The 71879-nt window shown below is 42.5% G+C and overlaps 3 protein-coding genes and 1 pseudogene across 4 annotated transcripts; 1 reads left to right on the top strand and 3 right to left on the bottom strand.

Moving 5' to 3' along the window:
* Positions 1-31209: 31209 nt before the first annotated feature.
* On the bottom strand, positions 31210-39822 carry ist1 (IST1 factor associated with ESCRT-III). Of its 2 annotated transcripts, XM_061815525.1 has the most exons (10): positions 39666-39822; positions 39093-39187; positions 38819-38999; positions 38640-38727; positions 38048-38131; positions 37842-37952; positions 37580-37747; positions 36853-36954; positions 36313-36352; positions 31210-33252 (listed from the first exon to the last, which is right to left on the bottom strand). In XM_061815525.1, exons 2-10 carry the CDS (start codon positions 39178-39180, stop codon positions 33092-33094), a joined length of 1023 nt encoding a protein of 340 aa, XP_061671509.1. In that variant the 5' UTR covers positions 39181-39187; positions 39666-39822; the 3' UTR covers positions 31210-33091. The 2 variants fall into 2 exon arrangements, with proteins under 2 accessions (XP_061671509.1, XP_061671510.1); XM_061815526.1 differs by lacking the exon at positions 36853-36954.
* Positions 39823-41028: 1206 nt separating this feature from the next.
* Positions 41029-60252, bottom strand: mphosph10 (M-phase phosphoprotein 10 (U3 small nucleolar ribonucleoprotein)). The gene is made up of 11 exons (XM_061815524.1): positions 60117-60252; positions 59057-59708; positions 58828-58979; positions 58561-58726; positions 55856-55997; positions 52949-53016; positions 52736-52873; positions 52548-52658; positions 46661-46768; positions 46358-46588; positions 41029-41283 (listed from the first exon to the last, which is right to left on the bottom strand). Exons 1-11 carry the CDS (start codon positions 60200-60202, stop codon positions 41137-41139), a joined length of 2001 nt encoding a protein of 666 aa, XP_061671508.1. The 5' UTR covers positions 60203-60252; the 3' UTR covers positions 41029-41136.
* Positions 54815-54933, bottom strand: LOC133498683 (5S ribosomal RNA; annotated as a pseudogene).
* Positions 60198-66444, top strand: mcee (methylmalonyl CoA epimerase). The gene is made up of 3 exons (XM_061815528.1): positions 60198-60334; positions 62486-62826; positions 65212-66444. Exons 1-3 carry the CDS (start codon positions 60307-60309, stop codon positions 65362-65364), a joined length of 522 nt encoding a protein of 173 aa, XP_061671512.1. The 5' UTR covers positions 60198-60306; the 3' UTR covers positions 65365-66444.
* The last annotated feature ends 5435 nt before the right edge of the window (positions 66445-71879 follow it).

Genomic DNA, 71879 nt, shown 5'->3' with positions numbered 1-71879 from the left:
AAGTTATGCTGGCATGGGAGGGCTCCATAACAGGCGGAACGAGTGGACTTGGAGCGACAGGCGGAATGATCATCGTCGGCGTAGCAGCCGTGCTAGCTTGGGATGCTAGCCACGGCTCCAGCCGGGCACAAATCTCATGGAGACATTGATTCGTTACCTGGAGAGCAGCCTCCTGCTCAGCCAGGCGTCTGCTCTGGAACTGTAGCGGTCAGCGGATGACTTCGGAGTCGGCTGGGTCCATGTTGTGGCCAGATCGTTCTGTCACGAATGACCCAAATGCACGACTCCAGAGGTAAGCAGGTAGTGTACAGAAAGCCTTTATTCGGTCCGTGGTCAATGATCAGCGAGTCAGTCAGGAAAAGCAGCAGTATCAGAAGAGGAAGGCTTACTAGGATGGTCAGGGAACAGGCGAGGGTCGGAACATGGTAGGTCAGGTATGGGAGTGCGGGAAAGAGGCATGGGAATCAACGATCTGGCGGAGGACTAATTGTCCCCCGTGTCCTATAAGTACCGGGTGTAATCAGCCGAAAAGGGGTGCAGGTGTGTGCCGACTAATTGGCTGACCACGCCCAGTCTGAGGAGGATGCCAGGGGCATGACAGATATATTGTGCATCCAAGAGAGCAAGTGGAAGGGAGTAAGGCTAGAAGCTTAGGAGCAGGGTTTAAATTATTTTACCATGGAGTAAATAGGAAGAGAAATGGAGTAGGGGTTACTTTAAAGGAACAGCTGGCTAAGAATGTCTTGGAGGGGAAAAGAGTATCAGATTGAGTGATGAGGCTGAAATTTGAAATTGAGGGTATTGTGTGTAATGTGATTACCAGCTATGCCCCACAGGTAGGATGTGACCTCGAGTTGAAAGAGAAATTCTGGATGGAACTAGACGAAGTAGTCCTGAGCATCCCAGAGAGAGACAGAGAGAAAGAGAGAGAGAGAGAGAGAGAGAGAGAGAGTTCAATGGTTGGCAAAGGAAACGGGTGATGAAGAAGTGATGGGTAAGTACGGCATTCAGCAAAAGAACTTTTAGGGTCAGATGGTGGTGGACGTTGCAAAAAGGATGGAATTGGCAGTGGTGAACATTTATTTCCAGAAGAGGAGTGAACAGGTAGGATAGGATTAGAAATGAGCTCATTAGAGGGACAGCCAAAGTTGGAAGATTTGGAAACAAGGTTCGAGAGAGCAAACTTCGATGGTTTGGACATGTTCAGAGGCGAAAGAGTGAATATATTGGTAGAAGGGTGCTGAGGATGGAGCTGCCAGGCAAAAGAGCGAGAGGAAGACCAAAGAGAAGGTTTATGGATGTGTTGAGGGAATACATGAAGACTGTGGGTGCTCATGCGGAAAATGCACGAGATTGGCTTTGATGGAAAAAGATGACACGTTGTGGCGATCCCTAACGGGACAAGCCGAAATGAAAAGAAGAAGTCTTGAAGCTGTCATTGCAAACAAAGACTTTTGTAGAAAGTATTAAATAAATAAGAGTTGACATGTTCTATTTTTCCCATGTCATTTCACGTAATTACACACAACTTAATAAACGTGCGTTTATTGGAAACTCTGAATTGCCCCTATGTGTGATTGTGAGGGCTACTGTTGTCTGTCAGTGATTGCCTGGCAACCATTTCAGGGTGTACCCCACCTCCTATCTGGTGATGGCTGGGATTGGCTCCAACACTCCTGCAACGCTTGTGAGGCTAAGCAGCTCACAAAATGGATGGACAGATATATATTCAGCATTTCCATTTCAGTTTAGGTGTAATATTTAACATTTGGATTTAACAAGGAAGTTGAAAAATATTGTTCTGAATGTGCAGAATATTGACATTTGAGAATTCATACCAAATTGCTGCTAAATGTAACAAATGTTGCTGTTATTTACTGTATGAGCTGCTTTAAAAACGGCACCCCACACAACCATTGACAATAACACTGCAATGAAAACACAATCTCCTTGGTAGAGCTAATGATGTCAACGTTTTACCTCACAGATATTCATGCCTCGCCCAATCGCTCCAACAGTGATTAACTCCACAGTTGCACTCGAAGAAAACACAATGGTACTGACTATAGTCAACGTCTCAGATCCCACAATGTCCATCTGTGTCAGAGTGGAGCCCAGTGGGAACATGTCCTTGGTTCTCACACTGTCTGAAGGGTCACCTCCTAATTCCAGTTATTTTACCAACATAACCATCCTGAGTCAAATAGGTAATATTAAGAAACATTGCAGCTCATAATAATCTTTGTATTGAGTAAAATTCATGGCTCGAACTTTCCTTGAGCAAGTGTCGCCCTGTGCAGTTGCCTTAAAAAAAAATCTTAGAACAATTGCTCATGCACTTTCATGTATGATATTGCTTTTTACTAAAGGGGGCTATCAGTGGATCATAACCCCAGAAATGTTACAGCAGACTCCTGGGCTGTGGTATATTAGGAGTGAACTCTTCAACTCCACGTGGGAGCCAGGCATTACACTGAGCATCACCACATTCATGACCAAGTGCATGTACTGGAGTATAGACCGACATACATGGAGCACAAATGGCTGCCAGGTGAGTTCCAACCAGGCATATCCTTCCAAAACAACATTCCCTAGTCTGTGTACACAAACCCAACAGAGAAGAACATTCAAATCTTCTTTTGAATTATTTTCCTGGAGGCACCTGGGCTCTATTAGTTTTTCTTATTCACTTTCTTGTACAAAAAGCTTAGTTTTTGCTGAAAGGTCAATGCATGGTAATTTAGGTTGTTGGGGTTGGTGAGGGGATCGGAAGTAACATGCTTGCTGAAATTTCAAGTTGTTGTTATCTCCAGGTCGGGAAGCAAAGCACACCAAGGCAAACACATTGCCTCTGCAACCACCTGACTCTTTTTGGGGGTTCCTTCTTTGTGATGCCAAACTATGTGGACCTAACACGCACATCTGAGTTGTTTGGCACCGTGTCTCAAAACTATGCAGTGTTGTCACTCCTTTGTGCTTTCTTTGGCCTTTACCTGCTCACTCTCTTATGGGCGTGCTATGCTGACCGCAGGTCACTTTCCAGAGTGAGTCATCACACACAAAGAAATTGATTTTTGTAAACAATCCAAAGCTACAAATCCAATATAGCCTGTCATTTCTATGTGCTAACCACTTGTACTTTCCAATATAATTGTATACCCATGGCCATGATCAAATGTCAGAGGAGGATAACTCTGCTGGAGGACAACCACCGGTGTGCCCAGTATAACTACTTGATCAGTGTCCAAACTGGACAGCGCAAGAATGCAGGGACAAGTGCCAATGTAACGCTTTTTTCAATTACACACCAAGAGGCATTCTTTGATGTATACTGACTCAGAATATGATGTACAGTTAGCTCCAGATGTCTTTTGACAACGACAAACCTCTTGTGATTTTGATCTAAACCAACCCCATGATGTGAAATTAAACAATCAAGAGAATTGATGCTCCGTTAGGTTTTGGGAAATTGGGAATTTAAAAAAAAAAATCACTTTTTTCCTTCAAAAAGTCTCGAGTTGCTTTTGCATTTAGCAGAATAGAAGCAGAGAATGTCGCTCTACACCTTTTTCTATCAGTTCAATATAAATGTGTATAATTTTCACATTGTTATATTGATGGATGTTTTAGGGACATTTTGTGTTCTACACTCACAAAATCATTTAAAGAATAAATAGCACAAAAAAAAGTGCACATAAAGAAAATTATCCTGTGCACCTGATAGTTTCTCAGACAAAGTAACTCCAGCAACTGTTTTAAATGAGATACTTGAACACTAAAATATATACTTTCCCAAAGTTTACAGAATAGTATTATAGATATATTGTACTGCACAACTTAAAAAAACATTTCAACTGAGGGTGATGAAATGTCTACATTTTGGGAGTTGATGTCAAGCATGCTAAGTTTAGCAGTGTGTGTGTGTGTGGGGGGGGGGGGTTACTGCATCCATCCATCCGTACATTAATTGTTTTCTCTATAGATCACATTGATGCTTATTGGCTCAAAGGGACAAAGTGACATCCACCATCTGACTGATCCTGACAAGCTTGTGTTTGCGAGGGGTGCTGTCGACATGTTTCTGTTGGCCACACCCTTCCCACTGGGTGAAGTGCGAAACATTAGGCTGCAGCGCGACAACTCTGGAGGTCATCCATCATGGTACGCAGACTATTGGGCGCTAGTTGCACAGAGGATACAACTACGGTGGAACACAAAAAATGCCGTGTCTTACTTTTGTGCTAGTGCAAGGATTACTAAGTGTGTTGGCAAATTTGGCAAACAGGTCTTGACAATCCAGTAACGAGCATTGAATGTCTGAAAATTGTATTCCTGAAACATCTTATTCATTCTGTCTTTTAGCTGAATAAAACAAACAATGTTTATACTGTATATAGGCTAATGCATGTCTTGTTGGTTTTTAGGCACAGTATTTAAAAATTTAAACGGGGGCTGGTCTGTGTGGACCAGTGCTGCTGGTATCGGGTTACTTTGTAAAAGGTTATGTGAAGAAGGATCAATACTTTTATTCTGTTTCAATGATGATCGAAATTCCATTCACTACTTTTATTTATCTATTCATGTGTGTGCATGCCTATATTTAGACTCCATCTTAGACTTCCACAGAGGGCGCAATCAAAGGGGATCACGGGTGTCATTAGACTTAAATTTACCAATCAGGCAACACAAGGCAGTCACATGACTGTCACTTTTGCAGGCCAATAAAAATTACTATTGTTTTGTGGGGGGCGGAGTGTGGAACAACCGAGCAAGGGTGATTATTTACCCCCCCCAAAAAAAAAAAAATAAAACTTGAATTGTGATTTTATGTTACGTTATGATTACAAAAATCCACCGCACAGGAAATCGATCCATAGTGTCAAGTTAGGCTTCATGCGTCATTGTGAAGTCCCTGCATTGTTCAAAACAATCTCATATATACATATTCTCTTGACTAGCCTTCTCAATCAATACGGTCCATTTTTTAATATGGAACTATAAATCCTGCAAGTTTAAAGGTTGAAAAATATGATGGTATGGAACTAATTCATTATTTAACTCCAGCTACCTTTTTTAATGTCAAATTGAATGTCATGGAAACAAGAGTAATTCCTTCAGAAACACCAGGACAATACGGCATGCTGTTACCAAGCCGAAATTGACTCGAGAATGCAATTGGTGGTTATTACATAAAAGAACATAATAGTACTCACCAGATACTATGCAAATACAAGCGTTCATCTGTTTACGACTGTCCTGTGATGCAAGGTTACGGATGACATGCAGTGAACTAATTTGTCCCTCGTTGCTATTGCTGGAGAAGCACTCCACTCATAGTAATAGCTGTATCATGAAAAACAGTAACATGAGTCTTTCCTCACCTAGTGAGGATAAGTTGTGTAAAAGATGAATGAATGAATGCTGGTCAGTGTGTCTGATATTGTTTAGGCCAGCACAGGTCTTGCTGCCATTTTAAGATCACCTCTGAACAGTATATCAAACATGAATTTCATTAATTCCTCTTGTGTTCAGGTATGTAAAGAAGGTGACCATACAGGATCTCCAAACACAGCATGTTTGGCACTTCTTTTGTGATTGTTGGATAAGCAGCAACCATGGAGATGGTATGACTAAAAAAATATTCAATGCTGCAAAGAACAATGAGGTTTCTTGCTTCAGGTAAGGCCACATGTCTTGAAAGCATGTGAGCAAGTTAATGGTAACGTAGTACTTACGTACTTTGCCTCTTTATTTTGAGAAATATTTTTAAGAGCAGAACATCGACTGGTTTTAGGGATGATCATATTTGGCTGTCAATTGTGGATCCGCCATCACGGAGCCCTTTCCCACGGGTTCAGAGGGTTTCTTGCTGCATGAGCCTGCTCCTCTGCACTATGGCCATTAATATTGCCTTTTGGAACATTTCAGAGAATGAAGACTCTCCAATTTTTTTCTCCTTGGGTAAATCTTTTTTTGCATCACTGTTGTCATTTGATGATGCTGTTCTATTCATGTATGAGTGACTGGGTTACATAGTTTTGGTCATCCAAGGGTTCATAACTACCAGGTGTACAACGCTTGACATTAACAGCCACCAACCCACCAAATCTGAGTCAATAACGCATCAACTCCGAACACAATATTCACAATAATCTTCTGCTCATGAATGAGCTTTCCCACTCGTCGGAAATTTAGTCCGAGGGCTCTTACCAGCATAGTTTTTCAATCATGTTCACGTCGTTAGCAGTAATAAGTTGATGTGTACATACAGTTGGTATGGAAGATATTGAGACCCCCTGATTTTTTTATTTTTCACTTTTTTTGTTATATTATTTTTACTCAATGTACACAAAGCACCACATACAGGAAAAAAGTTTTTGCAGATTTATTTGAAAAGAAAAACTGAAATATCATATTTCCATGAGTATTCAAACTCTTTGTTCAGAATTTAGTAATGCCCCAATTTTGAGCCAATACAGCTATGAGTATTTCTGAAAATAATGCAACGAGTTTTTCACAGCTGGAGTTGGGGATTCTCTGCCATTCCTTCTTGCAGATCCTTTAGAGTTCAATTTGGATGGTGAAACTTGGTGGACAGCCATTTTCAGGTCTCTCCTGAGATGCTTAATTGTGTTTAAGTTCTCAAGCCACATCCTTGTTATTTTAGCTGTGTGCTTAAGGTCGTTTTCTTGTTGGAAGACCCAGTCACGAGCCATCTTTCATGCTCTGACAGAGGGAAAGAGGTTGTTCCCCAAAATCTCACAATACTGTACATGGCCGCAGTCATCCTCTCCCATGTGCAGAAAAACACCCCAAAGCATGACGCTACCACCTGCGTAACAGTATGCATGGTCTTCTTGGGATGGAACTCATCATTCGTTTTCCTCCAAGCACGATTCGTGGAATTATGACCAAAAAGTTCCATTTCGGTCTCATCTGACTACAAAACCTTCTCCCATGGCTCCTCTGTATCATCCAAATGGTCATTGGCAAACTTAAGACGGGCCTGGATGTGTGCTGGTTTAAGCAGGGGAATCTTCCAAGCCATGCATGATTCCAAACCATGTCGTCTTAGTGTATTAACAACAGTCACCTTGGAAGCGGTGGTCCCAACTCTTTTCAGGTCATTGACCAAGTCCTGTCGTGTAGTCCTGGGCTGATTCCTCACCTTTCTAAGGATCATTGAGACCCCACAAGGTGGTATCTTACATGTGGCTCCACTCCGATTGAGATTGACCATCATGTTTAGCTTCTTCCATTTTCTAATGATTGCTCCAACAGTTGACCTTCTTTCACCAAGCTGCTTGGCAATTTCTCCGTAGCCCTTTCCACCCGTGTGGGGTTGTACAATTTTGTCTCTGGTGTCTTTGGACAGCTGTTTGTTCTTGGCCATGTTACAAGTTTGAGTCTTACTGATTGCTTAACCACCACATGTCAAAGCCCGTCTTAAGTTTGCCAATGACCATTTGGAAGATACAGAGGAGTCATGGGAGGGAGAAGGTTTTGTGGTCAGATGAGACAAAACTTGAACTTTTTGGTCATAATTCCACTAACCGTGTTTGGAGGAAGACGAATGATGAGTTCCATCCAAAGAACACCATCCCTCCCGTTAAGCATCGGGGTGGTAGCATCATGCTTTAGGGCTGATTTTCTGCACAATGGGACAGGATGACTGCACTGTATTAAGGAGAGGATGACCGCGGCCATATATTGTGAGCTTTTGGGGAACAACCTCTTTTCCCCCAGTCACAGCATTGAAAATGGGTCGTGGCTGGGTGTTTCAACATGACAATGACCCGAAGCACACAGCAAGGAAAACCAAGGAGTGGCTCCCTAAGAAGCATATCAAGGTTCTGCCATGGCCTAGCCAGTCTATAGACCTAAACCCAATAGAAAATGTTTGGAGGGGGCTGAAACTCCATGTTTCTCAGCGACAGCCCAGAAACTTGTCTGATCTAGAGAAGATCTGTGTAGAGGAGTGGGCCAAAATCCCTCCTGCAGTGTGTGCAAACCTGGTGAACAACTACAGGAAACATTTGACCTCTGTAATTACAAATAAAGGCTACTGTACCAAATATTAACATTGGTTTTCTCAGGTGTTCAAATACTTATTTGCAGCTGTATCACACAAATAAATCCTTAAAAAATCATACATTGTGATTTCTGGATTTTTCTTTTTAGATTATCTCTCTCACAGTGGACATGCACCTACGATGAAAATTTCAGACCCCTCCATGATTTCTAAGTGGGAGAACTTGCAATATCACGGTCTTCAAATTTTTGGGGGGGAGGGGGATTATGTCTTTCACAGTGAACATGCACATAAAATGAAAATTTCTGACACGTTTATGAGTTCAAAGTGGGACGACTTTCAAAATTGCAGTGTGTTCGAATACTTATTTTCCTTACTGTACGTTGTAGCTCACCTGTGATCCTGAAAAAGATAGTGGTGGATGGGTTATATAAATGTTCAAAATAACTGATGACCATAGGAAAACTGTCCCCCTGAATTACTTGCTCACAGGCACTGCATTCTGTACATGGTCCTTGCCCAGGCTCACTGAACATTACGTGGCAGGACATTGTGGGGGTCGAGAGTGGTCTTCTAATGTTCCCAATAAACATCCTCATCATCACCATATTCCGAAGCATCAAACCTCACATTGATTTAAAGTCCCAAAAAAACAGCTTGGAGCAAACATCGAGGCCTCAGTTGGTTACCATATCAACAATTATTCAGGTGTGTTTTGGAATATATATCAATAGTTGCACTTTGTTTTATTCTCTCTAAGGCCAATATATTGATATCCTGTAACATTGGCATTTGTTTTTGCCCCTTCCCAGGAAACAGAGGAGGTCCTTGCTCTGGTGAGCCAAAGTAGACAAAACAAAATGGCACCGATGTATAGATTGGAGTCTGTTGATGATCTCTGTCTAGGCTTGAACGGAGTGCATGAACTAATCCTCTCTGGTGTCCCCATAACCCACCTTATCATTCCCTTGTCGGGCTTTCCTATCCATTCTCTGCTCATTCACACTCTGGTCCTATAGACATCTTTAATTTACATTGCCACTCCCACCACACTTGAGTTATACAGGCAGTTTCACGATCCTTGTCCTGCATGCTTCCCTTTCTCTCCTGTCATGTCCCATTCTGTTGTGTCCTTCCCTCACAGGGCGTAGCACTACTGCCCCATAGAACACTCGTATGTGGATATATAATGATTTACTTTTCTCATCTTGTTTCTAGTTTGTGCTTTTTATTTTGTTGTCTTTTCTTACTCCCCTCCAGAAGCCTTGTTCTGTTCAGCTGATCGGAAGACTCTCAATAAATACCAATTAACATACTAAGAAGCCATAGCAGCATCTTAAAAGGTCCACTGTGACACAGTAAAACTGTTCCGGCATAAAAGGGATACAGATCTTCCTTTCTGTTTAATCTAACATCCAAATGGGACACATATACAATAATAAAGTTCCAGCAGCTTTAGTGATCATTAGTGGCACCAGAGATCGATGGATGGATATAGAGATAGATAGATAGATAGATAGATAGATAGATAGATAGATAGATAGATAGATAGATAGATAGATAGATAGATAGATAGATAGATAGATAGATAGATAGATAGATAGATAGATAGATAGATAGATAGATAGATAGATATGTTACATTTCACTCATCACATAAATTGTTAATTCCGGACTTATTAATAATTCATCAAAGTAGAGGTATCCATTCCATTTGATACAGTCGTATTATATAACAATGGATACTAAGCAATATTTGTGATGATAATAATGTGCTTCTGCAATCATTCACCCTCTGAAGATATATCATTGTTGCTGTTTGTTTGGGTTTTGGTTTCATTTTTTTTTCTGGGGTGGGATACATGAAATAACAAAAATCCATGTTGTCTTTGACTTCCACAGAACAAGAAAACAAATGCAGGCGTTACACCAGCGGGGAGGCACTCTGATAGGAGGGTGCAGGAATCCTGTCCACCCTCTTTCCTCAGTAGACCATTTGCACCTATTGAATTAAAAAAAAAAATCCACATTTTGGTTTGTGCATCTAATCTAAAGACTGCAGCTATCTATCGCAAATGATGAAGACGATGATGTTTTAACTCTCCTTCAATGTACCTGTAGTTCCCTGCTCTTCCTTTGAAGGTTTTATGTTATGGCCTTACCTTAAATGTTTTGCGTGTGTCGAATTGAGCATGTGTTATTAATCCCACTCAGCCAAAAATCAATAATCTACTGAAATGGAGTGATCATGTTGACTTTTTGTGTGCAAATTGTTACAAAGTCTGCTTTTGCTCTGCAAACCTAGATTGTTTGGTCTCACGCTGTGCACAACACAGAGCAATGTGTTGGAATATAAGGAGGAGGAGGAGAAGGATTGCACTACCTGCAGTAGAGAGAACACAATACCAAATAGAGAGAATTGGAAATAAGACGAGTTGTCATGACCAAGGCTTGGCCACTCCCAAGAGGGGCGTGGCCAGGCTACTGCTCTGGGTGGTGTCACCTCTGACACCTGTCTCCTGTCACAGCTGTTTTGCATTTGGCGCTGTAATTAGACCAAGTATTTAGCTGGAGGTTTTGTCATTGGCCTTTGCCAGTTCGTTGCCTTGTGTTAGTGAGTTGCATTCACTGCCTGCGGGACTCTCCGCTTCTGTGCGTAAGTTAGAGTAACCCCTAGTCACAGCGATGTGCCCTTAGGTTTCAAGTCCTGTTAAGCTTGTTAGTTTGCCCAGAGTCATCGGATCTTGCCGAATGTCTTTTTGGATCCTGCCTACCCTAGCATTTTTGTGTCTCTGCCTTGTTTTGGACTGCTTTTTGGTATCGACCCGTTTCTTGAATAAAACCACATTGAACATTATGCCTCTGCCTGGAACTCCTGCATTTGGGTCCGCCCCCGCACCGTTGGTTCGCGACAGAACAAATTGGCGAGAACAGGACCTAGCAGGGAAGACGCGCCGTCACAGGATACGTCGCCGGAGACGCTGCCTGCCTGAGGATCAAGCATCTCCTATCCGGGTGGGCTCCGTTATGTCGTCCTCCCCTACCTTGTCACCCGCACCACCTGTGTGTTATGATTGCGTTCCAACCACAACCCGTTCACCACCGCATATCCTTATAATTTTCGTATTATGGGGAAGACTTCTATATGACCGGCTGCCTGATTTTGACTCGGATAATGACTTTGAATTCCCTCTCCCTGTGATCAGTCCCAGTCGGTTTGTTTTGTCGCCTTACACTTCCAGCCCCCGTGTGTCTTTGTCCCGTGCCTCCTTTGCTCATTGTCTAAGCCACAGTGGACTTTCGGTTCCAAACCTCAGTAGCCGCTCCAGTGTGCTGGCAACATTCTACAGTTGTATTCTATCCTCCATTAACAGTATGGCAGTAGTCTTTGGCATGGTGGTACAAGGATCCATTGGGAGAATACAGCTGTTAAGAGATACAATCCTACCTCTACTTACGAGGGATTTCCCCTGACCTACTTTCAGTTAAGGTAGGAAGATGAAATTGTACACGGACATTAAACCTCTATAGGTCACATGGTAATTTGGACCTCTGATACATAATTCGTTTCTCATTTTCAGGTGCTGAAGTAAAAGTCCACCTGCACTCCATGTATTATCCTGAATCAGATGCACCTGTGTGAGGTCATTAGGTGCATAAAGACACCTGTCCACCACATACACTCAGTAAGACTCCAACTTGTAACATGGCCAAGAACAAAATGCTGTCCAAAGACACGAGACACTAAATTGTACAACTCCACAAGGCTGGAAAGGGCGACGGAGAAATTGCCAAGCATCTTGGTGAAAAAAGGTCAACTGTTGGAAAAATCATTAGAAAATAGAAGAAGCTAAACATGAAAATCTCAATCGGACTGGAACTTTATTATATATGTGTCCCATTTGGATGTTAGGTTAAACAGAAAGGAAAATCTGTATCCCTTTTATGCCAGAACAGTTTTACTGTGTCACAGTGGACCTTTTAAGATGCTGCTATGGCTTCTTAGTATGTTAATTGGTATTTATTGAGAGTCTACCGATCAGCTGAACAGAACAAGGCTTCTGGAGGGGAGTAAGAAAAGACAACAAAATAAAAAGCACAAACTAGAAACAAGATGAGAAAAGTAAATCATTATATATCCACATACGAGTGTTCTATGGGGCAGTAGTGCTACGCCCTGTGAGGGAAGGACACAACAGAATGGGACATGACAGGAGAGAAAGGGAAGCATGCAGGACAAGGATCGTGAAACTGCCTGTATAACTCAAGTGTGGTGGGAGTGGCAATGTAAATTAAAGATGTCTATAGGACCAGAGTGTGAATGAGCAGAGAATGGATAGGAAAGCCCGACAAGGGAATGATAAGGTGGGTTATGGGGACACCAGAGAGGATTAGTTCATGCACTCCGTTCAAGCCTAGACAGAGATCATCAACAGACTCCAATCTATACATCGGTGCCATTTTGTTTTGTCTACTTTGGCTCACCAGAGCAAGGACCTCCTCTGTTTCCTGGGAAGGGGCAAAAACAAATGCCAATGTTACAGGATATCAATATATTGGCCTTAGAGAGAATAAAACAAAGTGCAACTATTGATATATATTCCAAAACACACCTGAATAATTGTTGATATGGTAACCAACTGAGGCCTCGATGTTTGCTCCAAGCTGTTTTTTTGGGACTTTAAATCAATGTGAGGTTTGATGCTTCGGAATATGGTGATGATGAGGATGTTTATTGGGAACATTAGAAGACCACTCTCGACCCCCACAATGTCCTGCCACGTAATGTTCAGTGAGCCTGGGCAAGGACCATGTACAGAATGCAGTGCCTGTGAGCAAGTAATTCAGGGGGACAGTTTTCCTATGGTCATCAGTTATTTTGAACATTTATATAACCCATCCACCACTATCTTTTTCAGGATCACAGGTGAGCTACAACGTACAGTAAGGAAAATAAGTATTCGAACACACTGCAATTTTGAAAGTCGTCCCACTTTGAACTCATAAACGTGTCAGAAATTTTCATTTTATGTGCATGTTCACTGTGAAAGACATAATCCCCCTCCCCCCCAAAAATTTGAAGACCGTGATATTGCAAGTTCTCCCACTTAGAAATCATGGAGGGGTCTGAAATTTTCATCGTAGGTGCATGTCCACTGTGAGAGAGATAATCTAAAAAGAAAAATCCAGAAATCACAATGTATGATTTTTTAAGGATTTATTTGTGTGATACAGCTGCAAATAAGTATTTGAACACCTGAGAAAACCAATGTTAATATTTGGTACAGTAGCCTTTATTTGTAATTACAGAGGTCAAATGTTTCCTGTAGTTGTTCACCAGGTTTGCACACACTGCAGGAGGGATTTTGGCCCACTCCTCTACACAGATCTTCTCTAGATCAGACAAGTTTCTGGGCTGTCGCTGAGAAACATGGAGTTTCAGCCCCCTCCAAACATTTTCTATTGGGTTTAGGTCTATAGACTGGCTAGGCCATGGCAGAACCTTGATATGCTTCTTAGGGAGCCACTCCTTGGTTTTCCTTGCTGTGTGCTTCGGGTCATTGTCATGTTGAAACACCCAGCCACGACCCATTTTCAATGCTGTGACTGGGGGAAAAGAGGTTGTTCCCCAAAAGCTCACAATATATGGCCGCGGTCATCCTCTCCTTAATACAGTGCAGTCATCCTGTCCCATTGTGCAGAAAATCAGCCCTAAAGCATGATGCTACCACCCCGATGCTTAACGGGAGGGATGGTGTTCTTTGGATGGAACTCATCATTCGTCTTCCTCCAAACACGGTTAGTGGAATTATGACCAAAAAGTTCAAGTTTTGTCTCATCTGACCACAAAACTTTCTCCCTCCCATGACTCCTCTGTATCTTCCAAATGGTCATTGGCAAACTTAAGACGGGCTTTCACATGTGGTGGTTAAGCAATCAGTAAGACTCAAACTTGTAACATGGCCAAGACCAAAGAGCTGTCCAAAGACACCAGAGACAAAATTGGAGAACTCCACACGATTGGAAAGGGCTACGGAGAAATTGCCAAGCATCTTGGTGAAAGAAGGTCAACTGTTGGAGCAATCATTAGAAAATGGAAGAAGCTAAACTTGATGGTCAATCTCAATCGGAGTGGAGCCCCATGTAAGATATCACCTTGTGGGGTCTCAATGATCCTTAGAGAGGTGAGGAATCAGCCCAGGACTACACGACAGGACTTGGTCAATGACCTGAAAAGAGTTGGGACCACCGCTTCCAAGGTGACTGTTGTTAATACACTAAGACGTCATGGTTTGAAATCATGCATGGCACAGAAGGTTCCCCTACTTAAACCAGCACATGTCAAGGTCCGTCTTAATTTTGCCAATGACCATTTGGACGATACAGAGGAGTCATGGGAGAAGGTTTTGTAGTCAGATGAGACCCAAATGGAACAACATAATTCCACTAATCGTGTTTGGAGGAAGACGAATGATGAGTTCCATCCAAAGAACCCCATCCCTACCGTTAAGCATCGGGGTGGTAGCATCATGCTTTAGGGCTGATTTTCTGCACAATGGGACAGGATGACTGCACTGTATTAAGGAGATGATGACCGCGGCCATGTATTGTGAGATTTTGTTGAACAACCTCTTTCCCTCAGTAGGAGCATTGAAGATGGGTCATGGCTGGGTCTTTCAACATGACAATGACCCGAAGCACACAGCTAGGAAAACCAAGGAGTGGCTCCGTAAGAAGCATATCAAGGTTCTGACGTAGCCTACCCAGTCACCAGACCTAAACAGAATAGAAAATCTATGGAGGGAGCTGAAACTATTTCTCAGTGACTTGTCTGATGTAGATCTGTGTGGAGGAGTGAGCCAAAATCTCTCCTGCAGTGTGTGCAAACCTGGAGAAAAACTCCAGGAAACGTTTGACCTTTGTAATTGCAAACAAAGGCTACTGTACCAAATGTTAACATTGGTTTTCTCAAGTGTTAAAATACTTATTTGCAGCTGTATCACACAAAAAGAAATCATGAAAAAAAATCATACATTGTTATTCCTAGATTTTTCTTTTGAGATTATCTCTCTCACAGTGGACTACGATGAAAATTTCAGACCCCTCCATGATTTCTAAGTTGGAGAACTTGCAATATAGCAAGGTAGAAATGTTAATATTTGCAGCTAATGACCTCACACAGGTCATCTGCATCTGATTCAGGATAATACATGTAGTGGAGGTGGACTTTTAATGGAGACTAACAGATCTTTGAGGGTCAGAATTCTAGCTGATAGACATGTGGTCAAATACTTATTTGCAGCTGTATCACACAAATAAATCATTAAAAAAATCATACATTATGATTTCCGGAGTTTTCTTTATCTCTCTCACAGTGGACATGCACATACGATGAAAATTTCAGACCCCGCCATAATTTTTAAGTGGGAGAACTTGCACTGTCGCAGGGTGTTAAAATACTTATTTTCTTCACCGTAAAAGCAGAATGCAGTGGAGGAAATAAAATTAAAATAAATTAGAATGGTTTATTGAAGGTTGGCTCAGGGTAAGAATATCCAAGGTGAGATGGTGGACCTTTGGAACAAGGAGCAAGGTCAAAGCAGGGAGGTTAGGAGGTGGAATAGCTTGGTGGCGGGGCTGGTGTGGACAGCGAGGCAGGGAGGGGGACAAAAATACCACTGCAGACACAGGTAGGTAAAACTGTTTTTGCGAAAACATGTGACTTATTAGCGTGTGAGGGTCGACCGGTGCACCTTAAGAATGTGTTAATTCTCTGCCGATGGTTGCCTGGATCCAGCAGGCTTTTATGCAGGCAGTGATGAGTGGATTGCCAAGTTGGTGCTGATTGCCTCGGGGTGGGCAAGAGGGAGAGGAGGCATGAACCACAACGCGAGCTCCAAAAATAGAGGACTGTAGGAAAAAACCATCACACCTCCCAGCATTATTCTAGGCTTGTCAGGGTGCGTCTCAGTAAAGTCTCTAATAAGAGCACTATCAACAATAATCCTGCATGAGATCGAGGAACGTTTTTCCGGGGCATACTCCACCCAACCAACCCAAAACTGAAAACCCCTTAAGCGGGGCTGGACATCAAGGATGAGCAGGGTGAAAATCGATGAAACAGGAGGTCAGCTGGAGGACTTAGGGCACTGGTGGAGACAGGCTTAATCAGGGAAACATGAAATGTCGAGTGGATCTTAAGAGATGGGGGGGATGTTTTAAATGTACAGAGGTGGCATTGGTTATTTTGGGGGTAGGGAAGGGACCAGTGAAACATGGAGTGATCTGACGGGATTAAGTATGAAGAGGAAAGTCACAGGAGGAAGCCCAAACCATCTGACCCACCTTGTATTTTGGTGTGGGAGAGCGATGGGAGTTCTATCAGCCCCTTGTTCCTCTCAGTAGGATTAGTCAGAGCGGGTGAGCGTGTTATGGGCTCCATGAAATGGGATTGTGAGTGGCAACACAGTGAAGACCAGATTCCAGTCTCTAGTGTGCCTGTAAGATAAGCTTACACATTTCACAGAAGCCTGTGAAATGTATCACCTCATGTTTCATAAATCTCTTTTAATGACTCTGTTGCTGTGCAGGGATGCGTGTGTGTGCTGTTTGTCTATGGGAAGCTTAAGAGCTCAAAGTGACTGCAAATTTATGATAGCTGCATTCTTGTGGGTTTTTGTAACAGGAAGAACTGTGTCTAATCAGAGGACACCCGGCCTTGAGAAGATTAACTGTCTCAGCAAAACAACCTTACTTGTCTTGTGAAACCTGCTCTCCCCCACCCTATCTGTGAAGCTCAATAAAATGTGTGGTTTTGGAGGGGCTCGGAGAGAGTCTTACGTGCGGGCTTGGAGGATATGTTCTTTTTCCCCCGAACTCTCCCTAAACTGCAGTTTGGTAAAAATATAACTCTGCCTCTGTCTCAATCATTCTATCCTGGTGCCGGAGCCTCTGGGTCCACATTGAGTGAGAAGTCCGTGCTTTGGACCTAACATTTCTCTGGTGCCGAAACCCGGGAACCCAACAGCTTGACGCCTGGAACGACGCGGGATCAACGAGACCAAGAATCTGGTACCAGTGTCCTCCATTGAAGGATCGGTCGCATCGCTGATCCAGCGCCGGACCGGACCGTCGGGTGACGGGTCCCAACGGACCAGGGCCACGGTACTGAGGTAGGATAAAACTTATTTGGTCTCATAGGATGGTTATATGGTATAACTTAACATCTAAAAATAAAATAGAGCGGAAATAAACCCAGATTTAACAAGTAGTAAAATTACGTTAAAATAGGAGGCTAAAAGTGGTGTGTGAGGACCGCTCCGATACTTCCTGCCTTTTAAAACTTGTCTCTAGGTGAGACACAGACAGAATAGGTTTCTGTAAAGAGTAAAATACGTGTAAGTCTCTAGGTGAGACCAAGCAGAATAGGTTTCTGCATACGCGAAGTTTCTAGGTGAAACTAAAATAGAGTAAGTCTCTAGGTGAGACCAAGCAGAATAGGTTTCTGCATACGCGAAGTTTCTTGGTGAAACTAAAATAGAGTAAACGCTGCAGGACGCTGCACAAGTGAGGAGGAGGAGGTTCGTGAGCCCCAACCACACCCGTCAAAATTCAGAATTTTCTAAAATAAATCTCGCCTTAGGAGCAACAAAGGACAAAAAAAAAAAAAAAAAAAAAAAAAAAAAAAATGGGACAAGCAGAGACAAAAGAGGTGGCTGAACCTCCTGATGTGAAATTTATGCGGAGACATCATCCGGGTAGTTGTGAGTATTTGAGAAAATGGGTCAATAAAGATGATTTCCGACCCGATCTTAAAGATCCGGAGGAAATTAAGAGGTTAAAAGCATGCATGAAAACTCGATGGGAAGAGAAAGTGAGAAAGGGAAAGAAGACAGGGAAAGTTGAGATGGAATTAAGTAAGTTGAAAATTTGGGAAGACGAGTGTGTTAAAAGGCAGAGAGATATAAAAAATAAAGAACAGAAAAAAAAGGAGAGACGAGAAAGACAAACAGGGGGGTTGATTGCTGCCCTTGGCATCAAGCCAGATGAAGAAACAACCGCACCACAGAGAAGATCAGCAACAGGAAACGCACACCAGCAAGCTGCAAGCACAAGAGGAAGTGAAACCACCCTAGCAGCGAGCCAAAGCCCAGCAGAAGGCGGGGCTGAAGAGGAAGAAGAAGATTGGAGAGAGGCAACGGATCCTGCAGCCCCTCCATTCTCGCCGATCACCACCAGAGGGGGACGCCGGAGGGCTGATGAGACAAAAGTGAAGATCTACCCCAGCTTATCTGATTGGCAGGAGCAGACCCCAGCAAGGAAACAATGCCACCCAGCGGGGCCAAGTGGAACTACAAGTGGAGCTGCAGAGATGTACCCACTGTATGCTGTTGCCAATCCTCATTATTGGATGGATGGAGATCACGAACCCACCATTCTAGTGCCAAGACCATGGACAGCAACTGAATGTTCTGAAGCCTGTACAGGCCTGGGGGATCCAGAGACAGACCCAACTTCCTGGTGTTCTAATTTCAGAGAACTAAAAAGCTCTTTTCACCTTAATGGGACTGAAGTGGAGACAGCATTCAAGACAGCGCTGAAACATCGTTGGGGAAGAGTGAGAGGAAATTTTAACCCCCGTGGAGGAAACAATGGACCAATCCTACGCCCAGATGACCCCCTCCTGACTACCAGGATGAATGAAGTACTGGAGCGAGTAATGACAGTTTACCAGAAGCCACCAGATTACAGCAAAATCAGACAGTGCCGCCAGAAACCAGAAGAATCAGTCCATGATTTCAAGATCAGACTGGAAGGAATATTCAAAACCAACAGTGGGCTGCCTGAAGATGCTAACGACAATGGTCCCTACCACAGCCAGCTAAGACAATGCCTTATGGACGGTTTCCAACCACACATCAGCGGGTTCATCCAAAAACACTGTGTGACTCACAGAACTTTGAACACCATAGAAGAAAGAAGGGAATGGACAGCACAACAGCCATGGCAGCGCTGACTGCAGCCATAAGAGGAATGGCGACGTCTACTGAGACACACGAGTCCTCTGAGGTGTATGCTATGCAAAGAGGAGGAGAAAGGAGAGGTCAAAGAAGAGGTCAAGGTCAACAAAAAGGGGGACCAAGCCTGAAGTGCTACAACTGTGGGAAACCAGGACACCTGACTAGAGAATGCAGGAGTCCCAAGAAGTGTTTCAACTGCCAGAAAGAAAGACACATGGCACGTGAATGCCCCATCCCGGACAGCCGGAAGGGAGGGAGCAACCGATTCAATCCACAATATGATCAATGACTATTAGAGGGAGAAGAAGATGAGGGTGATGAGCCAGAAGAACCACCAGAACCGGAGGAAGCATCATCAATCCAAGTTTTTGACCTCTCCATCTTAAATCTGGAAGATCGCTTAAGACCCAAACCATTTCGGTGGCTCAAAGTTGGGCCATTTAAAAAAACAACAAAATGTTTATGTGACACTGGAGCAGACCATTCAGTCCTGATAGATCCAGTTAAGGGAGTAAAAGCTTCCAGAAGACAAATCATAGTGATTGGAGCTGGAGGCCTAGCACAACGAGAACTATGGTCTCACCCGGTGTTGGTAGAGGATGAAGATGGCCAACAAATTGAAACCAAGTTTGTTATGAGCAACACCTGCCCTGTGAATCTAATGGGCAGAGACCTATTGACAGCACTGAGAATAAACCTGATTGCCACGGAAGATGGGATCAAACCAATCAAAACTATGGAACAGATGGACGCCTGTGTCAGCCAAGGAAACGGACCACCGGATGAATTTTATTCACTGGACCTTGACAACGTTGGTCCAACCTCAGTTGTCCGTGACCTAGAAAGAACTGCAGCACAGCTGCACAGACAAAACTGAAGTCTGCTGCAAGCCACGCCCAGATCTCAGAGACACTCCATTGGGAGTAGGTCATGTCGTCTATGTTGATGGGTCCTCATCCAGGACACCTGATGGAAAGAACAATACAGGCTCTGCAGTGGTAACAGAAGAGGCAATACTCAAAGCGGGAAAGCTCCCTGGCAACTGGTCAGCGCAGGCAGCAGAAATTGTGGCACTCACAGAAGCATGCAAACTCTTCCAAGGTCAAGAGGTCACGATATATACGGACAGCCAATATGCCTATTCAACGCTCCACGTCTTTGCTGTACAATGGGCCAGGAGAGGCATGCAAACATCAAGTGGAAAACCAGTCCAGCATGCTGACCTGCTCAAAGCCTTACTCCAAGCAGTTCTACTCCCAAGGAGAATTGCTGTCTGTAAGTGCAAAGCCCACACGAAAGCCACAGATCCAGTCTCCCAAGGGAATGCTAAAGCTGACCAAGCAGCGATGGGAACCAGCCACACCCATGTTCAAGAAGAAGCAGACAGCACAGATGAAGATAAGTGTGAACGAACGACACATCCTTCGCAGAAGCAAGACATCATCCCTCTCCAAGTTCTGAAGGACATGCAGGACAATGCCCCGCCGAATGAAAAGCAACAGTGGGCTGCAGCAGGAGCAAAAATGGACGGCCTGGGCATTTACAGAGTTTTGGACAAACCCTGCCTCCCTCGGAGTCTTTTTCAAGCAGTGGCTAAATTGAGTCATGGGCCAAGCCATGTTTCAACAGGGGGGATGGTGGGGATAGTAGAAAATAACTTCTACTGTACCAAAGGCCTCATTACCTATTTTGGGGATAGTAGAAAATAACTTCTACTGTACTAAAGGCCTCATTACCTATTTTAAAAATATTTGCAGATCGTGCCTCACATGCTGCAAACACAATGCTCAGGGAAATGTCAGACCTACAAGAGGGAAGTCCCCACAAGGGTCTTACCCATTTGAAATCATCCACATGGATTTCATAGAACTGAACAGATCCGGTCCACACAAATACTGCTTAGTAATAGTGGACTCATTCTCAAAATGGGTAGAAATCTTCCCAGCAAAAAAGCCAGATGCACTGACAGTAGCAAAAGCTATATGTAAAAACATCATCCCAGATCACGGTATTCCAAGAGTTATTTGGAGTGACAATGGGTCACATTTTGTTAACCAAATTATTGGAGAAATGGCCCAACATCTAGGGATCAGCCTAAAACATCACTGTGCTTATCATCCACAGAGTGCAGGACTAGTGGAGAGAACTAATGGCACTATCAAACTTAGACTAAAAAAAAGACCATGGAAGAAACAGAGAAACCATGGCCAGAGTGTTTGCCCTTAGTCAAAACATACATGAGAATAGTTCCAACAGTAACAGGCATCACACCTTTTGAAGCAGTAAAAGGAAGACCTTTTCATCTTCCATTATGGGAAGCGTCAGGAGTACAGGAGGAAAAAGGGGAACTTGACCCCATGACAAACTGGCTGCTTAGACTTTTCCAAAATGACAATGTGAAAAGGGCAAATGATCTGCCAGGTCCTTCTCTCCCTTCCACACAGGAATCGCTGACTCCAGGAGACCAGGTGCTGATAAAGGTCATCAAGAGGAAGTGCTGGTCCAGCCCGAGGTGGGAAGGCCCATTCACAGTGCTCCTGACCACACCCACAGCTGTCAAAATCGCGGAGAGAGAGACGTGGATTCACCAGTCCCACACCAAAAAGGTCCATCCTGTCACTTAAAGCAGCTACTATGGGTTCCAGTGTGAGATTTACAGTTGCAGCTGTAGCAACAGTCCTCCTGATCAGTGTAGGGACACTGATCTGGTTTATTGGGGAAGGCCCCGAAGCATCGCATGACGAGACTACCATGGCCCTGACGGCCCTGGAGAAGAGGGCTCTCCACGAACCTGACGACCCAATTCACATGTTCCAACAGAACTCATGGTGGAGGTACAGTAACTTCACAGCACATGAGAAGAACATGACTAACTGCTATGTGTGTGCGCATATGCCAGTGTCAACCACACACCATGGAGGCCGCGCCCACGCCCTCCACATCAATCTCACTCGCTGCCATTTGTCAATGTCCACCCACCCAGGAACGGGTACAAAGATGTTAGATGCCAACTTCACCATCCCCTATAACAGGTCAGAATCCCCTCTCGTGGGGTCTAACTGTAGCCAAGTGCGTGATGTTTTACCTTGGCCCCAGGTCAAACAACCATTGGTGATAAAGGATGTTGCACACCCCCACAACTTCTCTTACTGTTTCATGGGTAATGGTTCCACGAAAGTAGGACAATTGGATTCTCATTCTTGCTTACAGAGTCGTACCTTTTGCAGATACAAAAATGAAACTGCCTTTTTGGCCTGCTCCACTAATATAACCTGCCAACAAAATTCCACTCTCCTCTCTGCAGCCAGGACAAAACATTTAGAGGATGAAACCTGGTGTAACGCAACGCATAGCTGCAAATGTTCTGGTATAGCTCCCACTAAATTGGGCACACGAGTTCTGGCTAACTATTATTTCCCGTGTGGAGATAACATCTATACCAACCTTCCTCCCAACTGGGGCAGTTTATGTACGGTAGTTGCCTATAGCGAGCCAATCATGATTATTCCTGAATCTGCCCTAAATCACCATCCAGTGACCAAATTGTATAGACAGCGTCGTGATGTCCTCTCTGATAGAGGTGTGCCACACAATCAAAGAATTTGGGGTAAAGGCACCATGATTGCTTATGCCTTATTCCCCAGCATGGGCCTCGATAATATTATGAGAGAAATAATGTACAATCGATTTGCATTCCTTGAATTTTTAAATGCTTCCATTGATATCCAGAACGCCACAAATGAGGAAGTTACTGCCCTTAGACTCACTGGCGTGCAACATAGAATGGTATTGGACATGTCCCTGGCCGCCCAAAGGAGGTGTTTATGCTATAATTGGTGAAGCCTGTTGTACGTACGTTCCAGACAATTCTGGTTCCGGTGGTATCGTTGTTCAGAAATTGGGCGAATTGTCAAAATTACGTGATGAGGTCCAGCACTCCATGGCCCAAGAGAACTGGGACTGGTGGTCATGGTTGTCCTCCGGATCATGGACCTCTGTGTTGCTCAAAGCTCTGCTCCCAATACTTGTCATACTGATCACGTTCTGCTGTTTCTGTATGTGCGTCGTACCACTGGTTCGTCGGTGTGTGGAACGAGCGGTGATAGGCGTGGTCCAGGTTCAGTATCATCAGCTGCAGCAGAAGGATGATGTGCACTTTCCTGATCTTTTCCCTGATCCGGACTATGGTGACGACCCGGTATAAATACTGACTGATTTCCTACTCTCTACGGGTGCGGTACTGAGAACAAAACCCCACCGGTGAGGACATGTGCTAGTAACCTCTGTCCTCCGCTTTCTTTCCCTCTTTATTTAGGTTTACTGTGTTCTCTGCCATTTTTTATTTGATTCCCTTCTCAGTCAGGCCATGAGGCTGTCGCTCCAAGCGGAGGGCAGGGGAGGAATTTTTCCCTAGGGTTTTCGCCTCCCCCTGACTGGGTACCTATGTTGTGCATTATTATGATGTTGTGCTCTAAAACGTGTTATAGGACTGAGCTCAATTGATGTTCCAAAAATCCACAACAGGGGGGAAATGTAAGATAAGCTTACACATTTCACAGAGGCCTGTGAAATGTATCACCTCATGTGTCATAAATCTCTTTTAATGACTCTGTTGCTGTGCAGGGATGGGTGTGTGTGCTGTTTGTCTATGGGAAGCTTAAGAGCTCAAAGTGACTGCTAATTTATGATAGCTGCATTCTTGTGGGTTTTTGTAACAGGAAGAACTGTGTCTAATCAGAGGACACCCGGCCTTGAGAAGATTAACTGTCTCTGCAAAACAACCTTACTTGTCTTGTGAAACCTGCTCTCCCCCACCCTATGTGTGAAGCTCAATAAAATGTGTGGTTTTGGAGGGGCTCGGAGAGAGTCTTACGGGCGGGCTTGGAGGATATGTTCTTCTTCCCCCGAACTCTCCCTAAACTGCAGTTTGGTAAAAAATAACTCTGCCTCTGTCTCAATCATTCTATCCTGGTGCCGGAGCCTCTGGGTCCACATTGAGTGAGAAGTCCGTGCTTTGGACCTAACAGTGCCTGCTCTGTCCGGCTGTTGGACTCGGGTGATAGTCATAGCAGACTGGCTGCTGCACCAATCGCCTTACAGAACTCCTTCCAGACTGAGGAGGAGAACTGAAGATCTCATTTTGAGACGCTGTTTATTGGAATGCCACAAAATCTGAATATGTGGAGGAATACAAGGTTAGCAGTTTTCAAAGTAGTGGAAAAAGGAAGGGGTACATAATGAACACACTTGGAGAAACAATGAATGATAGTGAAGATGTCAAGAGAAGGCAGAGTTTAGACGGTGATGGGGTGGTGACAGTGTCCAGGGAAATCTGGGGCTAAGGGCGGCTTGGAATGAGTAAAGGGCACAACAGACCATCATCATGGACAAGCTGAAGCTGACACACCAAGCCCTCATGGTTAAAATTGCCATCAGTGCCGAAGTCAATGAGGTTGGTAACGGGGTGTTATGAGTGGGACCAAGAATACACGAAGCAACAGTCACCTGTGAGAGAGAGCTGGGAGAGGTATGGGTTTGGCTCATTATGACACTCTCAGATAATGGTGCAGCTGGTCTTTTTGGTTTAAGGGTGCAGGTGGCAACGAAGTGACCTGGCTCTCTACAATAAATGCATAATTGTTGACTAAACCCCCTGATGTTCCAGGGGGTTTTGCCTCGTTGTATGGGCTCCTCAAGTGCAGTGGGTGGTGAAGATGAGGCAAAGGGGTGTTCACACTGCGTCAGAGTGGTTGGAGGTGTTGCACCCAAGGAAGGCGCTCTGCTGCGTGAGCTAATTCGTAGGTCTCAAGCTCTCACCCATAGCCGATTATCCAACTCAATGGCCAATAAGATCAATTCCTCAGGTGAGTTGGGTTCGTCACAAGTTGCAAACTCATCTTTACTCATCTGGCTCTGATAATCCTTAAAGAAAAATCCCACTTAATGCAGCATCATCCCAACCACATTCACTTGCAAGTATTCTAAAGTCTATGGAGTACTCTGCGACTGAACTCGTACCTTGAGTGAGAGCTAGGAGGCGCCAAGTGGTTTCTCTACCCTTGACAAGGTGGTCCAAAACTTTTTTAAGCTTGTTTGTAAATGAGTTAAATGATGCAAGGAGAGGAATTCTGCCAAAGGGTGCTAGCCCATTTGGAAGTTCTACAGAGCAGAAGGCTGCTGATAAATTCCATCTTGTTTTTGTCTGTGGGGTAACTCAGCAGATAAATCAATCAAATCAAAAGCCTTTAATGTCATATGCTGTGCATACAACGGAATGATGAGTGCTTCTTCACAAGGTGCAATAAAATAGAATAACATCGAAGAACATCTTATGTAAAACAATAGATAAAACATCAAGGCACAGTTATTGCTAAAATAAATATAGAAATGCACAAAAGTGACATTGCATAATATTCCAATACAGTACTGTTATTTCAGTGGTTTGAGTTCAAGGAGTTGGTCGCTCTGGGGAAAAAACTGTCCTTGAATCTGTTTGTCCGTGTTTTGTGGGACCTGTACCACCTGCCAGAGGGCAGCAGGTTAAACAGGTGATGACCAGGATGTGAAGAGTCCTTTATAATATTAGTGGTTCTGCTGTGATAACAGGAGTTGGCAATGTCCTCTGTGTAGGGCAGAGAGCAGCCAGTGATCTTCTGGGCACTGTTGAGCACTCTTTGCAGAGCTTTCCTGTCCACTGCTGTCCATCCAGCATGCGACACTGTGATGCAGTATGTGAGGATGCTCTCCACGGAGGTTCTGTAGGAGGCCTGCAGCATCTTAATTTCCAAGTTGTTCTTCCTGACCACTCTCAGGAAGTGGAGTCGCTGCTGGGCCTTTTTCACCACCACAGTGGTATTTACAGTCCAAATGAGTTTCTCTGTGATGTAGCTGTGATGTACATCTCAACACACACTCCCCATTGATGAACAGTGAGACCGGGTCGACGCCACACTTACGGAAGTCCAGGATGATTTCCTTTGTCTTTGTGGTGTTCAGTGTAAGGTTGTTTGCAGAACACCACTATGACAATTTGCTAATCTCGTCTCTGTAGGCAGGCTCATCTCCTTCTGAGATGAGCCCGATCATGGTGGTATCAGCAAACTTGATAATGGAGTTGCTGGAATGGGCTGGTATGCAATCATATGTGTATAGAAAGAATAGCAGATGGCTCAGTACACAGCCTTGGGGGGACCTGGTACTGAGGGTGATTGAGGAAGAGAGGTGTGGGCCAAGTCTGACGGACTGTTAATCCAGCAGCAGATGGAAGGAGATAGTCCAAGGAGGGAGAGTTTGTCAACCAAAATACCTGGGATGATGGTATTAAAGGCTGAACTAAAGTCTATGAAAATCATCTTTACGTAGTTCCCTTGGCGTTCCAGGTGGCTCAGTGCAGTGTGGAGAGCTAGTGTGATAGCACCCTAGGTGGACCGGTGTCCTCTGTAGGAAAACTGGTAGGGATCGAGTGAGGGAGGAAGTGAGCCCCTTGTGTGGCGTGCAACCAGCCTCTCAAAGCACTTCGTGATCACAGGTGTGAGTGGAATAGGCCTGTAATCAGTTCGACTGTCAGTGGTTGCTTTCTTTGGAATGGGGATGATTGTTGCAGATTTCAGGCAGGAGGGAATGGTTGATTGTTGCAGGCATCTGTTGAAGGTTTTTGTGAAAACAACTGTCAGCTGATCAGCACAGGCCTTCAGTACCTTCCCCGGCACTCCGTCTGGGCCAGTAGCCTTCCTGGTATTTACGGTCCTGAGCACACCTCTCACTTATGTTCTTGAAGCGTCAGTGTGCTGGTGATGGGAGGTGGTTGTGATGAGCCTGGGTTTGAGCTGTCCATCTCAAAACAGGCAAAGAAATGGTTTGGTTTCTCTGCCAATGAGGCGTCTGTTTCCGGCACACATCTTGTTCTTACTATTGTCGTTTGCGATGTGTTGTAATCCCTCCCACATTGTTTTTGAATTGTTTTCTGTGAAGCACTCCTCAATATTTCTTTTGTAGGCCGCCTTGGCCACTCTGATGCCCCCTCTTTAAGTCGGGTCTAGTGGCACTGTATACCCTTATACCCTGACCTGAAGGCGGTGTTGCAGTGTCTCAGAAGTGCCTTAGTCTCTCGGGTCATCCAGGGTTTTTGGTTGAGGAAAACCCGGAGCCGTCTCTTTAGAGTTACAGTGTCTATACAGTTTTTGATGTAAGATAGAACAGTATCTCTGTGTTCCTGGAGGTTCTGGTGTTATAAATAAATAACTCCCAAACAGTACATGAAAAACAGTCCTCCAGTTGAGATAGTGCATTCTCAGGCCATGTTGTCATTGTCTTTGTTTGAGGCCTTATTTGTTTACGTAGGGGGATGTATGTGGGTGTGAGCTTGATGCAGACATGGTCGGAGCCAGCAAGATGGGGAAGGGGGGAAGCCCTGTATGCATGTTTAATGTAAGAGTAAACATGGTCAAAGATTTTGTCTCCTCCGGTGGGACACGTCACATACTGGACGAATTTGCGTAAGACAGTCTTTAAACACGCTTGGTTGACGTCACCAGCAACAATCAATACTCCGTTGGGTTGGGCGAGCTGCTGTTTGTTTACAGTCACGGGCAGAGGGCTAACTGCTGCACTAATGTTAGCATCCAGTGGGATATAGACGGCTACTACAATGACTACTGTTAGCTCCCTTGGTAGATAAAAGGGTCTGCATGATACTGCAAGGACCTCTAAACTTGGAGAACAGTCTATGTCGATGATTCTGCTGTTAGAGCACCATTCTTTGTGCACATGGATGGACGCACAGCCCGCCCACTCATACTGGAGTCTTTGGTCTGTCTTGTTGATGTAGCGGGCGGCCTGCTAGCAAAACTGCAGCATCAGGGATTTGTGGGTGTAGCCACGTCTCCGTGATGAAAATAATACTGCAGTTCTGAACAAAGCTGCTCGTGGCTGGTTGTAATTCTAATTCGTCCATTTTGTGGGTGATGGTGGTTGCATTGGTTAAAAAGATGCTTGGAAGCGCAGGTCTGTGAGGTTGGTTCTTTAGCTTAGCAGCCAGGGCCACCCGACATCCTCATTCTTGCTTATGCTGCTTGCACCTTCTTCGTCGCTTGCTAAGAGCAGCTATCCACGGAGATTCCAGTGGTCTCGCGATGTCCGTCAGAATACTGTTTACCTTTTGGTATTTCTTTGTTATTGATAAATTATGCTTCAGTCCCAGATCAATCAGGTCCTGGAGGCTATATGTAACTGTGGCTTTACAGTAATCCACAAGTACCGCCAAAATACTAATAAAGAAAATGCACCAAACTGGAGAGCTAAGAGCCGCTGCACCTGTGCGCGCCGTCAAAGACCAATGAGCAGTTCAATAAAAAAATGTCTCCTCCCCTGAGTATGGTTTGGGAGGAGCCACGTGCATCTGTTTGTACTGGAAGTGGGTATGCTCAGAGGCTGGGCTTGGCTTGGGAGGAATACACACAGAATGATTGCTGAAGTAGGTCTGGGAGGACAGGAGGGATACTTGTCATGTGAGGGTAATCAAAGAGTCCATGATCTCACTGAGGCCTTGGTCCTGTGTGCGCCCTGATGAGCAAGCGATTCCCTCAATTCTTTTGGTGTTGCTGGGTTTATGATGGCCATCAACTATAATAATATCAATCCATCCATTTTCTTAGCCGCTTATCCTCACAAGGGTCGCGGGGAGTGCTGGAGCCTATACCAGCTGTCAACAGGCAGGAGGCAGGTTACACCTTGAACTGGTTGCCAGCCAATCACAGGGCACATTGAGACAAACAGCCACACTCACAATCACACCTAGGGGCAATTTAGAGTGTCCAATCAATGTTGCATGTTATTGGGATCTGGGAGGAAACCGGAGTGCCCGGAGGAAACCCGTGCAGGAATGGGGAGAACATGCAAACTCCACACAGGCGGGTCTGGGATTGAACCAGGGACCTCAGAACTGTGAGGCCAACGCTTTCCAGTTGATGCACCCTGCCGCCACAATTGCAAAAGCAAGCAACTACAATATATATTGTATATACAGCATCGACACCTATAGAGGGTCGCTGTTCACGGCGTCCAATAACTCCAGTTGGTTTTCAGTCGAACAGCTCTCATCTACATAGCCTAATCTTGCTGCAATGCAGGAACCAATTATTTTGAATGGGAGCGGGTCTTGCCGAAAAAGGCTGTGGGATTTTTAATAGCTGGGAAATGGTACGTTCCCTTTTAGGGTGTTTCATTCAATCATATTCTGTTCCAGTTATCCTCAGTCAGGTTTGGTCTTTTGTAAAGGTTTTTCTGCTTTGTCAAAATGTTTCATGTTATGATATTTTCTGAAATTGATTTGTTTTTTGTTATATTGTTTTCTGATATTTAAAAGTCTTTTGGCTTTTAGATTGTTTTTTGAAATGTAAAAGTGTTTTGGTTGTTGTTAATTTGCTTCCTGAAATGTAAAGGTGTTTCACACTTTTGTTGCATTGTTTTGCACCATCAGTCCACCGTGTTCAATTTTGTCTTAACAGAAGCAATAGCATCCATAACCTTTGAGATTTTTCAGATGAACTTATCCAGTGGTCCCCAACCTTTTTGGAACCCTGGACCTAAAATGAATGTTAAATGCATGAAAAACTCAACTCACCATAATGCATAGCCGTTATACGTTATCCTCTCAAGTAACTGCCTCGATGTCCCCTGCTATTTCATTTGTTCTTTTTATTGTGGTCACTGAAAGCTGGATGTTTTCAACCTTTTTTTAATGAATCCTCTCCGAAAGGTTTGCTGCAACTGTTATGGTGTCAGGTTGCTGTCAAAATGAGAGCTCAAAGTACGTAGAAACAAGCATAATGGTACATTTTAAAAAAATAAAAAAAATGAGGGCTCACACAATTAAAATGCTTGTTCAGTTTTACAAAAGCACCTCTCACTTTTGAGCTCGTTGTTTTGATAGCGACCTGATGCCATAGATGTAGGGCTTGGGAATCACCTGCTGTGATGAACTTGTAATAGATGGAAATCTCAAGTGTTTCCTTTTAAATGCAGTTTTCTTTTTGCACGCAGTCTATGACCTCTCTGATGGCTCATGGTTGTCTTGTACCCTTTCCAAAGAAACTATCCCGGTTCATTTTAAGAGGGCTAGCTTGGAATGCTGATGCAAGAAAAAGAGGAACCAAAGAGTAAAGCGCAAAATGAGCCGAGGGCAGAAGTGGTTGTCTTTCAAAACAAGACACCTGGAAGAAAAAAAAAAAACAATGTAATCATTTATGAGTCATTCTTTGCGGCCTGGCACAAAATGGTCTATGGACCGAAACTGGTCTGGAGCCTGGCAGTCGGGGACCACTGAACTTAGCAATAAGTTGATCAACTGTTTGTGAAAAAACATACTTCCAGGAGTGTGGGTTAGACTCCTTTTGAAAGGTCTAATGTGTCCAGTTTAAAAGAGTTAGGGGGATTTTTTCCCGCAGTTTTTTTACCCACTCTGTTGTCAACATGTTAAAGTCTCCCATTATGACAACATAGTTGTAATCAGTACAGATCATTCACAGCGGTCCTGAAAAATCATCCATAAATTGGTACCCTGGAGGTTCATATATTATGTAAACAGGCTTTGTATCACCTTTACTTTAAAAAAAAAAAACTTAGAACATGATAAATTCATTGTAAAACTTTTTTAGACTGAATTCATTATTTAGAAAAAGCAACAATTCCTGTCTTTTTTTCTTCAGATTCAACACTAGTTCATAGAATCAAAATTTGCTGGTGGTGCTGTATTTAGAACTGTATTACAGCTCCTTTCTGTTAATCATGTTTGATTTAGCAGCAAAATGTCATGATGATAGGCTGTTATGATGGCATATAACTATTTTCTCTTGGAATTATTAATAATTTTATAAAAACATTGGAACAATTCAGGTATTTTACCACCCTGTGTTTTTACGTCACGTTGTCACTAAAATTTGGTTTGAAAAATTGCAAGCCAAATTTTAAGGTGTAAGGAGCAGAAAGTACAGACATTTGTGCTGGAAAATAGGCAGTTAAAATGAAGTTGTCAGAACAATAACAAACAATTATTTTGACGCATTTCCTGCCATATTGACGCAACCCTGTAACGGGGGAAACGTTTGGAGATTGTATGCTATGGCAAAATGAGGTTAACAGATATTTAAGTCCTCAGCGATTGGTTTTCATTTAAGTGTAATTTATTATAGCGATGGGAAAACACACGAGTCAGACATAAAAATCACAAGTTCTGTAGGTTCATTAAACTCTACAGCCTTCTAGGCTTTGACATCTTTTCTCAAAACTGCTGAATCATTTTGTTTAAAAATGTTACCCATTATCCATGCTAGCACATTTGGGTGGCGAAGTTGGAGGACATGTTATGTGCATGACAATAACAGTGAAGATGCTATCAACATCAACTTTGACCATATACATAAGGGTAACATGACAGCTCTATAAAACAAAACAGAGATGACATCCATCCATCCATTTCCTGAGCTGCTTATTCTCACAAGGATCGCGGGAGTGCCAGAGCCTATCCCAGCAATGTTCAGGTAGGAGGCGGGGTAGTATGGAAGTAAATATGTGTCACTAGGATTTACGTTGTAAAATTCACATTATGTCATGTCAAACTGATCATATTTTCAATAACTATTTCAGTTTAACTTTTCAATGTTAACAAATTCACGATGTAAAAAAAAAAAAATTCAACCTTCAAAATTCAATATTTTCAGTCTCCTGAGACTCACCTGGCTACAATTCGCTGTCTGCAATTCCCTGTCTAAATTCAGTGTTAAGAAGGCAGGGTTACTTCAGTTCTTCATTACACAGAACACTGAATTTAGCCAATTTCAGAGAGCCACTTGAATTTCAGGAGACTGAAAATATTGCGTTTGAATTTTTTTATATGGCGAATTTGTTAACATTGAAAACTGAAACTGAAATACAGCTTTTCAAAATGTGATCACTTTCAAATAATGAGAATTTTACAACATAAAATTTCCAGTGGCATTTTTAACTGCAATCCTGGTGGCACATATTTACTTCCATAGGGTACACCTTGAACTGGTTGCCAGCCAATCGCAAGGCACACAGAAACAACAAACCAGTTGTACTCACAATCACACTTAATCGCCAATTTAGAGTTTCCCATTAATGCAGATGACATATTATCCAGTCTTAATGGATAGCAAGTGCATTGATGTGCAATCCTTGTACAGACTGGCAAGGCCTCTGGTGAGAGATGAACAATAAGGCAAATGGAGTAGTGCACATACAGTGTAAGACATGGACAATAAGGCAAATGCAGAAGTATAAGACATGGAACAGGGGCCAACCTTAAACCTGTGGGGTCAATAGTTACATGTAAAATTGAGTTGTGTGGCCCTCTCCTTCGATACACAGGAGCTGTTTGGTAAACCTGGAGTACTTTATATGGAGAGATATATTAAGAGAATTGCCAAAAACGAAACAACTGAACTCTACCACACTCCATTACTGTATAAAACACTTGAACTGCCACTCTCACAATGTGGGGAACAGATAAAAGAAGGGACTGGAGCACGTTTTAAAGTGTCCTGCGACCTTTTGAAAACAATTACAGTACAGGAACAGAAACCTCATCAGGCTGGGTCGGGCAGTCTAACTTGTTTGACTGGTCTGAGATGAAACTAAGATAGTCGGATGACAGCATCACAGTACATGCCAACAGTAATGTCTTGAACAATTGCCATTACCAAGTGGAAAAATTCCAGAAAATCAATATTACATTTGAACATGTCTTCCCAATGAAAGGGAAATGTTAAAAGTGACGTCAAGCAAGATTCATTGACAATGATGTATTTAGCTTCAGAATATCTTGTATATAAAACCCTAGCAGACACTCTCCATTAAAAAAAAAAATAATCCCAACCTCACAGATATCCATATTCTAACTATACGAGGTAAGAATAAATGTTTTCTTTCATATATGTATATAAAATCAGAGCCGAGAGCATGTTCCAATTTCTGTAGTTATCTGTAACCAAGCTACAATACCAGCATGTGTTTCTTCAGATTTAAGTTTTCTTCTTCAGCAACTCAAAGCGACGTGTTAAGTCGTCAAAGTCGATGTCATCCGAACCGGTGGTATCCGCGCCGAAGGAGGTTGCCGGGAGTGTGTCTGGGACTGAAGGAAGTTCTGGGAGAGAGTTGTTGTCATATATTTGTGACGAGGGCCCTGCAGCAGAATAATGTTTTTCCACATTATTTTGGACAAACTGACAAATCACTACACGAGAAAGTTTTACACTGGTCCAGCAAGCTTAACATAATCTGTTTTATACATTTTGTGTTGGGACTGGTGGGAGAGCTGGAGCCAATTCCAGCTGACATTAAGACAAGACGGTGCACATCTAAACTACAGTTGGCACCAAAAATATTCAGACCTCCTTAAATTTTTCACTGTTTCAGCCATTTGTGAAAATATTTTAAATTTAATTTTTCCTACAATAATGTACACACAGCATCCATATTGACAGAAATTTTTGCAGCTTTATTAAAAAAAGAAAAATATCAAACAGTCTTATGTATTCAGACCCTTTGCTATAAATTTAATTAGGGCGCAGTCCATTTTTTCTACTTATCTTTACGATGGTTCGAACCTACACGTTCACTGGTGTACAACTGTGTTTGGTTACACTGATTGGATTTGATTACGAAAGCCACATGCCCATCTATAAAAGACCTAACATCTCACGGTGCATGTCAAGTGAGAAACATGAGGTTAAAAGAGCTGCCTGATGATCTCAGAGACAGAATTGTGGCAAGGCAAAAATATGGCCAAGGTGACAAAAAAATTTATAGTGCACTTAAGGTTATGACAAGCACAGTGGGCTCCATAATCCTTAAACGGAAGACATTTGGGATGTCCAGAACCCTTAGTGGAGCTGGCCGCCTGGCCAAACAGAGCAATCAGAAGTCTTTCCTCAGTGCAAGGCATATGAACGTCGACATGGAGTTTGTGGGAGAAAAAAAGAAACACCTGAAAGCCTCAAAGATGGTGAGGAATAAGATCATCTGGTCTGATGAGTCCAAGATAGAACTGTTTGCCTAAATTCCAAGATGTAGGTGTGTTGAAAACCAGGTACTGCTCATCACCTGTCCAATACTGTACCAATAGTGAAGCATGGTGGTGGCAGCAGAGCGGCGGGGATGTTTTTCAGGCGCAGGGACAGGATGACTGGTTGCAAGCAAAGGAAAGATGAATGCACCCAAGTACAGGGATAGCCAAGACAAAAACCTTCTCCAGAGTCCTCGGGATGTCAGATTGGGCCAAAGGTTCACCTTCCAACAAGACAATGATGCCAAGCACTGAAAATACCAGAGCAGCTTCGGAACAACTCTGTGACCGTTCTTGAATGGCCCAGCCAGAGCTTTGACCTACAGTGAAGAAAATGAGTATTTCATCACCCTGCTATATTGCAAGTTCTCTCTTAGAAATCATGGAGGGGTCTGAAATTTTCATCGCAGGTGCATGTCCACAGTGAGAGACATAATCTAAAAAGAAAAATCCAGAACTCAAAATGTATGATTTTTTTAACGATTTATTTGTATGATAAAGCTGCAAATAAGTATTTGAACACCTGAACCAATGTTAACATTTGGTACAGTAGCCTTTCTTTCCAATTACAGACAAACATTTCCTGTAGTTGTTCACTAAGTTTGCACGCACTGCAGGAGGCATATTGGCCCATTCCTCCACAAAGATCTTCTCTAGATTAGGTTTCTGGGCTGTCGCTGAGAAACACAGAGTTTCAGCTCCCTCCAAAGATTTTCTATTGGGTTTAGGTCTGGAGACTGGCGAAGCCACACCAGAACCTTGATATGATTCTTACAGAGCCACTCCTTGGTTTTCCTGGCTCTGTGCTTCGGGTTGACATATTGAAAGACCCAGCCACAACCCATCTTCAATGCTCTGACTGAGGGAAAGAGGTTGTTCCCCAAAAGCTCACAATGCATGGCCCCGGTCATCCTCTCCTTAATACAGTGGCTTCGTCCTGTCCCAATGTGCAGAAAAACACCCCTAATCCATGATGCTACCACCCCCATGCTTAACAGTAGTCTCCAAAAGTGGACCTTTTTTCACCAAGCTGCTTATCAATTTCTCTGTAGCTCTTCCTCCTTTTGTGGAGTTTTACAATTTTGTCTCTGGTCTATTTGGACACCTCTTTGGTCTTGGCCATGTTACAAGTTTGAGTCTTATTGATTGTATGGGGTGGACAGGTGTCTTTATGCAGCTAACGACCTCACACAGGTGTATTTGATTCAGGATAATACATGGAGTGGAGGTGGATTTTTAAAGGCGGACTAACAGGTCTTTGAGGGTCCGAATTCTAGCTGATAGACAGATGTTCAAATACTTATTTACAGCTGTATCACACAAAATTTAAAAAAAAAATACATTGTGATTTCTAGATTTTTCTTTTTAGATTTTCTCTCTCACAGTGGACATGCACCTACGATGAAATTTTCAGACCCCTCCATGATTTCTAAGTGGGAGACCTTGCAATATAGCAGGGTGCTCAAATACCTACTTTCTTCACTGTAAACCCAATTGAGCATCTCTGGAGAGACCTAAAAATGGCTGCCCGCCAACCTTTACCATCCAATGTGACAGAACTGGAGAGGATCTGCAATGAGGATTCCCAAAAACACTCATGGCTGTATTAGCTCAAAGAGGTATTTTGACTAAATACTGAGAAAAGGATCTGAATATTTGTGGCTGCGTGAGATTTCAGCTGAGGATATCAATGTTGTGGATTTCATTCCACACTTTTCTCTCTCATATAATTCTGGAGGTTACAGAACAGGACTTGGAGAACAACTAAAAGGCTCAAGAAGTCCATCCATCCATTCTCAATCAAGCTTGTCATGTTCAGGGTCACATGGTGCTGGAGCCTATGCCAGTTGACTTCGAGTGAAAGGTGGACTACACCCTGAATTGGTGGACACTCAGTCAGAAGGGACATATAGAGACAGACAACCACTTGCACTTACATTCCCACAGTCATGTGTGTTGTAACTGAACCCACGCTGCCTGCATCCAAGGCAACTGAATGCACCATTATAACCATTATAACATAAGCGACTAGCTCAAGAAGCCTTTGCGGGTATTTCTACAGTAGTAAATCAGACAGAATGTGACACCAGAAGTTTAACATTTTGACATTTTTCCACAATATTCAGATTTTCCAAGATGCAGAATTTAGGTGTCTGTCTAATAGTTGGTAGGACTTACCTGTGGCCTGGGAAGGAAGAGAGTTTTTTAGGTCATCAATCTGAAAAAGAAGAAAAGTGATTTCAACAGCATCTACTTATATAAGGGCATAGTATAGGTTACGTCGTGTTAGTGCTTAAAGTAAGAAGAAAAAGGCAAAATGCTTGTGGGGCTCAATGAGAACACCAACAGCTTTAGCGTGCATCAGACTTGAGGCCAGCTTGCAAATTTCCCCACAGTGGGACAAATAAAGGTTATCAATTCTTATGTTGACTCTCCACTGCAACACTCTGCTCAGTCCAATCTAATCCCGGGTCTGTTAGTGGGACCACTGAGTTGTTAATGCTCACAATATGTACAAGCCATGCGTGCTGCCTACTTTTGAGCACAGCACATACAAAGAAAAACACTTAGTTTACTCAGGCAAAAGAGCAGAAATGCAGAGGTAATAATAGCAGAAGCTAAGTGAACAACTCTTCCCTGAGTGATGCCCTGCCCTTTCCGTCTGTCCATCTGTGAGAACAGGGAGGGGTCATGGATGGGAGGAGTTTGCTCACTTACAGACTCGTATGTGGGGGGAGAAGTGGGCAGCTGAGGGGGCTGCCCTCCGCCTACGTTGTGTGGGAAGCTGTTGTAAGATCCAATTGCTGGATTGAATGGTTCCTGGAGGGAAACATGAACACGAGTGCACTGATCAACCACGCTTGCTCTCGAATCATGACACACCAAAGTTGGGGTAGGAACCACAAAGTGGCCTCTAATCGACAGATTATTACGATAATATTATATATATATTACGATAATATATATATTACGATAATATTTAACATTTTTTTACATTTCAGCTTCGTAACGGTTAAATATTTTTAAGAACGGACAAAATCCTGTATGTGTTCAAACAGAAAATAGCTTGCAAAGATTGTTTTTTAAGATAACCTGCATTGCCTATATTCAACCAAAAATACAAAAATGTGATGTCGTAAATATATTCTCATTGGTTTCTTAAATACTCCATGTCGACAATCCAGGACATGAGGGAGTTTCATAAAATCAAAATGGTTTAGTTGCAACTTGCCATACTTGGATATTGGGGAGCAACAATATCATTATCTGTTGGTAGTGCATTATGGATACGGTCCCTTGAGAAAAAAAAAATATGTTGAGCTTCTCCTGGTGAAACAGACATGCACAGCAGCAGTTTAAATGTGTCCTCCCCCCCAAAAAAGGAAATGTAATGATTTCTTTTTCACAGAATTAAATAAAAAAGTTTTGAAAATAATAAGCTTACTCCTTTGGGAGTTGGATAGTTGAATGGTGTAGGCATATGCATCGGCATTGGCATCGGCATGGGCATGACAGGTGCAGTGAAACCTCCACCTCCTCCCCCTCCCCCTCCTCCTGACTTCTTGTCATTGTTCACGTCAATCAGGTCTGCTTCTCCGTGGCTCACTTCAGGCTGTAATGTGTTACAAAAAAAAAAAAAAAAAAATTGTGACATTAACTACATAGCGCAACAAACATCTTGATTAGCACATTTTTCCTCTGCTTACCCGGACCATTGCGTCAGGTTCATATGGCACGTTATAGTTCTTGGCTATCTCAATCAGGTAACGCTCCACCAAGATCTTGGGGGGAGCCTCCACACTAAGTTTGTGCATAAGCTGCAAAAATATATGTTTTAAATAGAGGAACTCCTGGAATATTCCATGGTCGAATAAAGTTGAGGCAGTCACACAAATAAAATAAAAATGCAAACCCTTTCATTGACCGTTCCAATCTGGTTTGTCCTGCATAGCTTGCCATACTCCTTGCTATATTTTGCACATAGCTGGTCTGATACCTGTAAGAATTCGGAAGTAAATATGTCATGAGTAAATAAGACTAGAGAACATGAATAACCAGTACAGTTGAATGTTGTTTACAAACACTGAACAAAAAGATTTTTCTACACTTTTTTTCCCTCGCTTTCTGACAAAATCAGACTGTTTCCTATTTTAGGTCAATTAGGATTGCCAAATTAATGAGCTTTTTCCCCCCCAGACAATTTTTAATAACCTTTGTCAAAGTCAGACATTTACATAGTGAAAATACTATTCCTTCAAACATGTTGGGGAAATCCAGATGATGTGATGTCTTTATAAATTTCCGATTGGTTTAATGACAACATTTAAGTTAATTAGCAACGCATTGGTGGATGTATTTGAAGGTGCACCTCAAATACACAGTTTCTTTGTGAAACAATGGAAGACAAAAAAAGGGCAAGATATCAGTAGGAGAAACATTTTTTATATATATATTGTATGATATCTTCCAGTTTCAACTGTACATTCTTTTAAAAGAATACTTACAAGTTTTAATTCCACCACCTCTGACTGTAGACGAGGAGCTGCCCAGATAAGAGTGGACACTGCCTCTTGTAATCCTGTATCCAACTCCCTGAAATCATGCATCAATCGATACCCATTTAACAGGAAACTTCATGAAAGCATGACTGAGTTTGATGTGCAAGTTCAGGGCTTTGACTAACTTCATTGACTGAACGAGGCCGAAGCGTGTTAGGAGCAAATCACAGTAAAGCTCCAAGATTTCCATGGCTTCAACCATGTAGTCCTCTCTGATGATATGCTCCACACGGATGCGTGCCCGCTCATCTTTTCCTGTTGACAGGTAATCGGAGATCTCTTTCCTAGCCTTTTGAGCGAGCTCGGCTTCATTAAAAATAGTTGAAGGAAACAGAAGCACAAACATGGCATGAGACTGAAGAATCAATGTTTGCATCAATATGTCATGTGAGAACTCACTTTTCTTTTTCTCCAGGAGTTTGAGTCTGTTAATGACAAGGCGGAGGTTGACTCTTAACCTCTCGGCTTTGAAGCCTCCTCCCAGCATATCTGATCTGTGATGCAAAGGACAAGTGACTTCCAATTCCTCAGTTACTGACTGTCCACCTTCCTCCGCTTATGAGTCACTCAATCATGTGAGCGCGACGGACGCATCGCAGCACAACACAATTCCAAACACAACCGCAAAACACACTCACGCAGAGAAAAAGCACAGTCGGGTAGTACTCAAACAGTTAGCAACTTTACCATTGGTCCGACACGGTGTCTAAAGGGCAAACCAATACCATATTACAGACAATTTGAAAGTACACCCCACTTTTACTCTCACTTGTAGGAGCCACAAAAGCTGCCTACGAGCCAATATTGCTTTGTTAGCGGTCTTCTCCGCCGACATTCGGTTAGCCAAGCTCGCGCTCCGTGCTAAAGACGACCCAACAGTTTTGAGACACATTACAGTGGTTTAAACAGCACGAATAAGTACATCTGTACATACACCATTCAGCCAAGCAAAATTGGGTGTCGACAACGTACCTGTCTGTAGCAGTTGCGTACAACTCAAATGTTCTTAGTGTCTGCGCTCTGTGGCCTCGTTTACTTCCGTGATGATCCTATGTGACGTAACTTGTTTTTTCTCGATTTGGGGAGGGCTCTCCGGTGTGAGAAAAGAAAAAAAAAAAAAAAGGATTTGGACCAGGAGTCTCAAACTCAGTTTATTTTAGGGCCGCTGGAGGCGCAGTCTGGTTGACGCTGGGCCGCACATGGATGTATGTGGAATTTCAATTAGAAATAAAAAACAATCCTATCTTCCGATTGGTGACTCGTCAGCTCCGCACACACAACACTGTAAAAGTGGCATCCATATAAAACTCGAGGGCCGCCCTACCGTTATACTTTCATATTTAGGTCGTGCTACAAAATATCGTCTCGCGGACCGCAAATGGCCCACGGGCTGCCAGTTTGAGAGAGATGACTTGGACGGTGGGACGCAAACATGGAGGATCCACGGAACCATGCAAATGAATGAAGACTGATGTTTCCGATGAAGCAACAGATTTGGAAAAGCAACACATTCCCAACCCATGGCCTTACTTAAGACAATTGTGGGATTCTGTTGGCTCCAAAAAGGAAATAGTTCTTAAAGTATCTTATGCCAGCTGAGAAAACACCAGATTCTGTTATACAAAAATGGTCCGTCTAATACATACACATGCAATAAAGTACCAATTGTGCATTGTTTTAATCACATTTTGAACAAGAATTGCTTTCTTTTCAGTCAGAGCACAAAATAGTCTATATTAATTAATAAAAGAGGGAGCTGTTTTCCAACTTCTGAACAGAAGTATATTTCAATGTGTACTTTTACTTTTAAACAGCTGGATCAGCATCTCCACTTTTAGCAGTCTTTTATAAACACAATTATCTGTACATCTACTAGAGTATTTTTGCCCCATTACTTTATTTGTATGCCTTTTGTAGTCTCAAAAAGGAGGGCAGCGGAAACGTGATACACACGAGAAATAACCATTCCACTGTTTCCTCTACAAAACCCCTTTTAATTCAACGCCGATCAAAAGATGACTTTTGATATTAACTGGACTTCCTTCATTGCATAGGTATTGGGGATTCACCAACCCTTCAAGCATTTCAATTACACTGACAAATGTAGTTTCCCTACCTGACACTGAAATATCCACGTGAGGTCACATCATACTTTAACTCACAATCTTCCTGGCAGCGCTACAGGTACCTGTACATAGTGTATTTCTAATTTCGCAAAGACAATCTGACTGGATTGAAGAGAGAATTTCTGATATCAACCTTTGTTTTTGTATCCCTCCATAAATACAGAATGCAGATACTATCTATTATTACTTGCCAATGAAAAACAAACCAATTGAATGTTTCATTTTAATAAAAACAGATCAACAATTCCAAAGATAGCAGTTATGGAAATAAAATGGACTGTACAGAAAAATAATCCGTCACAACATAGTATCAGTTGCTATAACTTAAATTTGCTGACAGAAACTTCCTTGTGCATCTTTTTTGCAGGCTGCCCCTTGGCACTTTTGATCTGACTTTTCACTTGATCCTGCAGTTGAGAGAAGAAGGCTTGAGAAGATCGCAGTGCTTTGTCCTTTCCGTCATCCTGAAAACGAAGCCCCAAAATTAGTCGTTTGTATCATATAAAGCTGTAATAAGGTTTGATAATTACAGATTTAACTAGACACTTTTACTGTTGTAATTTTTGTGTCAAGTATGCAAAGTATAAATACTGTACTGTTAACATATTTGAAACATTTTGGAACCCACATACACAACCACACACACACACACACACACGCACAAAAAAAAACACCTCTCCATCTCAAAGGAAGTGTTTCTTCATTTATATTTATATTGTATGGCGGCACGGTGAAGCAGCTGGAAAGCGTCGGCCTCACAGTTCTGAGGACTCTGGGTTCCAGCATTCCCTCAACCCTTGTGAAGAAAACCAGCTAAGAAAATCAATGGATTTATACAATAAATTTATCATACTATATATATTATATCAAGCAACCACTGAGCAGACAGATGGGACAGCACAGACGGACAAATTTTACAGGTTAAGAGTCACCTGTTTAACTGTGCCCCCCAGGAGAAACAGCACTCTTTTGAAGATAAAAATGTGTATACTCTGGACAGGAATGACAAACGGTTTAGAAACAGAGGCAAGAGAGGCCACAAAGGTGGGAAAAAACACCACTTAAAGAAAGAGGCTTACGGCATCACCGATCTCCTACTTTCAATGACATTTTTCATCAGTTCCAAACCTAACAATAATTCTGCCTAAAACAGGCAGCATGGCCTCCTGGAAAATTTGGTAACGCCACAACCACTTTAAAATGGAATGGAATATCAGTGTGGGAGTTTCATTTCAACGACTACGGTGGTCTGACAATGGCTTCTCGACCAGGTGGTTTAATAGCTCTCCATGTTTTTTGCATTCCAAAACAACAATCCCATACAGTGAAGAAAATAGGTATTTGAACACGCGCCTATATTGCAAGTTCTCCCACTTAGAAATCATGGAGGGGTCTGAAATTTTCATCGTAGGTCCATGTCCACTGTGAGAGAGAAAATCTAAAAAGAAAAATCCAGAAGTCACAATGTATGATTTTTTTAAATGATTTATTTGTGTGATACAGCTGCAAATGAGTATTTCAACACCTGAGAAAACCAATGTTAATATTTGATACAGTAGCCTTTGTTTGCAATTAAAGAGGTCAAACGTTTCCTGTAGTTGTTCACCAGGTTTGCATAAACAGCAGGAGGGATATTGGCTCATTCCTCCACACAGATCTTCTCTAGATCAGACAGGTGAGCCATTGCGGCTCATCGCAGCCAGGCGGTGTGGCTTATGACGGAGCCGAGCCGTGCTGCTTTAGGGGGTTGTTCATAGCTGCCACAGTATGGGATGAACAACACCGTCGAGCCGGGCCGCTTTACTCCATTGTGGTCGCACTCGGCTGAGTGAGGCAGAGCCGAGCCATGCTGCTTTAGGGGGTTGTTCATAGTCCCGGCAGTACGCGAAGAACAACACCGTCGAGGTGGGGCGCTTTACTGTGCGCACGCGGCTGAGTGAGGCATTCTCGGCTGGGTTCTTCAGAGCCGCTGCCGTCTGCAAGCCCGACGCGCAGCCTTCACAGAAGCCGTGACCGCCGAATGCGGCGCCACGGCCGGTGTGGCTCATTTTTGGCGCCGTGGTGGCTTATAATGTAGCCAAGCCGTGCTGCTTCAGGGGGTTGTTCATAGCCCCCGCAGTACACGAAGAACAACACCATCGAGCCGGGGCGCTTCACTGCGCACACGCGGCTGAGTAAGGCATTCTTGGCTGGGTTCTTCAGAGCCGTCGCCGTCCGATGTGCACATCGACATATTTCGTACGTGGCTCTTTTGTTACGTTATGAGAGACCGATTACGTTGGTACACACCAAACTAATATATATATATATATTTTTTTTTTTTTTTTTTTTTTTTTTTTTTTTTTAAAATCGCTGTATACACACTTACCTGTTATTTGGAACCCACTAAGCTCTTGTCCTCTGCACCTGTACAATCCATTTTTCATGACGAACACCCGGTTCTTGCAAACTTATGTAGGATAAATCTATCCTCCCGAGTGTTCAAGCAATGTCCAGCAATGCAACGAACCGGCATTTTGGCGGAGGAGGAACAACGAGCTACCTTCCCGGAGGTAAAACTAATGGAAACAAACGAGTCCACTAGAGGGCGCTTCTGTCCTTTACGTCACTTCCTGTTTCTTCTCGAAAACAAATCCCTTGAGAGGATTTTCATGGTGGGAGTTACAAAAATCTGTATACGTCATAATCATGTTTTTTGGTGAAAAAACGCACGGGCCCATATTGGCTGCTGTTTTTTCATTACAGGGTTCATACTCAGTCTGACCCAAAAAAATTAAGGGCTTTTTAGGGGCATTCTTAGGGGCTGACACGAAAAATTTAGGGCCGACACGGAAAAATTTTAGGGCTGACACGAAAAATTTAGGGCCATCGTGGGAAATCAAGAGTAAGGAAAAAAGACTCACCCAATGGTACCATCAACCGTTCTTGGTTCATCAAATGTTCCAGTACCTCAGTACCTGTGACAGTGATCACCTGTCGCCCCTTGTGGTAGTTCTCATTGATATGACCATTGTCAATGTCTTCACATAACAGTCATCAGAAAAACAGATTCTAACTACAATTGGAACTATATACACAAATGTCTTCTACTGATGTCTGTCTCAGCACCCCTACTCTAGCTCCTTGAGCCTACCCAGTGGCTCCTCTATTTGTTGCTGCAGAGGTGCCAAAGTGGCTCTCTTGTCCTTTGCTCTGCCTCTGAGTGGATCGGCCTCGGTGATAAACCTCAGATTCCTCTTTTCTTCTGCCTCCTAACACAGCCTGTCAGCCTTCTCAATAAGCGTTGATATGTCAGTCTCTATTCTGGCTTTTTTGGCTTTAAGGCAGTAGAGATGAAAAGTGGGCAGCGATGCCAAATGTAGCCAGGTACGAAGTCTTCCTTTCCCCACAGTGGTAGTTTTTAGCAATGTCAGTCTGGGAACATGACTGCAAACACTTTCGAATTATTTTCACAAGATTTGTAACTGTAATGGCTGCAGATCACTTTTAAAGTCCATACGATCTCTGCCTTTAACGAGTCAGTCTTCGTGTATTGAACTACGTTCATAAAGCCTGACTTCTGGCTGGACAACTGTAGGCACGCATTAGGGATCGCAACTGGTTACAAATAACCGGTTTTCGGTTTTTTAAAACCGAAACCGTAATCGGACTTTCAAACTCGGTTAAAATTTCCAATCATTTCTTCCGGTTACGGTACTCCACATTGCGCTATTTTTTCAACATCATTTCCACTTTTTTCAAGTTTCGCTGTTAGAGTAAAGTTGGACTCAAAAGAACATTCAGTTATATCAAAGAAACCTCAAACGTGGCATCGAGGAAACGCTCCTAAGTATGGGAGTAAACTTGTTTTACTGGCAGACATCAAAATACTACTCGCATAACAGGGGAAACTCTGTGAACTCGTCACTCCAGAAGAGCAACAACAAAAACAGTCCGTGCGGAACCCCACACCCCAACTCGAGGTCCCGCGGGTGAATTATGTAAACACCACCATGGTACCATGTGCGACTCCAGCGCTTTGACGCCCATCTTTTCAAGCTGGTAACTCTGCTTGCACAGATGGCAGTAAAACATGTGCCGATCTTTTGGATTTCGACGAACCCAGCTCCCAAACTCCTTACTTTCAACCCAAGGTTCTTAAAAATGCACTTCCCCATGATACAAGTTGGATTGATGAAAGAACTACGCTACGTCGTACCGAAGACGAAGTGAAATGCCTACTCATGGAAACAAATAATGGAATATCGACAAGATGGCGACTAGTTGTCAACACAGTGACTTCCGTTGACAATTTCCGGCTGTTTTGGACGCCAGACGGATCGCTATTTTTTTTTTTTTAGGGAGAATTTTGGGGGTAGAGGTCCTCCCTTTGATTTTTTTTTTTTTTATTTAAGGCCTTTTTAGGGGCTTGACCGGTTTTTGCGGATTTTTAAGGACTTTCACGAGCCCCTAAATGCACCTTCGAAAATTTTGGGGTTTTTAGGGACTTTTAGGGCCGCGTGCGAACCCTGCATTAATACCATATTAAAAATAATCAATTTCATGACAGTAGCCCTTTAAGATGGGCCTTGACATGTGCTGGTTTAAACAGGGGAACCTTCCGTGCCATGCATGATTTCAATCCATGACGTCTTATTGAGTTACCAACGGTGACCTTGGAAACGGTGGTACCAGCTCTTTTCAGGTCATTGACCAAGTCCTGTCGTGTAGTCCTGCGCTGATTCCTCACCTTTCTAAGGATCAATGAGACCCCACGAGGTGATAATCTTGCATGGGGCTCTACTCCGATTGAGATTGACCGTCATGTTGAGCTTCTTCCATTTTCTAATGATTGCTCCAACAGTGGACCTCTTTTCACCAATCTGCTTGCCAATTTCTCCGTAGCCCTTTCCAGCCGTGTGAAGTTTTACAATTTGGTCTCTGGTGTGTTTGGACAGCTCTTTGGTCTTGGCCATGTTACAAGTTTGAGTCTTACTGATTGCATGGGGTGGACAGGTGTCTTTATACAGCTAACGACGTCACACAGGTGCATCTGATTCAGGATAATAATGGAGTAGACTTTTAAAGGCGGACTAACAGGTCATTGAGGGTGAGAATTCTAGCTTATAGACAGGTGTTCAAATATGTATTTGCAACTGTATCTCACAAATTGTTTACAAAAGATACATTGTCATTTCTGGCATTTTCTTTTTAGATTTTCTCTCTCAGTGGACATGCACCTACGATGAAAACTTCAGACCCCTCCATGATTTCTAAGTGGGAGAACTTGGAATATAGCAGGGTGTTCAAATACTTATTTTCTTATGTGGTGTATAAATAGTTCAGTCTTGCACAGAAAGTCTGGCTAGTGTATCCCAACTAAGCCTTGTTGCATAAACTGCTGAAGCCTGCTCAGATATAGAGGCCAAAATTCTAAAACAAGCAGAATGGTATAGTTGCATCAATTCAATACCCTGATAAGTCATTTATTGTTTAAATTGGGTCTCTTTGCGCCACTTTTTAATTGCATTATTTTCAAGTACTCCAAAGGCCACTCACCTTGAGTATTGTAGTTTTGCCTCCTTTAGCAAGTTTCCTCATTTGTTCTGTGGCTTGAGCCTTTGACTGTCTTTTGCTCTCTCCAGCTTTACTTGCTTCTCTGAGCTTCTGTTTCTTTTCTTTCTCCTTGATTTTAAAATGTTTCACTTTCTTTTTATGACGTCTCTCGCGTTTCTTGTCTGTTGATGTCTTTTCACTGTCACCCACAACATCACCGGCTTTGTTTTTCTCCTTTGATAAGAAAGCAGTATTTTTAGACGTTTTTTCCCAGACCCATAGATTACACAAAAAACTATTTCAAACCTTAATTTCCTCTGGAGCAAGCAGTGTGGCTTCACTGGCAGTGACTGGAGCCACTTCTTCCATCGTGATAGAAGGCAGATTAGAAACCACCTTCACCTCAGGCACGGACTGGAAATGAAGGAATGACAAGCAAGTGGTCAAGAAGCAAAATTTAAGGCTCGCCACACACTCAGCGATGCAGCTGGAGCGAAACTTTCACGCAGTGTGTGGGGTCCATCAGCTAATTTTCAAGAGTGGCCAACGATCTGCCACTGGTTTTGCTGTGAAACAAAATCATGAACAAAGCTGAAAGTAAAAATGCAGCAAGGCCGTACCTCCAAATCTACAGTATATGCAAGAGATTAACTACTACAGAAAAAAATGCCTATAGGTATTAAGCAATTTAATGCGGAAATGAGGAGGTAAAATGAGTGTAATGTTAATTGGGACATAGTTTATTAAAGCTCAGATAAAAGTGTTTGTCACACAAATAAATCATGAGTTACTTGGTGTAGCAGTAACACGGAAAAGCTGAAAGACACATCTTTGGTTAGATGTTGCCAACAACCTGATTTGATGCATGTTAAAGAAATCATTCAAATGTTCTCATTTTGTACACACTGTAGTTGGTTACACATCACCACCTAACTTCTACCTTTGAACTCATTGTCTTGAAAACACATACACATACAATCATCATGTGATTTATGTGAATAAAAAGAAGCGGTAAGGAGACACGAGATGGAGTTGGGTGTAAGCATCCCCTTGCAGAAAGTAAAACTTGAAGTCTTGTCTGTTCGCCTTCTTTTAATAGAGAGCCAAACTTTTTAAACCTGACATTTGGTCCTTCGAGACGGATACCCAACCCACTACCGCCCATCGAGGAGGGAGAAGACACACCAAAGTCTGTAAACAGCCAAAAGCATTTAGCTGTTCCTGGAGAAAAGCCCTGGTGGGATGTGAATTCGTGGCCAGGCCGGTGCCAGAGTCTAATCTCCCCTCGGTGGACGAAGGTTGACGGGATCACGAACAACTGGCGTCCAGACAACGTGTGAACCGATAAGTGAAGGCTACTCCGCCAGAAGGAGGTTTCAAGGTTACTCCACTTTTAAAGAGGGTATTTATAAGGATCCATAAATGTGTGAGTAGGTGAATTCGAGTGTGAATGCCATTACGTACTTGAGGAATCATAGGTCATGGATGGAAACCTAATGATGCTAACAGAAGCTTGTGTTCCAGTGAAGTACACAAGGTAGTGGAATAGGACTTAGGTCCCAAAAAGGACAAGTAGTCTTAAAGGGACAAACGTAGAAAAGCATAATTGTGAGCGGGAATAGTAAGTCTGCCCTAGAAGGGATGTAAACTTTATGAAATAATGTTTACCGGGCAGCATGATTTTTCTTAAAGAAAGAGAAAAAAAAAAAAGAGAAAAATAACATGTCTTAAATGGCAAGATAACAGTTGAAAGATGCAGCAGGTTGGTAGAAAGATTGATGGCAAGTGTTACAGGGAAGTAAGGAAAAGCCTTAAGACTTAATCTTAGGATGGCGAGAGGGTGGTTAGCATAAGCAAGAAAGAGAAAGGCAGGAGAGTCAGCTGAAGTAATGCAAGCAGTGGCTATATTAAAACCAGCTACAACCGTTTTAAAACAGGCTAAAGAAAGTGAGGCAGAAAGAGAGCGGTCAGAAAATCTTGAAAAAAAAATAAAGAAAAAAAAAATGCTGTCTCCCTGGGAAATGCATTCGCTGATAAAAGTGCCAAGGAGGCAGAATCAGGAAAATATGGCACACACATATTGACACAATCACAAGCCCCCAACCCTCCTTTTGATTTAACAGCTCTAAAAGATGTGCAAAACATGCTCCTCAAAGTGAAACACAGTGATGGCTTACATAAAAAACTGAATTAGAAGATAATATACATTAGGTGGTCTCAAACTGGCGGCCCACGGGCCATTTGTGGCCCCCGAGATGATGTTTTGCGGCTCCCACCTTACTTACTATGAAAGTCAAATGATGGTGTGGCCCTGAAGTTTTATATGAATGGCACTTTACAGTGTAGTGTGCAGAGCTGGTGAACCTACCAATTACGGTGGGGTTGTGGCTTTCGGGGTGTGACAGTGACAAGTCCTGATGCAAGCTGAGAAACATTTTTCATTGAGTGAAAGTTAGGTGATTTTACTATGGAGAGTTTTATTAGTTTTGCATACAACCTGTTTACACCAGCTTTCTTGCTTATCTTATTTTGTGCTTAAAAAAAAAAAAAACAAAAAAACCAAGACTTTTGAATTTTCTCTTTTAAATTGTGTGCAACTAGAATCACTTAGGGTGTAGTGGTACACACGTCTGGCTTTGGTGTGGGCAGTGTGGGACCGATTCCTGCTCAGTGATGGTGTCAATATCTGTCCTGTGACTGACTGGCGGCCAATTCAGGCTGTAGTTCACCTTTCGCCCGAAGTTAGCTGGGATAGGCTCCAGCTTTCCCACAACTCTTGTGAGGATAAGCAGCTAGGATAATGACCTGTTATGACAAATTGTGTGCATGTTCGCTGAGGCTGCATCCCAACCTCAGCCAGAATGTGCCTCCAGTGGCCCTGAAGTGAATTGACTTTTGAGACCACTGATATACACAATCAGGAATGCTGAAAGAAACCAAAAAAAAAAAAAAAAATCTGTTTAAAACACTGGCAATTTTGAGTCACGGGCCTTGCCATGTCTCAACAGGAGGGATGGTAATGGTAGATATTATACAGACATTTTCGCACCTTTGGATTCAATTCTTACTCAAAACATTTTTGTAGGTCATGTCTTAATTGCTGCAAACATAATACTCAAGGGAACTGCAGACCTAAGAGAGGTCAGTTTCCCCAAGGTAGTGAGCGTTTCCAGTTTTTACACATTAATTTTATTGAGTTAAATAGCATTATAAATGTTGTTTAGTATTGATCTGGCAAGTCTGGGACTATACTTGTTTGTCACTGGATCTATGGACATGAATCATTATGGAGCAAGGACAATCCCACCTCTCCAATGGACGCCAACGCCAGGTACTCTTATGTGAATATGGTGTTCCTCCGTGGACAACCAATGACAGATCAACAAGTGTGGTTAAACTGGAACTACTCAGATGCCCCGCCATGAAAAGAAGTCTGCAGCAGCGACGAGTCCGACAATGCCAGCAATTCTACCTGCTGGTCCCAGACTTCGTGCCAGGCCAGGAGGATGCAGACAGAAACCATCTGAGGTCTTAAGGATGGACCTGATCACCACCATGAAAGATCATGACTTGTACCAGCTCAACGCAGAGGATTACTATGTCCTGGCCGATCCATAGAAGCAGAAGCAAGAAAAAGGGTATCCACGTGCCCGTTAGCCCGCAGTCCATCTCGGAACCCGCGGCCCGGGTGCTAACTGACAAAAGCAAGGATGTCATGTTCATCAGGCCCAAGAAGCTGATCCGCACATCTGCCACACTCGTCCTCAGTTATGTGGACATCAGGACTTTGGCGGAGGGCGTGTGTCACTACGACCTAGACGTCACCTGGCTGCACGTCTTCAACAAGAGTTTGCAAGGTTTTCCCATCTGCCATTGGATGAATTCACCATTGAGTGCTGAGCACCGCTGTCATAACAACATGACACACACTACCGAGACACAGTAGGGCCTTGGCATCGAGTACAACGAGAATGTGGTATGCGACGTGCCAGTTTCCCAACGGAAATGACGACAACGAGATGGTGTTTTGCAACAAGTGCAATATCTGCGTTCACCAGTATCCTGCCAAAGTGCTAGTTGTGCCCGAAAACGATGCTATGAAGGCCACCCGCAGTGGAACCAAGTGGGTCCATGTCAGCTGTGCCTTGTGGATCCCAAAGATGAGCACGTCACCAACATGTCGCACATTCCCAGCAACAGCCTCCACTCCGGCCTGGAGATGACCATCATCACTCAGAATGACAAAGTTCAAGTACTACTGCCCTAAGCACTCGGGCCTTAAAGGCAGTGACTCCACCACTGAAGTTGAAATTGAGGAAACCGTCGGGAGCAAGAAGGGCAAATTGAGAGGGAAGGCTGGAGGGGAAAATAAAGAGGACATGGCCGCCCTCGGCCTCATTCCTTTCGCCTCGTCGTCCCCCTCATCGTTGCAGTCGTCCTTGTGTCTTGTTTGTAAATGTGACCCACAGGAAAAGCATGTCAATGTCCGCAAGATGAAATTGCAAGAGATGGAGGAGGTCTTCTACCAGTTTGTGGACGCCGAGGAAGTGGGCTGTCACCTCAACATGACACCCAAGACAGTTGACTTCCTGTACCAGTACTAGAAGCTGAAGCACAGAACTAACTTTAACCAGCTGCTGCTCATGCCTAAGAAGGACTCTGCACTGTCACCAGAAGAGCTGAAGAATCTCTTCTGTGTTTGCCCTTACATGCCGTGGGGCGCCAAAGTCTACATGACTGTCCCAATCACCAGCGAGGGTTACATCTCTAATCATGGCTTCCACTGTCAGTGGAGGCTGTGTGTTTATCAAGACATCAACCGTTTCCTTTCTCCTTACATGTTTCGCGACTCCAGTACCAAGAATATCTACACTAGACTTGCTTGGGCTGCTGTGTACCCACTCTTGATGGGTTCAGAAATGAGCAACGATGTTCACCCACTGTTTATTTTTTATTATTATTGGTCCTGGTTCACCTCTGGACCTTGGTATTTTGTTATGATGAAGTTCCTTGTATCCGTAATTACTGTTCTGGGTTTGTTCTGCCTTTTCACAAGGTGTATAATCGCACGTTTGAAATTTATAATGGTTCGAGCAAGGTCAAATGTTTTTGTGAACTATGCCCTTCTACAACAAGTAGACCGTGATTATATGCAGCTACAGCCAAAAGGAAACTTTTGATGCCTTTTATACGCTGAAGTATAAATTGGGAACTTTCTGAAAATGCAACAGCCTTTTGATGTCCCCACTCGTATTTCCAAAATGATAAACAGGAGGGAAACGTTAAAGAAATCATTCATATGTTCTCATTTTGTACATACTGTAGTTGGTTATACATCACCACCTAACTTCTACCTTTGAACTCATTGTCTTGAAACGATGTCATCAATCAGATGTCGTCAATCAAACAGTCATACACACACATACACTCATCATGTGATGTATGTGAATAAAAAGAAGCTGCAAGGGGACACGAGTTGGATGGAAGCAGGGAGAAGTCCTGTCGCTCCCCTTGCAGCAAGTAAAACTTGAAGCCTTGTCTGTTCGCCTTCTTTAAAAGAGAGTCAAGCTTTTTAAATCTGACACATGGCACATGCTAAAATTTGGAGATGGCTTGTTAAATATTTGTGGAGACTAATGCTAACCTCATATGGATTCATAATTTGCTGGCTTTTTATGGCAAGCTACTGGATGACAATTACATTGGCAACTAATTTAAGTTTCTAGTATTTATTTTGTTAGTTTCATTTCGTCAATATGATTTGAAAACAAAATTTGCAACAAGATAAATGACAATTCCAGCAGTAGCACCCAAAAAATAAAATGAAAAACAAAAACCCCAGACAATTCAGAATTTTTGTCATTTCTAATTAGGCTAAGGAAATCAAATTGGGGTGAATTTAGCATGCAAACTAAAATGAGTGACACCCCTGCTTGTAGTCTATGTGGAGCAGTTTTTCCATTGGAGCGAATCCATAGATGTACAGTGCTCATTCGCTTGGGCCAAGTATTTCAAAGGAATGTGGATCAAAATGATCTGGAATTCTTCAATGATTTTTTTTTGCTGTCCCAGATCAAACTGATCTTGTAATTAGCTGTTATTTTATGTTCTAAATTGAAACTACAATTGTGGACTAAAAAAAAAAAAAAAAAAAGCTTTCAACTTTGTATCCAGTCCTAGTAAAAAAACTTACTGGTTTAGGTGTAAAGTGGAAGTTAGAGAGGGCATCCAGCTTTAAGAAAAGTGCATCCATCAGTTTTTTAATTTCAACATGGGCTGGGTTCTCCTCCTCTTCTGTCTTTTGCTGAAATCATTATGAAGACAAAAATGTAAAAAAATGAGAAAGTACTTACAAAAGTGTAAAAATTTGCAAAGTTTTACCTGTGTCTGCTTCAAATATTCTTGCTCATAAATTTCTGCTAGACTCTGCTTGCTCTTCTCGTGATCTAACGTCAATCTCTTCTTGTACTCAAACACCTCCTCTTTAGGCTTCTCCTTGCGTACCACGTCATCAAATGCCTTGAGACACAGGTAAAAAAGTAACAGCCCTCAAAATTTTAAGCACTTAAAACTTATTGTGATGTGAACACAAACCTGGTCTTTAATTCTCTGTTTAATTATGTCCTCCAGATGTAGTGTGGTTTCCTCTGTGATAGCAGGAGCTGACAGAGAACAGATACATTTTATGAATAAAGAGAAATCACTGTATTTCACACTTGAGTACAGAGTGGTTTCGTTGAGCACATTTTTTGCATCTGGATGTGAGGTACGTACTTCACGGCACATCACTAAGGTTTGCGTTTGTTAGCAGTAAAAAACAACAAACATTGCATACGGTTATACAATGACAAACCAACAACACATATATACAGTATATTTGAATAAAAATGCATTTAGTTGGGCTACTCAGGAAATGTGAATTGACAAACAGGGACTGAGGTGGGACATTATCTGGTTTCTTACCCCAATCCCACAATTGATCAAAATATATTTGAGCCACACATCTTTGAAAAAGTGCCAGTGTGGGAGAGTTAACATTATAACGTCTACAATTATTCCATAATATGCATTACTCTGTTACAAAAAAAATATCCTTATATAAAAATTTGTGTCGAACCCGGAGTTTGAAGTTATGACCGCTCATCCAATCCAACAATGCACATTCAAAGAATAATCGAAAGTTCTTATCTACAAGGCCATAAATAATTTTGTACACCATTCAAGTTTGAATACAATCTGATGACGAATTAGAGACTGAAGGTTAAGTTTGACTAAACGTTTATTATATAAGTTACTAGAAAAGCCTACCTACCATGTCTAAAATGTTGCACTCTATTGATTCTATACCTTATTTTACAGTAGGAGACCTCACTAGTGTATTCCAATCGAGGTCTGACAAAAATTTTACAACTTTATGAAAAACTTGGTACAATTGGCAAAAATACTAATCTTAAAAAAAAAAACTACAGCACAGCCTCGGTAATCGAACATTCCTGTTTTCGAACAAATCAGTTTTCGAACGAAAATTTAAATATTTTTTTGCTTCTGTTTTCAAACGAAACTCAGTACTGGAACGCCACAGAAAAAACACGGAAATAACATATTGCGTGCGGCCAGACCAGCTGACGCACAACGCACTTTTATGTGAATTCCCACGCCGCCAAAATACCCGGAAATAACAATGTGGGCGGCTCAAGCAGTTGACCCACCCACGACGCGTTTTGTTATTGTCAACTCAAACGCCCCCGAAAAAAACCCGTAAATGACAAAGCGCGCGCGGCGCAACCAGCACACTTTTGTTATTCTGTATAACGCAGCCTCTGTACACAGACGTGTCCCGTTGGTGACTGTTGTTTTTCTTCTTATTGAGGACTATTAACCGCCAATCATCGCTCCAAAGAAGGCAAGTGGAGGTAGTATGGCGACTGGTGTTGAAAAAAGGAAAGTCCTGGTTAAAACCGTCGACTTTAAGAAAGAGTTGATAGCCAAATACGAATCTGAGGAAGATGTTAGAGGACATGTCGTCTGATGAGGTTGAAGGCAAGAAGGATATCCCAAGTGCTGACATCAAAGCCAACTGTACCAAATGGAACGAAATCCATAATTTCGTCAAACTTCATCACCCCAATAAAGCTGAATGTTGCACTGCAAAATTTTAATGATGTTGTGATGAGCCACTTCAGAACAGTGCTTAAAAGATGGTAGAAACAAATGACAGATTTGTTCTTTGTGAAAAGTGGGCAAGTCACCCCCCCGCCCGAAGACATTTGATACGGTCGTTGAAGCATTTCTGCATTTTTGTTTTGTTTGTCAACTTGAGTTACAAATGTTTTTGTATGTTACTTTTTGTAAAAATGAAAAAAAAAAAAGTTTTTTTCCCCAAGGCTTTACTGTGAATACTAAAAGTAGTCGCCGGATGCCCTTCTTGACGCAAACCCTCAGCATTTAGCTGAGGAGAGAAGCTTACAGCACCTGGTAATCCCAGGCGGTCTCCCATCCAAGTACTAACCAGGGCCAAACCCGCTTAACTTCCGAGATCTGACGAGATTGGGCATTCTCAGGGTAGCATGGCCGTAAGCCCTATTGAAGTAAATGAAGTATAATGGTGTAAATATAGTGTGTATAACCCACCTCTAGCAGTGATGTACTAATTACAGCGGTACCTCTATTTACAAACATCTCTCGTAAGGAAAAATTCAGGTTACGAAACACCTCCTTGGCAAAATATTGTTATGAGGGAAAATTCAGGAAACCAAAGGAAAAAATAGGCGCTGGATTCCCACCCACCAAATTCCACCGAATGTAAACATCCTGTATCTTTGTTTGTGTGGCGCGATAGGGCTGCTCTCTCATTGGCTATCGTTGTAGCATCTTCCTGGCAACCCATTGGCTAGGAGTAAACTCCATCATTACCCATGATGCTTTTCATTTCCCCTGGTCATAATCAACCAAACTGATGGGCTGCCTAAGTACTATAACATTCGTAATTATGAGATGAGTGTACCCCTTTAAGAGCAGGGGGGGGGGGGTTGTTAGTAAACTAGGAAAAAGACTGTGTGGCCCAGCAGCAAGTCGTTGTTAAGAGAAAGTTCCGTGTGTTGCTTAAAAGAAACCAGTGGCCTCTCCTTTTAATTTTTAACAGTACGTATGTGAGTTGTGCCATTGGATGTACCAACCAGTCATCCCTCACTCATTGAATCACATTGCGAAAGGCCACAAACTGAATAGCTGTATTTTATACTTTTGATTTGCATTGGATTTTTTTTTCCCCACGGAACGCAGAATATCTGTGCAAAGACACAACAGCGTTGCGCAATTGCGCACGCGCGCAATTTCGAGGGAACATTGGTTGACGTCTTTTTTTTTTTTTTTTTTTTTTTGGAATGCCGTTCCGCGATCAACCAAAACTGCTTCGCGATTGACCATTGAGCACCCCTGCTTTACATTTACAAGGTCACTGTTTCACCAACAAACCAACCAATGTCCAGGGGAGTAGCCTACCCTTCCTAGATGCCTGCTCAAAGTCCAAATCTTCCTCAAGCATGCTGTTTTCTGGTCGGGTTTGTGCAGTCACCTCTCCAGAAAGCTGCCATGACTTTGCAGCAAGGGAGGCTTTCTCCAATTCCTTGATCTTCTCTGACATCTGCACACAGGATGTGGAAAATGATATCAATTGATACAAACTAAAGGCAGCACTGTAATGAGTTGTTAGTGGTGTTGCCTGACTTAGTCTAGTGGCCACTGTAAGGTGACAGACACTGTGGAATAGATTAGTGATTCCAAAATATCGTCCCCAGAGAAATTACCCACTTTCACTTAACCGGTCCAAATATAATTTTTTTACAACAAAAAAAAAATGTATCTTCTGGAACATATTGTGACAGGCAGAAGAATTAAATGCTCTTCCACTGGATGGCAGACGATACAAAGTAACCGGTGTCCACCAGTTGCAAATCATGCAACAGGTTAATAGTATAATAATTGTGCTAAACTAATTGGGCACAGATTTCACAATGATGAAATGATGTAAATTAAGACAAGACAACTTTATTTCCATTTAAAAACCATGTTGTTGTGGTGTGTTTTCTGCTTGGTGGTAAAGTGAAGAAATTAAGTATTTGAACACCCTGCGATATTGCAAGGGATCTGAAATTTTCATCGTAGGTGCATGTCCACCGTGAGAGAGATAATCTAAAAAGAAAAATCCAGAAATCACAATATATGATTTTTTTTTTCACAATTTATTTGTGTGATTCAGCTGCTAATAAGTATTTGAACACCTGTTTATCAGCTACAATTCTGACCCTCAAAGATCTGTTCGTCCACCTCCACTCCATGTATTATCCCGAATCAGATGCACCTGTGTAAGGTTGTTAGCGGCATAAAGACACATGTCCACCCCATGCAATTAGTAAGACTCAAACTTGTAACATGGCCAAGACCAAAATTCTGTCCAAAGACACCAGAGACTAAATTGTACAACTCCACACGCTGGAAAGGGCTACATACAAATCGCCAAGCAGCTTGGTGAAAAATGGTCCACTTTTGGAGCAATCATTAGAAAATGGAAGAAGCTAAACATGTCGGTCAATATCATTCGGAGTGGAGCCCTATACAAGACATCACCTTGTGGGGTCTCAATGATCCTTAGAAAGGTGAGGAATCAGCCCAGGGCTACATGACAGGAGTTGGCCAATGACCTGAAACGAGCTGGGACCACTGTTTCCAAGGTGACTGTTGGTAATACACTAAGACGTCATGGTTTGAAATCATGCATGGCATGGAAGGTTCCCCTGCTGAAACCAGCACATGTCAAGGCCCGTCTTAAGTTTGCCAATGACCATTTGGATAATACAAGGGAGTCACGGGAGAAAGTTTGTGCTCAGATGAGACCAAAATGGAACTTTTTGGTCATAATTCCACTAACCATGTTTGGAGGAAGACGAATAATGAGTTCCATCCCAAGAACACCATCGCTACCGTTAAGCATGGTGGTGGTAACATCATGCTTTAGGGGTGTTTTTCTGCACATTGGGACAGGACGACTGCATTGTATTAAGAAGAGGATGACCGTGGCCATGTATTGAGCTTTTGGGGAACAACCTCTTGCCCTCAGTCAGAGCACTGAAGATGGGTTGTGGCTGCGTATTTCAACATGACAATAACCCGAAGCACTCAGCCAGGAAAACCAGGGAGTGGCTCCGTAAGAAGCATATCAAGGTTCTGGCGTGGCCTAGCCAGTCTCCAGACATAAACCCAATAGAAAATCTTTGGAGGGGGCTGAAACTCCGTGTTTCTCAGCAAAAGCCCAGAAACCTGTCTGATCGAGAGAAGATCTGTGTAGAGGAGTGGGCCAAAATCCCTCCTGCAGTGTGTGCAAACCTAGTGAAGAACTACAGGAAATGTTTGACCTCTGTAATTGCAAACAAAGGCTACTGTACCAAATATTAACATTGGAACATTGGTTTTCTCAGGTGTTTAAATACTTATTTGCAGCTGTATCACACAAATAAATCGTTGAAAAAAAATCATACATTGTGATTTCTGGATTTTTCTTTTTAGATTATTTCTCTCACAGTGGACATCTACCCACGATGAAAATCTCAGACCCTCCATGATTTCTAAGTGGGAGAACTAGCAATATAGCAGGGTGTTCAAATACGTATTTGTATTATGTATGTGCCTTGGTTTAACAGAAGTTGGGAAACACTGGAATTGATGATGGCCGCTTGATAGAGCAATTACATTTGGGGCAGGGCCACCAAAATACTTATAGAACCCAAGCTGCTGTCATGTGATGTAGAAAAGTTGAAAAACGTTCCTAATTTGTACAGCCATGTTTATTTGGATAGCCCTTAATCACAAAAGAGTTTCAGGGGCCCACAGTTTTTGAAGATGAATTAATTAATTCCCACCAATCAGGCAACGATTGTAATGTTTAATAATGTTGACGAGCATTAATTTTACATGTAGTACCAATTACCAAATAAAAATATTCTTTCTTGTTGGTGTTTATTCAAACACGTAATTCCTTATCTTTTGGGCAACATTGTCTCAATGCAACTACATTATAAGAAAACATTTATTAGTCGCACAATTGTAAGACTTCCAGTGTTTTTAACTTTTTTTGCAGCACAAAATATATATATACGCATACACACACACACACACACACACACACACACACACACACAGAACTACTTTACCTTTTCTTGATTTTTTTCATGTGATGATTTGGATTGTGATTTTTTTGAGCTTGGGTTTTTTCCTCCCAAAATGTCCTCAAGGTCCTCCCCTTCACTCTCTTCATCACCAGAAAGGTTAAATGTCACCTTTTTATGAGAAGCTTTTGCCTGGATCACATCTCCGCTCCTTGTAAAAGGCAAATAAAAATATTGTGACTGTTTTGACACTTTAAATTTTAATGTCCAAAAGAAAAAAAAAACTAATTACTAATTATTAATTAATCTTACTCATTGTCAAAGTCCTCATTATCAGGATCTACTTCTTGCTCTCCATCTTCTTCATGCACACAGTCATCCTCACTATTCCACTGCTTATCTCCATCAGCCCCTTCCTCAGCACCAAAGTAGTCTTTGTACTTCAGATCTCTGGAGCTTTTTTCCTGTTAAGATGAATGATCATTTCATAAAATAATATTTCATGAAAATCCAAATAATGCCATAATCTGTCAACACCTACAGTGTTTTCCTTTGCCTTTTTGCTTGACATCATTTCAAGGTCAAAATTGTCATCCTCATCTGAGGGCAGGTCCTGAAAGTAATTGACATCATATTCATCCTCCTTCCCTTCCTGCTTGTCCATGTCATCAAGAAATGACTCCATTTCTGACAACTTAAAGAACTCATCATCAACCTCCGAAGGAAGGCCCTTCATTTTCAAAATTTTCTTTGTGGGCTTCCTCTTTTGTTTCTCTCGTTTCTCCAGAGCATCAACATCAAAATCTAAATCAGAGTCCTCGTCTGTGTAATCTTCTGCTCCATGGTCAGCCATTTTCTTTAACCTACCTTGTGGCTCATCTTCGGCATCTTCCTCTTGGTTTTCATTGGGCTCTCCTTCTTCCTCATCCCCATTACCTTCATCCATCTCTTCTTCCTCTTCTAGTAATGCTAACATCTCATCGGCTAAAGCTTCATCAACGGCATTCGTAAAGTGTTGTAGCACAGCAGAGTTCTGCAGCTCCAGCTCCTGCCAGATCTGCTCTTCATCAAAGTTTTCTACCACGAGCTGAACCAATGGGCTGCCATTATATTCTGTAGGCTCCTGGGCTTTTTGGAGGTCATAAAGGTTTTTGGTGAGAGATGTAAAGTCTGCTGCCACTGCATCTTGAAGGCTGCAACAATAAAAACAGACCAGATTAACAGTGTCGGGTGTTGTTTTGTTCATCATCCCACTAACTGAAATTCAAATTCACACAAATAACCTATTGTTTTTCCCACTGCACCAGAACACAAAACGCCTTTTTAAAACAAGGTATTAGGGAACGTGATTTCTGATAGAGATTGCATTTAAAATTTGTAACAATATAAATACACGTATCAGTAAGCAGCACCTCCTTAGCTACAATTAATTACTATTGAATTGATTATTCCATCAATAAGACACAAAGGCGACCGTAAAGCTATTTGCATGATAGTTAGCTTAGTAGAGCAGTTAGCCAGTTCTTTAGAATAGAAACATGCAACGCGAAAAACGTTTCCCAAAGAAAGCACACTCATGCGTTGAAAAAAATAACACTTGCCTCAAAAAAATATCTGGATGCTGAGTGTTAACGGTAAGTTTGATCAAACATTCTTCTAATGTGACCCTTTCGTCTGTTACAGCCATCGTTGCTCACGCATGGGAGAATCTCAGAATTTCTGTGTCGCACATAAATAGGCTCTATGAGAAACATGTTGGTTTATTATGGTTCCCGCATTTGGTGTTAAAACATGGCGTCCACTCTCCTCAAGGTTGCAGGTTGGTATTTATAGTTACAGTCATTAATTCTACTGGCAATATTTGTTCATATCACAGTTGAACGGATGTGTGTGATCTATATTATGCTTCAAACTTGTTTGAGCAAAATCGAATAACGAGTTAGCGAGCTAAAGGCTGACGCAGATTGGGAGTATTATAATTATTGTTTTTCATAGTTCGTTTGTCAGAGGAAAAAAAAAACTTTCACTACTTTCGATCTCGCTCTTCAACATTTTCAGGAAATCAAAAATCAGTCAATCAACAATCGTCATTTGCCTGCTGTTAGCTTGCTAACTAATGAAGCTACTGTCAGGAGAGGTCAATAACGTTCGTTTAGTGAAAACGGGGCTCTATATTTAGTTTTAAATGTATTTTATTGAGAGCCATTGGCTGGGTTGCTTTGGCAATACAGTATTCTGCTTGAAGCAAGCCCACGCGGCATCATCGCTAGTGTTAAAAGCCATACATAGTTGAGGAAATAAGGGTGTCTGATGTCAGTGGTTTTTGTTTTTACCTAACATTCACATATCCTCTTTAAATGAAAACTTTGGGAGCCGCCCTGTTAAAGGGCCCCTATAAACATTCTAAAATAGATATTTTAATGAAAAATACACATCACATTATTCACTTCAATGTCTATACGAAAAAAAAAATATGAGCGGATAGCCCATCATTCATGCGCAAAGTTGCAGATGTGTCACTCGACATTCAAGTGGTAGCCATATTGCCTGGAACGTCATCAGCAGACGTCACATTGGGACATTCGTCATTGCATAGTGGCACCTGCTATGGGAGAGGAACAACAGATTTTCACATTTTTCCAACGCCCCTTCTGACACGGAAGCTCTTTTCGAATAAGATAACATCTCACAATCGAATAAATTGACCGGAGCAATATTTCCCCGTCATTTTGAGCCATATTTAGATGATATGAGGATCACTAATAACAGACTCCCCGATAGTACGTATGACAGTATGTAGCGTACTCAGCCGCGAGCGATGACAACGCCGTAAAGCGGCCCGGCTTGGCGCCGCGAGCGATGACAACGCCACCCCAGGTCGGGGCCACGATGAGCCACCCCGGCCAAAGCTGTGATCGGCGGATGTGGTGCCGACGCGCACATCAACACGTTTAGCACCCCTGATATACGGATTACGCCCCCACCCCAACCATTATCCCAGTCAATTGGAACCCATGAAGCTGTCGTCCTTTGCACTTGTGCAATCCATTTTTCATGACGAACCGAGCCTTTTGGAAACATATGAAGAGTAAATTAATCCTCCCGAGTGTTCGAACAATATCCAGCAACACAACGAGCCGGCATTTTGGCTGACACAAAGGAACAAAGAGCTACCTTCCCGCAGGTAAAACTGGTATCAACGGACGAGGCCGCCTGGGTGGGCGTCTGCTGATAACGTCACTTCCTGCTTCTTCTCCAGAACAAATCCCTCGAGAGCATTTTCATGGCGGGAGTTACAAAAAGCCATATAAGTCAAAATTGGGTTGTGTGGTGAAAAAACGGATGGGTCCAATACGGCTACCTTTTTTTTTTCTTTTTTTTTCCCCAAACATACAAGAAATCATGCTTTTCCAGTCAGTGGCCCTTTAATGTGACAATTTTACAGACTCATAATGAACAGTCAAGGGGGAAAATGTATTAGACCACCGTTGTTTCTTCAGTGTGTTGTTCATTTTAATGCCCCAGTACAGCTAAAGGCACCTTTGTTTGGAGAACAAAATGGCTCATAAGAGTTTAGTTTTAGAGGTGATGATGTCTCGTCATTTTCCTTGGTTTTCATGATCGTAACCAAAATCGCAGGTAATGCAAATTGATAGGTGGGATTGGGTCCAGCACTCCCGCAACCCTCATGAGGATAAGTGGTTCAAAAAATGAATGAATGAATGAATGAATGTAAAGTAAAACCAAGGAACCTGCTCCATTTTTGTCATGTTTATTCTATTCTTTAGGATATATACTTTTGGTGATACCAGAAATTAAAATGAACGGCAAGTTGATGAAACAAGGGTGGTCTAATGTACATTTTTTCCATGACTCCTAATGCTTACTGATATCACAAACCATATTTTAACTTCCACAGACAAAGTAATATTATATTAATTTCAGCCCTTCTTTTCTGCTGTTCTTTAAGTTAGCGGTCTTTCAAGAATTAGTTGTTATGGACTCCTGAGAGCCCATTCGACAACATCTTACCTCCATCAGGGCGTCCCTGGGTCACTGTGGAAGCTCGGCAAACTGAACCATGTTGCTATTGCTGTCCCAGACATGGACAAGGCCACAGCCCTGTATCGAGACGTCCTTGGGGCCACAGTGAGTGAAAAATTACCTCTACCAGAGCATGGCGTCTACACAGTTTTTGTGGAGCTGGGCAACACAAAGCTGGAACTTCTCCATCCCCTTGGGGAGAAGAGCCCAATTTCTGGATTCTTGCAGAAGAACAAGGCTGGTGGAATGCACCATATTTGTATTGAGGTGAGCACAAGAACAAGGGTATTTTGTCATATTTTTCTATGCTTAAAGCAGTTACTATGATTTGACGCGCACGTGTGCCATCGCACTCGCAAATCTGCACAGTCGAGCACAAAAACTCACACACGTAAAATTTGTGGAGTAGAATTACATAGATATTGAAAGACGTCGCGTATTTTGTGTAGTCCTGACATTAATTTACGTGTATATATAAACGTTGGTAAGAAAACAAGCCTGATCCTGAACAATCAGTATTCACCTGAAAACAGGAAATGCAAGTTTACCATACTGAGCATGTTCAGAAATTTTGTCAAAAGCACATGTTCCGAGCTTCGTCACGTCCTGCAAGCGCATTTACGTCGAAAGTCATCAACATCATGAGGCATGTCAAAGGAAATTCAGTTACACTGGAAACATTTCTGGGATATAACAGATAATGTTTCAGTATCTAACTAATAAGTATGAGTCATAAAGCTCGTGTTCTTCACCGTCTTCATGGGACCCTTCAGAATAGTGTTGATCGCTCGACGCATCGGAAAATTCATCGTCATTCTTACAATGTATTCCAAAGCTCGCCATTTTTGTCACCGGTTCTGACGTCACGTTCCTACTTCTCTGTTTCCATTTCATTTCCGTTCTTTCCCGGTAAATCCAGCGATGTGCGATCATTTTTTTTTTCCGATATTCAAAAAATAAAAATGTTTTCTTGATAACGGATTTCAGATTAAAATTTTGCATAAAAAACAGTTTTTAATATTGGCAAAAAGGTGCATTGAGGACCATCCATACACTTTAATCACCCTTACCTGCTGCACATCCTTTCCATCTCTATCACTCTGTCTGGCCAACCTGTAGAGAGCCTTTTATCCTTTTTTTGTCTCCAACCTGGTGTACATGTCATCATATGACTCTTGTTTAGCCTTCGCCACCTCTACCTTTGCCCTATGTCGCATCTCAATGTATTCCTTTCGCCTCTCCTCAGTCCTCTCATTATCCCACTTTTTCTTCGCTAATCTTTCCTTGCATGATTTCCTGTATTTTGGGGTTCCACCACCAATTCTCCTCCCCTTTGCTACCAGAAGACACACTACACTAAGTACTCTCTTGTCTGTCTCTCTGATCTCCTTGGCAGTAGTATTCCAGTCTTCCGGGAGGTCCTCTTTTCTCAGTTTCCACCACATGGTTCTCTGCTCTACCTCTGTCTTCTTAATCTTCTTACCCACCACCACAGTCATCCTACACACCACCTTCCTATGCTGTTGAGCTACACTCTCCCCTACCAATACCTTACAGTCAGTAACCTCCTTCAGATGACATCGTCTGCACAAAATATAATCCACCTGCTTGCTTCTACCTCCGCTCTTGTAGATGACGCTGTTCCTGCCTCTTCTAGAAAAAAACTGTTCACTACTGCCTTTTCCATCCTTTTTGCAAAGTTCACAACCATCTGTCCCTCAAAGTTCCTTTCCTTGATGCCGTACTAACCCATCACTTCTTCATCACCCCTGGTTCCTTCACCAACGTGTCCATTACAATCTGTATCAATCATAACTCCCTCTCTGTCTGGGATGCTCAGAAACTTCCTCAAGTTCCTTCCAGAATTTCTCTTTCACCTCCAGGTCTTATCCTACCTGTGGGGCATAGCCACTAATCACATTATACATAACAGTCACAATTTCAAATTTCAGCCTCATCACTCCATCGGATACTCTTTTCACCTCCAAGACATTCTTACCCAGCTCTTCCTTTAAAATAATCCCTACTCTATTTCTCTTCTCATGTACTCTGTGGTTAAACCCTACTCCTAAACTTCTAGCCTTACTACCTTTCCACCTGCTCTCTTGGATGCACAAAATATCAACCTTTCTCCTAATCATCATGTCAACCAACTCCTGAGCTTTTCCTGTCATAGTCCCAACATTCAAAGTCCCTACACTCAGTTGTAGGCTCTGTGCATTCCTCTTTTTCTTCTGACGCTGGATCCGGTTTCCTCCTCTTCTTTGTCTTCGACCCACAGTAGCTGAATTTCCACCGACGCCCTGCAGGTTAGCAGTGCCGGGGGCGGGCGTTGTTAACCCGGGCCACGACCGATCCGGTATGGGATTCTTTAGATGAACGCTCATATTTGTTTGGCACAGTTTTTACGCCGGATGCCCTTCCTGACGCAACCCTCTGCATTTATCCGGGCTTGGGACCGGCCTACAGATTGCACTGGTTTGTGCCCCCATAGGGCTGCATTAAATATGGACCATTAATACTCCATACCATTTATGTTCATCTTGAAATTTCACCTGAAAGTCAAACAACCCTAACTTTTTGTTAGTAGTGTGTTATTATTGGTGTAGATGTTTAACCTGTCACTTACAGGAGTGGAATTTTCTGTTGCAGGTTGATGACATCAATGCTGCGATCAAAGACCTCAAAGTAAAGAACATCAGAACTCTTTCGGGAGAGCCACGAATAGGAGCACATGGGAAACCAGTGATGTTTCTTCATCCCAAAGACTGTGATGGTGTGCTAGTGGAGCTGGAGGAAGCATGACGCAGATCAATCACTTTGTATGTTGATCCTATAATTCCAGAGATTCAGCCGAGGTGGACATGCAATTTCACAGTAGTAAACATAAGATGAAAGAATATTACCACTGACTGTTTAAATCCAAGTTGAGCATGATTATTATTGTAAAGACTATTTTTATATTATGTTGAAAATGTTTCGGCTGTTTTGTATACCACTTCCCACTAGAGGGAGGCACACAAACCTCAAAGCTACACTGCTAAAAAAAAACATTGCTTGCAGTAGACATTTCCCATAATGCTTTGTACGACCACACGCAAAGCTGGGAGGAGCTTAACTTTCAAAGGAAGTACAGTAGTCTTTTTACTTCTCTTGAAACACGCCACGACATAGCTGAATGGTTTGCTTTGTAATATGAAATGTTTTAAATAACGTATAATCTGTTTTGTACAGTATGTAAAACTTTTTCACCCAAATATTATACAAAACCTCAATATCAAATTGATTTATACAAAGAGATTTCATTTCGGACTTTTTGTGTAAAGTATCCTTTTTACATTTTAATCTTTCAGAGTGGCTATGTTTTAATGATTTCATTCTTTCGGTGCATTGCGCAGATCTTTCAATAAATCTTTTCTTCGACTGGAACTGGGGCCTTAGTATGGTGGAGGGAGTTTTGAACTGCTCCAAATATTATTCAATGTTGGCACAAAACTGTCAGGGGTGTGGCCAGGCCACTGCCTTGTGAGCGACTGCCTGCGGCAGTGGCTCATCACCTCCGCCTTGTTGTACCTAATTATGCCGTGAATTTAAGGCTTGTGTATTGTATCACCAGTTGCCAGTTTGTTGTATGAGACTGCATTAGTCTGCGGGAGTATACGAGGTTCTTGTGTATTCACCTCCTCACGGCCAGCGTTCCTGTACCACCACACCCAAGTCTTGTTAAGTCTTGTTTTTGCCTAGTATTTAATTGACCTTGTTCTCATGTTTTTGGACCTTATCTTTTGCCACGTGTTTTTGTGCCTTTGCCTTTTTTGCTTACCTGTGTATGACCTCAGCCTGGAATAAAAGCACCGTCAAAATAATGTCACTCCCACAGGGTCCTGCATTTAGTTCCTACCCCATGTCCCATACTCGTGTAATAACGAACTGACCAGAGCAGACACCAGTGGTAAAAACACAGCGGCGTGACTCTGTCTCGCGGCGCAATCAGCCTGCCGACCAAGCCCTTGTCCCCTCTCTGTGTTGGATGTCTTTTTGTCCTCGCCTTCCTTTACCTGTGCCCCCCACATGTTATATGTCAGAGGATTTTTATGATTTTGAGGAGAACCTTGACTTATATGACCACCTGCCCAATTCTGACTCTATAGGTTTTGGTGTTTCTGTTTTTTGTCCATCAATTTGTGTCACCTCTGCCCCTCTCTAGCCCCCCAAGTCTACTTCCTCTGAACTTTTCCGGGGCACCCGTGTGGTGGCCAGCAGAGGCATCCAAGTAGAGCTCAGCTTTATGCCACCCATTTCACTCTGCCCAAGTCACACCAAGCCAAATCCCCCTGTGAGTCAACTCGTGCCATATCACCCATGTTTCCCAGTTCACTTTCGTTGTCACTGGCACTCTGCCTCTCTTGTATCAGTCTTATCGTGTCTCGATGGCAATAGACTGAGGAGGTATCTTCAGACCCATAGCTGCCTCTCACCCACCCCTCAGCGGAACCTGACACCCAGCCACCTCTTGCACACCCCTCGGCAGTGCCTGACACCCGGCCGCCTCTCGACCACGCCTCGGCTGTACTTGACCAGCAGCAGCCACCGCCACTTAACCACGCTTATACAGGTACCTGTGTCAGGTTCACCAATCAGACATTCATTAAACAGGACAAAAAAGGAAGAAAAGACACCAGTTCAAGTCTCGCGAGGAGAGAGGAGAGGAACTGTCTCGTACAATTCACCACTGCACTCTCTGATTATCTTCTCCTCAGCACCTCTATTTATTTAGTTATAAGACGCCCCTTATTTACATGGATGTTACAAAAAGAAGACAAGCAAAACAGTTTGAAACAAGGTTTACATGTTTTTTCATGTGCGTGTGCATGTGTGGAAGATTGCTGAATACATGTGTGGTCATCATTTCTTTAACAGGCAGCAGTTCTGATGATTAGATGTTTTTGTTCTTGCTATCTCCTGCTAGGAGGCTGCCACGTTATCTAGAGCAGAGCAAAGCATTTCTTTATTGGAATCAGCTGTATGATAATTATGATCACAATTATTCCTACATTTCCCCCCTGTTTATCCTACATTTGCTACCACATTTTCTAGAGCAGAACAATGCATTCTTCATTGCAGGCAGAGCAAATCATTCTTCATTGCAGGCAGAGCAGTAACTGAATTGGAGCAGAGCAAAGCATTTCTTCATTGCATTCAGAAGCAGTTACTTAATACTCTTTACAATTATTTCTACATTATCCTCCTGTTTATCCTACATTTGCTCAAATCCTTAAATCATCTAATAGATCACCCTTTCGGCTTACACTCGGAGGAAAATATCGCACTAATTGTAATCTTCTGGATCAGAGAACAGGTCTGGAAGAGAAGTCATAAGGTCATCATCGTGGTCAACAATATCACTGTCATTACTCTGTTGTGCCAATAGTGGGTATATTTCTGCCAATTTTGAATTTGTCGGGGCAATTGCAGTTGTTATAAGTTGGTTAAGTGATGCCTTTATGCAGGGAATACAACAACATCCACACAATGCAAGAATAGCTGCAAACAGCTATAGAAACTAGGACAGAGAACACCAAATTTTTAGATTTTCCAAACTTTTTTTTTTTCCCCACCACTCAGACCTGGCTGATGTGTTTACACCAGAGTGCTCCTTCATCTTGTGGTTCAGGGTGTGAAGGCCTTGAATGGCCCTTGTGAGTGACCCATCGGGTGCTGTGATATTTGGAATAAACAACACTTGTCACCGAACATTGAGCAGTCGCCACCCTTCTCGGCCAGGACCATGTCGACCGCTATGCGGTTCTGCAACGTCATGAGTGAGGTTGCAGCTGGTTGTTCCCTTATGGCAATAATAAAGCCTGTTTCCGTATAATTACCGAGTTTCTGTACATTGTAATGTATGTAGTTGATTCTGTCAACGTTTTTATTCAGACTTATCCATAACAAGATGGATTCCCATCCTGCAGCAATCTCGTTAACCAACTTAAACTCATTTGGTATGCAGTTGGGATGCCGTTTGCATCAATGTATGTCAGATCTCCATCTTTCCAAGAAGACCTTCACCTTCAGGAGAACCCAAGGGGAGTTCCAAAGATGGTTGCGGCCAATTGTATATCCCCTGCTTTGGATGGAAACACAGTCACAGATAAGAGCAGTGATACCAGTGTACACGTTCCTGCTGCATTTATCAGTGTGTCATACAACTTTTGACCAACACAACACCACAACAAATCGCTGCATTACAACCAGCAGTGGGGCAGTTTGCAGATGGATATCATGACGCCATGTTTTGTTGAGACTTCCCACCCACACCCACTTAAAATCTGTCCCTGTAAAGCTAACACAGGAGAAATTAGCCAATGCAACATTAGTAGAAAATATCAGTTTATCATTTACTGCCTTAGTTGTTGGATAAACACTTTTCCATTTCTGACAAATGGTGTCAGGAATTGTTTTAGTCATTACCTCCAGGGTACATTGTGTTGGGATTTCTGTTGGAATGACACGCATTAGTGGCCCAGGGCCCATGCATGTGATTTAGATATAGTTTAGCTTGTTAGCATTCTACATTAATAACAACCAGTTTTGTTTCCCATTTGTAAAAAAGATAATCATCATAATGAAAAAATGTTCCTCAGGCTTTTTTAGTTAAAATACTTCCTCCATAGTATACGTACTCTTTTGTATGGCATTCGGGTTTAAGGTAGCATTAAATTGGCAAATGGTGGGAAGAAAGTGGGGGTTTCACTTAGCATAAGCCCAAAGATGGAATCCCCAGCAATTAGACTCTGCCAAGGAATTGAAAAAGGACTGAACTGATTCACTGGGAGGCACACATGGAGTCCTCCTCTCATGCCTCGGTGACTCCCGCATAGTTGTTTACCAATGTTATTTGAAATGAGGTTGCGCCTCTTTATCTTATGTGTGGTAGGCATAGTTGACTGAGTATAATTATTGGTTCTGTTGTTATGTATTTTTGTCAGCTTTACAGGTGTCCAAAAGTAGCATACGAACAAAAATATCATTACGGCTGTCAATGTTGCAATATTATTTAGCCATTTTGAAGTCATGTCGACCAAGTCACCCCTAAATGAGTCAAGTGTCTTTTAAATGTTCACCAGCCTTCAGGTATTTTCAGATACTATAAATCTGCACCCACTGTATGCTGGACTTTGCTCACCTTTCCCCTTGGGTGACTCTGCTGAGGTGACCTTTTACAGTGTGTAAGGTGTATCCACGTATTTCTTTCTGCTATTTTGTCCATGTCATTCAGCTCTTGCTCAGTCTATGCCACTGTTTGGGTAAAACTGCATGTACAGTAGATGTTAATTCATAAACAGACATAGGATGAATAGACAAATGGCTGTAATAAGGTTATTAAAGCACAGTAACTTGTTACATTTTTTTTTTTCTGATGGTGTAGTGCAGGGATGTCAAACTAATTTCTCTTGCGGGCCACGTTGTAGTTCGGGTTTCCTTCAGAGGGACATTTCGAGTGAAGGCAGCGTGGGATCGATTCCCGCTCAGTGATGGTGTCGACATCTGCACTGCGACTGGCTGGCGATCAGTTCGGCGTGTAGTCTGCCGCTGCCCGAAGTTAGCTGGGATTGGCTCCAGCTCTCTCTCCGAATAAATGCAAGGGTAGGGTTGCGTCAGGAAAGGCATCCGACGTAAAAAAATCAAAAAGACAGTTACTGCCGCACCACCATGAAAATGGCACAAAAAATGGCTTTACACATCAATGTTGATAAAATTCCCAATTTGTTTCTAGTCCTATCAAATTGATGCATGTGAAATTTCTTAGTGACACGCCATTAGAAAATTTTTTTTTAGTTTCTCACAAGAAGTTAATGGATGCACAGAATCCGCCAACTTTTTTTTTTTGCATTTGTTATCAATTAATAGCATTGGTATTATCTCTGGATCTGTGCAAACAACACAATCTTGTGGACACGTTTTTTACATGTAGTTATCCAATTTGTTTTGTTTTTATTTTATTTATTTTTTTGGGTTGTTCCCACAGGTACCACTCGAACAGAAAAATGAAAATTACGGGTAGCGTTTTCATCCAACACCCAACAGAAAAATTTAACTGTTTAGTCACCATTATGACAGCAGTCTCACTCCCATGTGTAACCGGACTACAGCAACCTTGGCAGTGGGAATGAGAATAGCTATCTTACAAGTGGCCAATAAAAACAAATTAGTTTTGTTTGTGTTAACAATGGTTTCAAAAGCAATAACTTTCCTACAATCAACAAATGAACTCAAGTACCACTTTTTGCAATTTTTTTAAAGCTGTTTGGGGTTCTTAATAACTCCTGAAAGGGACCCACTTGTGTTTTTTTTTTCCTTCATCATTCGTCTACCTCATTGTGTGGAAATTATTGGTAATTTGTATGGTCTCCCAAACAGTGTTTTGAATGGAATGAGACCCTTTCGTGTTTGCAACGTATGTATAGTTAGACTAAATCTATCATTGTGTCCAAACTGCCCCGACGTGTGATTGTGAGTGCGACTGTTTATCTCCATGTGAACTGCAATTGGCTGGCAACCAGGTCAGGGTGTACCTTGCCTCCTGCCTGTTGACAGCTGGGATAGGCTCCAGCCCTCCCCGCAACCCTTGTGAGGATAAGCCGCTAAGAAAATGGATGGAGGGCTGAATGGATGTGTAGCTTGAAGAAACTGACCACGTTTTGGATGCACATTCCCTTCCAGATTGTCGCACACAGATCAAACAAGCCCTACAAAAAAAGTTTTTTGCATACAAGTTAAATCCATGGATCATGCAATGCCTTTGAACCAGGGCTACCATTCCCCCTGTTCAGACCTGAGATTTCCCATGGCTCAAGATTGCCGCCCACTTAAAAAATATTTTGGTAGAATTTTTTTTTGTATCTGTGCTGACATAATTCCCATTTTGTAATGTAGTACCTTATTTTTTCCACATTTTTAGTTCTGCTGGTAAGGTTTGTTGTTGCATTTTGTTTAACACATCATCTCAAAGTATGTCTTCATTTGTTACATGGTCAGCTAATTTCATAAAGGTTTTGGCTGCTGCTTCTTTTGCTATTTTATCTGTAAATCCATTTTCTAATGATTCTTTGTCTGTATTTGATGTGTGTCCTGTACATTTACATATGGCTATTTCTTTTGGTAATTGAACTGCTATGAGCAAATTTTGTAGTAGCTCTGCATGTGTCACTGTGTTCCCTGTAGTTGTCGCTATTCCTCTCTTTTTCCAGTATTGTCTGTGTAGATTGTGATACCACCGTGAATACAGCAGCATCTGGTCTCAGATTGTTTAAGACTGT

Source organism: Syngnathoides biaculeatus, chromosome 3, assembly GCF_019802595.1.
Source record: "Syngnathoides biaculeatus isolate LvHL_M chromosome 3, ASM1980259v1, whole genome shotgun sequence".
Taxonomy (NCBI): Eukaryota; Metazoa; Chordata; class Actinopteri; order Syngnathiformes; family Syngnathidae; genus Syngnathoides; species Syngnathoides biaculeatus.
This window is presented reverse-complemented; position numbering and strand designations above follow the sequence as displayed.

Coding starts and splice junctions, on each gene's coding strand:
- ist1 (XM_061815525.1), bottom strand. CDS start 39,180: ATGCTGGGAGGAGGCTTCAAAGCCGAGAGGTTAAGAGTCAACCTCCGC. Junction 39,000..39,092: donor ACTCCTGGAGAAAAAGAAAA/GTGAGTTCTCAC, acceptor TTTTTAATGAAG/CCGAGCTCGCTCAAAAGGCT. Junction 38,728..38,818: donor GGCCTCGTTCAGTCAATGAA/GTTAGTCAAAGC, acceptor GCATGATTTCAG/GGAGTTGGATACAGGATTAC.
- mcee (XM_061815528.1), top strand. CDS start 60,307: ATGGCGTCCACTCTCCTCAAGGTTGCAG. Junction 60,335..62,485: donor CACTCTCCTCAAGGTTGCAG/GTTGGTATTTAT, acceptor CTGTTCTTTAAG/TTAGCGGTCTTTCAAGAATT. Junction 62,827..65,211: donor TGCACCATATTTGTATTGAG/GTGAGCACAAGA, acceptor TTTCTGTTGCAG/GTTGATGACATCAATGCTGC.
- mphosph10 (XM_061815524.1), bottom strand. CDS start 60,202: ATGGCTGTAACAGACGAAAGGGTCACATTAGAAGAATGTTTGATCAAA. Junction 59,709..60,116: donor CATCCAGATATTTTTTTGAG/GCAAGTGTTATT, acceptor TTATTGTTGCAG/CCTTCAAGATGCAGTGGCAG. Junction 41,284..46,357: donor GCAAAACTACAATACTCAAG/GTGAGTGGCCTT, acceptor CTTCGTTTTCAG/GATGACGGAAAGGACAAAGC.